The 72,089-nt window shown below is 41.8% G+C and overlaps 1 protein-coding gene and 1 long non-coding RNA gene across 3 annotated transcripts; one reads left to right on the plus strand and one right to left on the minus strand.

Moving 5' to 3' along the window:
• Positions 1 to 7,211: 7,211 nt before the first annotated feature.
• LOC129556444 (uncharacterized) lies at positions 7,212 to 37,668 on the minus strand. Of its 2 annotated transcripts, XR_008686007.2 has the most exons (4): positions 37,176 to 37,668; positions 19,008 to 19,092; positions 10,314 to 10,706; positions 7,212 to 8,313 (listed from the first exon to the last, which is right to left on the minus strand). It is a non-coding gene; the product is annotated as an uncharacterized LOC129556444 (long non-coding RNA). The 2 variants fall into 2 exon arrangements; XR_008686006.2 differs by lacking the exon at positions 7,212 to 8,313 and having other exon boundaries at positions 9,821 to 10,706; positions 37,176 to 37,661.
• A 1,290-nt stretch (positions 37,669 to 38,958) lies between these two features.
• On the plus strand, positions 38,959 to 45,589 carry SPRY2 (sprouty RTK signaling antagonist 2). The gene is made up of 2 exons (XM_055426547.2): positions 38,959 to 39,654; positions 42,506 to 45,589. The coding sequence occupies exon 2, from the start codon at positions 42,557 to 42,559 to the stop codon at positions 43,502 to 43,504; it is 948 nt and encodes a 315-aa protein (XP_055282522.1). The 5' UTR covers positions 38,959 to 39,654; positions 42,506 to 42,556; the 3' UTR covers positions 43,505 to 45,589.
• Positions 45,590 to 72,089: the final 26,500 nt, after the last annotated feature.

Here is a 72,089-nt window from a genome sequence, read left to right on the forward strand (position 1 = left end):
GCCCCAAATATAGTTTTTTTTTGAAACCCACTGAACTGTTGCTGTTCCTTAAACCCCAGCAATGCTTGCTCCATCCTAGTGACTAGCTTTGCTGTTTATTCAATAATCATTTAGTTGGGTCCTAACTCCATACCAAACTCTTGTGTCTACTGTCAGCAAACACTAGCCCTTGATACCTTATTTTCTATTCCCAAACTGAATACCATTCCCTAAAATAAAGGGCTCTCAATGCTTATCAATCCCCAGTCCAACCCACAGAAGCCTCAGTGGGTTCACATGGCACATATAAAAACAGTATTCTGAAGGTACTGAATCCCATCAGAGGAGCCAGAAAAGAATGTCTTCCACTGATAATAACAGAAACCTTTACCTATTTTTGAAGGGAATGAAATAGAACTAAGCTTACCGCCTACATCGTTGCCCTGGGCACTTCACACAGATTATCCCATTTAATCCCCAAGCAGATATTACACAGATCTTACAAACGGGAAAACAGAGCTCAGAGTCCAAACTCTGAAAAAGGAGTAACTGATTAAATCAGGATTCACACTGTTAACAGTCTAACTTCACAGCCCATGCTCCTTCCATGAGCACTATCCTGCCTTTCAAAAGAGAAGCCGAGGTCTAGGGCAACTATTGCTTGGGCTTCTAAAGGAGGAACAAAGAGAAATTATTCCTGCTATGGGCTGAACTGTGTTTCCTCAAATTCACATGTTGAAGTCCTGGACCCAGTACCTCAGAACATGACTGTATTTGGATTCAAAGCCTTTAGAGAGGTAATTAAGTTGAAATGAGTTAATTTCCCATGGGGGGTGGGGCGGCTATAATCCAGTATGATTAAAGTCCTTACCAGAAGAGATTAGGACACACTGAGAGACAAAAGGGACATGTACACATAAGAGTGTATTAAACACACAGGGAAGAAATGTCACACGAAATCACAGCAAGAAGGTGGCCATCCTCAGAGCAAAGAGAGAGAGGCCTCAGGGGAGATTAACCTTGTTAACACCTTGATCTTGGACTTTCAGCCTCCGGAAATGTGAGCAAACACTCTGTAAGCCGCCTCGTGGTTGTTCGTCACTAATAGTGTCTGACTCTGCAACCCCGTGGACTGCAGCATGCCAGGCTTCCCTGCCCTTCACCATCTACCACAAGCTACCTAATCCATGGTATTTCGCAATAGCAGAACTAGAAAACTAATTCATTTCCCATGTTAGGGAGTGTTGGACCTCCTAGCCATTCATGCAAGATGGGTTATTTTGAGGTCATGGTTGAACAATGCAATTCACCTTTTCTAGGCTTGAGATGTGATTTCTATAGAGCTTTCTAAATGACCAAATCAGTCTACTTTCTATTAGGTAGGTCTTCAAATACTTTCTTTAGGTACAGAAAAACACTTCAGTGGATGGGACTGAACATAGGGATAGAAAGTAAACATGACAGAGACATGAACAATAACCTGATATGATTGGCACCCTCCCAGTCTGGGAAAACTCAACTTTCTACCCCAAAGGTGGGGGTGTGGTAGGCTGGAGATTAAGCTCTATAAAAACTCAGGAACAGCAAGATTTAATAAGCTTCTAGATGAGTGAATAGATGAAGGTGATAGAAAGGTGACACACCCCAAATGGGCATGGAAGCTCCACACCCCTTTGCCTCACACCTAGTCCTACACACGTCTCCCATATAGTCATTTTCTGAGTTGTATCCTTTCAAAGTAAACCATCAAATATACGGGAAAACTTCCCTGGGTTCTGTGAACCATTCTAGCAAATCATCACTTGGTCAGAAGTATAGGTGGCAATCTGGGCTTGGCGGTTGACATCTGGGGTGGAGGCAGTCCTGTGGAATTGAGCCCTTGACTTGCATGATCTGATGCTATGTCCGGGTAGATAGTGTCAGAATCGAAAGTTAAATTTATAAGACATTCAGTCACTGTCCACTGAGATTATAGGCCACTAAGTCGGTGTGCACTGAGAATTGGAGAATTCCTTGGTGTGGGAAAAATCCACATCTCTGGTGGTGTCAGAAGTATTGAGAGTAGAGCAGAAAAATTAAGTTTTATCTTCAGTTCAGTTCAGTCGCTCAGTCGTGTCCGACTCTCTGCGACCCCATGAATCACAGCACGCCAGGCTTCCCTGTCCATCACCAACTCCCAGAGTTCACTCAAACTCACGTCCACAGAGTCGGTGATGCCATCCAGCCATCTCATTCTCTGTCGTCTCCTTCTCCTCCCGCCCGCAACCTTTCCCAGCATCAGAGTCTTTTCCAGTGAGTCAACTCGTCGCATGAGGCGGCCAAAGTATTGCAGTTTCAGCTACACTACCCTAAAAATACCCACGTACCAGAGGGTCTGCTACCAGCTGCATCTTCCACAACACTGAGACTCAGAAACTCACATTCTTCTGCTTCATCTGTGTGTTTTATTTAACTAAGCTGTAGGATAAAATATTTAATAAGTACCTCAAGACTCACTGACTTCTTCTACGTTGCATGTGTGTTTGCTAAGTTGCTTCAGTCATGGCCAACTCTTTGTGACTCTGTGGACTATAGCCCTCCAGGCTACTCTGTCCACAGGATTCTCCAGGCAGGAATATTGGAGTGGGTTGTCATTCCTTCTCCAGGGGATCTTCCCCACCCAGGGATTGAACCCACATCTCCTGTGGCTCCTGCATTGCTAGCAGACTCTTTATCGCTAAGCCACTGGGGAAGCCCCCTTCTTCTATATTACCTATCTTGATATGACTGATGCCTTTAAATTAGCACATTGGCTTTTGATGTTCTCTAAAGTGCACAGAAGGAGAAGGCAATAGCAACTCACTCCAGTACTCTTGCCTGGAAAATCCCATGGACAGAGAAGCCTGGTAGGCTGCAGTCCATGGAGTCGCAGAGTTGGACACAACTGAGCGACTTCACTTTCACTTTTCCCTTTCATGCACTGGAGAAGGAAATGGCAATTCACTCCAGTGTTCTTGCCTGGAGAATCCCAGGGACGGGGGAGCCTGGTGGCCTGCGGTCTCTGGGGTCGCACAGAGTCGGACACGACTGAAGCAACTTAGCAGCAGCAAAGCACACAGAAGTTGAACTGGAAAATCATTTTCCCCTCATCCTTCCGTTCCAATTCTCTAGGGTGGTGGAAGAATGATCTAGAGTCATTCAGTTCAGTTCAATTCAGTCGCTCAGTCGTGTCCGACTCTCCGCGACCCCATGAATCACAGCACGCCAGGCCTCCCTGTCCATCACCAACTCCCAGAGTACACTCAAACTCATGTCCACAGAGTCGGTGATGCCATCCAGCCATCTCATTCTCCGTCGTCCCCTTCTCCTCCCGCCCCCAACCTTTCCCAGCATCAGAGTCTTTCCCAGTGAGTCAACTCGCCGCATGAGGTGGCCAAAGTATTGCAGTTTCAGCTTTAGCATCAGTCCCTCCAATGAACATCCAGGATTGATCTCCTTTAGAATGGACTGGTTGGATCTCCTTGCAGTATAAGGGACTCTCAAGAGTCTTCTCCAACACCACAGTTCAAAAGCATAGAGTCATTACTACATGCTTAAAGTCTGTTTCCAAAAGACAGGGCAAATTACTTAGATATTGAAGAAGGTAGAAACCTTAGTCTCCTCCCCAGCCAATTGTTACAGGGGCGAGAGTTGACTTGTAAGCACACTTGCTGGGATTTGTAGGGCTTCACTCTGCCAAGCACAAGTGTGTTGCTCTCTGCCTGCCCCTGACCTGGGGCACTTCTCCTAAGTGTAAGCATGTAGAGCCTGTGGGAGAGGCAGAGGGGGCATGAGGGAGATGAGGAACAGAGGTCAGAGAGGAAAATCAGCCCTCAGTGCCATCAGCAGCTTGCTCTCCCTAGTCAAGGGAAGAGTTCCATCATGCACCATGTTCCTGGTCCCCTGGACAAGCTCAGTGGATATTGCCAGGGCAGCCAAGAAATGCTTCCATTCATAATCAAGCCCGGAAAGAGGACTCAACCCCTGAGAGAAATGCTTTTTCCCAGACTCAAAGGCAAACTGCCGGCCTAGTGTCTACTTGCACTAGGACTCAAACCTTTATTACAAATTATCAGTATCATAGTCTTCAGAAAAGCATGGTGGTGGTTAGTTGCTAAGTCATGTCCGGTTCTTGCAACCTCATGGACTGTAGCCTGCCAGGCTCCTCTGTCCATGAAATTCTCCAGGCAAGAATACTAGAATGGGTAGCCATTCCCTTCTCTGGGGGATCTTTTGGACCCAGGGATCGAACCTGGGTCTCCTGTACTGCAGGCAGATTCTTTACCAAGTGAGCTACCTTAAGATATGACTTATTAAAAAAGCACATTCCTTTATTAAAAAATCAGCTCCACCCATTATTCTTATTTTTGCTCCACCTTACTAGGGAATGAACTAACTTCTCTTTAGGCCCACAATGCATGAAGGTATCTCTAGCTGGTGAAGGAGACTCTCCCCACCCTCCTCTCTCTCCTTTGGCCCCTGGCCAAGACTGCTGGCAGGATCTGCTCAGTTACACCACTTGAGAAGTCACAGGAGAGCTATGTGGTGGCCAGTGCTGGAGGGCAGAGCAGCTACCCCTGACAGCAAACCCCAACCCCCACCAGCAGTCCCAGACATTCCATCTCTCTGGGAAATGCAGACAAGATGTTTGGGTGAGCCAGGTAAGGTGACGCAGAGAGCAAAGTTAGTCTTAAGTACATGGTTCTTCTTCAGGGAAGTCAGAAGAGGAATCCCAGGGAAGAGAGAGCACCTCAGTGGATGTGTGCTATGCTTAGTCACTCAGTCGTGTCCGACTCTTCAAGATCCCATGGACTGAACCGACCAGGCTCTTATCCATGTGGATTTTCCAGGCAAGAATATCGGAGTGGGTTGACATGCACTCTTCCAAGGGGTCTTCCCAATCCAGGGATCAAACACAAGTCTCCTACATTGCGGGTAGATTCTTTAACATCTGAGCCACTAGGAAAGCCCAAGAATCCTGGAGTGGGTAGCCTATCCCTTCTCCAGGGAATCTTCCCCACCCAGGAATCGAACCAGGGTTTCCTGCATTGCAGGTGGATTCTTTACCAGCTGAGCTAGTAGGAAAGTCCACCTCACTAGGTATTTATCCAATAATGGTAGAAAAATCTGCTCCTACTACAATTCTAAAAAAAAAAAAAAAGAGTTCTTTAGAAAAACTCATCCTCAAATGTATATGCTTATTTCCTTTCACACAACAGAAAACAGGAAAAAAAAAAAAATGTGAACGGACAAAATGACACCTCCCAAATCATGGAACATCTGAAAGTAGGGATTAAAAGGGGTAGGCAGATGGTCTTCTACTGTAACTGAGCAGGACCCTATGGGGCCTTCCCAGAACCAACTCCCCACTCCCCACCATGTACTCCACCTGCTCCTTGTCCATAGAGAAACTTTAACCTCCTAGGACTTCCCTGAGTCCCAGATAGTAAGTTTAATCAGAGAAGAGGGGGGAAAATGCAGGAAGAAAAGAAAACAAACAAGACAAAATAATAATACTTTAGCCATTAAACAAAGTCAAAGATCTTTAATTCCTCCTCACGGGCTCTGCAATGCAGGAGACCTGGGTTCAATCCCTAGGATGGGAAGATCCCCTGGAGAAGGAAATGGCAACTCATTCCAGTATCTTCGCCTGGAAAATTCCATTGACAGAGGAGCCTGGCAGGCTATAACATAAGTAAATAGCATTTAGTTAGGCTAAATAAAGGAGAAGGCAATGGCAAGCCACTCCAGTACTATTGCCTAGAAAATCCCATGGATGGAGGAGCCTGGTAGGCTGCAGTCTGAGGGGTCGCTAAGGGTCAGACACGACTGAGCGACTTCACGTTCACTTTTCACTTTCACACATTGGAGAAGGAAATGGCAACCCACTCCAGTGTTCTTGCCTGGAGAATCCCAGGGACGGGGGAGCCTGGTGGGCTTCCGTCTATGGGGTCGCACAGAGTCGGACATGACTGAAGTGACTTAGCAGCAGCAGCAGGTTAAATAACCTAAGTAATAGCATTTCATTGCACAAATTTAAAGACATTTTGCATCCATGGGGTCGCAGAGTCAGACACAACTGAGCGACTAACACACACATACACATAAGGGTAAAGAATCTGCCTGCAGTGCAAGGGACCTGGTCTTGATCCCTGGGTTGGGAAGATCCCCTGGAGAAGGGGATGGTGACCCTCTCCAGTATCCTTGCCTGGGGAAATCCCATGGGCAAAGGAGCCTGGTGGGCTATAGCCCATGGGGGTCACAAAAAGTCAGACACAACTGTGTGACTTTCACTTTCAAGGGCTCTAGATAATATTCTGAGCCATGTCCTTTGAGCTGTTTTGCAGATACTGAAACTCCCATCAGGTGCAAGAAGTTAACTATATGCTGCCCACAAGCCTGTGGACCCTAGATGGGTTGGAGCTAGCAGGTTGATGATAGTGACTCCTGATCACCTCTCCACCAACCAATCAGAATGTTCACAAGCTGATAACAAACTCCCCAAATCCCATCTCTCTCACCATGTCTTTAAAAATCTTTCCCTGAAAGCCTCCAGGAGTTGGGACCTTTTAAGCACTAGCTGCCTGCATTCCTTGCTTGGCAACCTGCAATAAACACTACTGTTTGTTTCACCACAACCCAGTGTCAGTAGATTTGCTTTACTGCAGGCAAGCAGACCTAAATCTGGTTTGGTAACGACTTTCCTTTCCCTTTTTTGGCCATGCTGCGTGGCACGTGGGATGTGAGTTCCCTTGACCAGGGATCAAACCCATGTCCCTGCAATCCAAACCACTAAGGAAGTTCCTATTTTCCTTTCTAAAAATGTCTCATTGGAGGGACTGATGTTAAAGCTGAAGCTGCAATACTTTGGCCCCCTCATGCGACGAGTTGACTCACTGGAAAAGACTCTGATGCTGGGAAAGGTTGGGGGCGGGAGGAGAAGGGGACGACAGAGAATGAGATGGCTGGATGGCATCACAGACTCTGTGGACATGAGTTTGAGTGTACTCCGGGAGTTGGTGATGGACAGGGAGGCCTGGCGTGCTGTGATTCATGGGGTCGCGGAGAGTCGGACACGACTGAGCGACTGAACTTAACTGAACTGAATAAGAACCAAGTATCTGGAAAGACAATAGAGAAAACAGATCGTATTCTCATCATAAAGAAGAGGGAATAAAATCTGGCGGTACCCATTGTTACTTACAGAAAAAAAATTTTCATTTAAAAATAGATTTAGCTTAAATACAAAATGCCTTACTATACCCTTTTTATAAATTAGAATCTAGAGCAAAAATAAGCAAATGGAAAATAATTTTAACAAATGTGCAGCTTAGGCTTTTACAATAATGTGCTGCTTTCTGTATAGCATACTATCCCTGCATTATCACACAAGAAAATTTAACCGAACCTGTGAAAAATGATTATTTTGATCTATTTCTGAAAAATAATGAATGACATTTGTTAACATTTAAAGCCGAATGTTAAATGCCTTGGATAAAATTGAACAGCAATTTAAAATTGATTATATCACCCATTGTTAACCATGATTTACAGTTGGCAATCCTATATACATCCAATAGCAATGGAAACTCCCCAAAGAGCCTAGACATGGATGGAAAACCCCCTGCACATGTGTATTAAGTAACATTTTCAAGTCATGCTACCCAAATGTATGTATTACAGTATGTTGGATGTGAATTTTAAACGATTTCAGTTTTTACAATTTTTATTTCTTTTTCTATGCTTCCTTTTTTAAACTCGTATATGTGTATTTTCCTTCCGTTTTAAAAATAACCTAAGTAACAGCATTTCATTACACAAATTTAAACAGTACCAGAGTCCCTCAGACAGTAAAGGAGATCAAACCAGACAATCCTAAAGGAAATCAACCCCAAACATCGTTGGAAGAATTGATGCTGAAGCTTAGCTCCCATACATTGACCACCTGATACAAAGAGCTGACTCTTTGGAAAAGACCCTGAAGCTGGGAAAGATTGAGGGCAAGAGGAGAAGGGGGCAACAGAGAATGAACTGGTTGGATGGCATCACTGACTGAATGAACATGAGTTTCAGCAAACTCTGGAGATAGTGAAGGACAGGGAGACCTGGTATACCACAGTTCATGGGGTCGCAGAGTCAGACACGACTTAGCAACTGAACAACAAGATTATACAACAGTAGAAAAGCAAAGTCCCCAGCAAGATCACTAATAAGACCAGAGTCTTCCATGCAAATGTTGGCTTTAGACTGCCTGCCTTCAAGCTCCTCCAACTCAGCTACTTGCTACCAGTGTGATGTTGGCATAGTTACTTCTACCTGTAAAAAGAGATAGATAAGAAGGTAAAAATCCTTTCTCAAAATGTTATGAGCAATTCATGTTGATATTTGGCAGAAACAAACAAAATTCTGAAAAGCAATTATCCTTCAATTAAAAAATAAATTCAAAAAAAATTTTAAAAATATGAGCAGTAAATAAAATCATCTACCTGAAACATATACTAGGTCCCCAGCTATACTTAAAGCCCAGTGAATACTAGCTTATTGACATCATCATCATCACCATCATTAGTATTATCATGTTTGATGGGCAACTACTTCAATGGTTTAATTTCATTTTCAAAGTTACTTCACTACTCCTAGTGACCTGAAGATCTCAGTTCACTTTCCCTTGACAGATCCTTAGACCTATTTCTGTAAAGTCACAGGAACCAAGTTCTGTGTATTGTAACTAAAGCCCAGGATAAATAGAAGCAGACTATTAAGACAATATCTGCTCTCTTTTCCTACTACCTCTTAGAATTTTCCTCTCACCAAGCATTCATTTCCTGTCCCTGAGAGTTCTATTCACAAATAGATTTTCCTGGACAATTCTGTCATAGATTAGAAAGGCTGTGTAAATACATCGTTTTCAGTTGGTATCCAATGGGAATTTACTTTCTCTGCTCCTCAAGTTCAATGTCTTCTACCCTCAGGAATCCAACCCCATAAATGCATTCACTCTCTATATTCCACTAGGGTCTCCACAAATTGCTCAATACTACCCCCTTCTTATAATCCCTTATAACTATGTAAGGTACTATAACACCTTGAAAAAACCTATTGCTGGCATTTCACCTTTGCTTCCTCATACCTGGCATGCCCTGACACTCCTCCAGTCTGCAGGTTGCAAACATGAGCTGTGTATCACAATCTATCCTGGTGTATGTTTCTACAATCAGTTCTGCTAGAACGCTTATTTTGAAAACATGAATTTGTTCCGACGTGACTGACAAATTAGGTAAGGCTGTAGCACAACACTAATTTTGTATTTGTGCCAATTTCATCTCCAGGCCAACACAGAAAACTGCACCTAGCTGAACTGAGCTTTGCACAAGTCAATAAAATGCACGCATGCGCACATCTCTTAAGAACAATGAACTCTACCTTTGCTGTTTAATTCACTGTTTCAACTTTCTCCCGGCTCCCCTGATAGCTGAGCTGGTAAAGAATTCGCCTGCAATGCAGGAGACTTGTGTTCCACCCCTGGGTTGAGAAGATCCCCTGGAGAAGGGAACGGCTACCCACTCCAGTATTCTGGCCTGGAGAATTCCATGGACTGTATGGGGTCGTAGAGTCCTACATGACTGAGTGACTTGCACTTTCATTTCCCAACTTTCTCCTTGTGCTCTTCCAACATTCCATCCGAGTTCAGGTAACCTCCCAATCACAAGCCGCAACCTTGCTGACTGGCAATCAGCCCCATGCCCTCCCTTCTCTTTCATTTTTCCCCCTTCTTTCCTCTCAGCCTATTTTGTGTGTTTCCTGTCTGTTCTCTGTTATTTTTCTCTTTCTCTTTCCCTTGGTCTTTTTCTACTCTCCTAACAAGTTCTCTTCCTCTGACACACAGAGTGGCAGCCAGGGGAACAAGGCAGGCATTGGAGGCGGGCAGTTGTAGAGCTCCACCCCCACAGACAAATGAGACATTTTCAGGGTCAAGCACCATATTTATTGTAATACTGGCATATTTCTTAACCATTCGCCATGGACAGAACCATGCTACCATGTTTATTATGTTTCTTCACATGTCACTGATGAAACTGTTGAATGTCTACTCCAGTACTAGCCCTGTAGCTTCTATTGCATGATTTCGCACAGTAAGGCGAGTCTTAGGAACACATCTGTTGGCTGGAACAGAATTGACAGTATCTATCTCCCTATGATCTATTGAGCTTTTATCAGAGTGTCAAAGAAATCCATCATTATTCAAAAAAGCTTAAGAACTATTGGTCTACAGGAGTTTCCTTCAACAGAAATGTGAGCCATATATGTAAATTAACATTTTTCAGTGGTATGATCACCAAAGAATTGATGTTTTGAATTGTGGTGCTGGAGAAGACTCTTGAGAGTCCCTTGCACTGCAAGGAGATCCAACCAGTCCATTCTAAAGGAGATCAATCCTGGGTGTTCATTGGAAGGACTGATGTTGAAACTGAAACTCCAATACTTTGGCCACCTCATGCGATGAGTTGACTCACTAGAAAAGACTCTGATGCTGGGAAGGATTAGGGGTGGGAGGAGACGGGGACGACAGAGAATGAGATGGCTGGATGGCATCACCAACTCGATGGACATGAGTTTGAGTGAACTCTGGGAGTTGGTGATGGACAAGGAGGCCTGGTGTGCTGTGATTCATGGGGTCACGAAGAGTCGGACTCGACTGAGCGACTGAACTGAAAAAGTAAAAAGAAACAGAAATTAATGAAAATAAGTTAATTTCAATAATGTTTATTTAACCAACTGTTGTCATTTCAATGTATAATACAAAAATGTGCAAATGAGCTAGTTCACCATCTTTTTTTTTTTTTCTTTCCCATACTAAGTCATTGAAATCTAGCATGTATTCAGGACATTTCAGCCATATGTGACTAATGGCTACTGTTAACAGAGAAGGTAGGTCTAAAGGAGTCTGTCTCTCTGATCAGAAAAGAATGAAAGGCAAAGAAGATGCTGATCATATAAATAAAGCAAAAAAGTAGCTTAGGTTAAAAAGGACCTGAAATAAATTTACCAGCTCTTATATGCATCCTAGTTTCATTTAGATCAATGCCTTGGCTGTGCCAAATTTTATGTGGTCAGTCCAAGGGTGGAAAAAATGCACATCCATTTAAGTACATATCTATTTGCTGGGGAACTCCTAGGGTATAAAGAGAGTTTTCTCTTTCCAGACTGCTTCTCCTGGACTATAAGGTTTATGAACACATGAGTACTCTTGGACTAAAAGTTCTTCTAACAGTAAAAACCATGGCTTTTAAAACCACTATCATGAACAAAACAAGAAAAAGAAACACATACAATTTTAAGTTGATTCATATAGGAATTCATATAGGACTAGCAATACACAAAGTATATATTCATAAAGAAGTCAATTCATAAATAAATAATTTAGACTTTCAGTGTGGAGAAGGAAATGGCAACCCACTCCAGTATTCTTGCCTAGAGAATCCTATGGACAGAGGAGCCTGGCGGGCTGCCATCTATGGGGTCACACAGAGTCAGACAGGACTAAAGCGACTTAGCAGCAGCAGCAGCAGACTTTCAATGAAAAGTTTTCTACATTAGTTGCTCTGAAAAATTGAGTTGATTATCATCAGCAAAACACACACATAGTTTTTGAAATTTTTCAGGGCAATTCATTCTTCAAGAGAAATACTATACAAAACCCAAATATGTAAAATCAAAGCTCCTTTCCCTCCTACTCCCTCATGTAGAAACTCAGGGGATTTGCTCTATAGAGCATATTGGAAAAAACAAATAAAACCCTAACATCTCTGCCATTTAGAATAACCTGGGTAAAATCAAGTTAAAGTTCTTCAGTTCAGTTCAGTTCAGTCACTCAGTCGTGTCCGACTCTCCGCAACCCCATGAATCACAGCACGCCAGGCCTCCCTGTCCATCACCAACTCCCGGAGTTCACTCAAACTCATGTTCATCGAGTCTGTGATGCCATCCAGGCATCTCATTCTCTGTTGTCCCCTTCTCCTCCCGCCCCCAATCCTTCCCAGCATCAGAGTTTTTTTCCAGTGAGTTAGCTCTTCGCATGAGGTGACCAAAGTATTGGAGCTTCAGCTTTAGCATCAGTCCTTCCAATGAACATCCAGGACCAATCTCCTTTACAATGGACTGGTTGGATCTCCTTGCAGTCTGAAAAAACAGTCCTGCATATAAGAAATTCAAAATATATCACCTGAAGTGACAGAACTAAAAATAAATACATAAAAAATTAGAGAACAGTTATGTGGGACTAATTTTAAATATAAATGTTCATTCAAATTTGATGGAGAAATCAAAAGCTTTTCAGACAAGCAAAAGTAAAAAGAATTCAAAACCACCAAAACAGCTTTACAACAAAAGCTAAAGGAACTTCTCTAGGCGGGAAACACAAGAGAAGGAAAAGACCTACACAACATAAAGCCAAAATAATTAGAAACTGGCAACAGGATCATGCGTGCATACGTGCTAAGTCGCTTCAGTCATGTCCAACTCTGTGCGACCTTATAGACTATAATCCACCAGACTCCTCTGTCCGTGGGATTCTCCTGGCAAGGATACTGGAGTGGGTTTCCATGCCATCCTCCAGGGGACTGCCCCACCCAGGGATCGAACCTGTATCTCTTAAGTCTCCTGCATTGGCACAGGCTCTTTACCACTAGTGCCTCCTAGGAAGTCCCAATGGGGGTTGCAGGGGGAGAGAGAGACAGTGTGTGTGTTAGCCGTTCAGTGGTGTCCGACTCTTTGTGACCCCATGCACTGCAGCCAGCCAGGATCCTCTGTCCATGGAGTTCTCTACGCAAGAATACTGGAATGTGTTGACATTCCCTTCTCCACAGCAGGATCATACATATGGATAAGTATCTTGAATGTAAATAGATTAAATGCATCAACCATAAGACACAAACTGGCTGAGTGGATGAAAACATATGCATGTATGCACTTCCACTTACCACATCACTCTACTTCATCCCCCAAATTGTGTGTAATTATTTTATATTGTTAGGTTAATCATGTTTCCATTATAGCTTGCAACTGTAATTATCTTTTATTTTTTGTCTGGCTATTTATTGTGAAAACTGATAAACATTTTCACTATTGTGATTTAAAAAAATGGTGAAAATCGCAAATTTTATATTGTATGTATTATCCCACAATTCAAAGAAGTTACGTAATATACTCAAACTCATTTAACTGTACACTTTAAAAGGGTGGATTGTATAGTATCTGAATTTATACCTCAATACATACATACACGTTAAGTTGCTTCAGTTGTGTCCAACTCTTCGTGACCCCAAGGACTATAGCTTGCCAAGCTCCTCTGTCCATGGAATTCTCCAGGCTAGAACACTGCAGTGGATTGCCATGCTCTCTTCCAGGGGATCTTCCCTACCCAGGGATCAAACCCAGGTCTGGATCAAAGCCGAGTCTCCTATGTTTCCTGCATTGCAGGTGGATTCTTTCCCACTGAGCCACTGGGGAAGCCCCTTATACCTCAATAAAGCTGTTTAAAAAATTAGAAGCAGGGGTGTTTTTTTCTTTAATCTCTAACCTCTAATGCACAGTGACTTTTTAAGTAGGCTAAGTGTGCATTAGCCCATATATCATGGTTTGAGATGCAAGGGATATAACCTCCCATCCAATAACATCTCCTAAAATTCCAGATTTGGGCCATCATCTGTGTGGCTTGTAGGTCTTAACTGAACATGCACTCATATACAAACCCTCTCCAGACTCAAGATGAAGGAATTTGCTAGTACATTGGGGTCACTATCAAATCAGCCTGACCCTAACTGCTTATAGCCCATGATCCAGAACAGGGATCCTGCCAGGAATCCTCCTGAACTCAGAGTCCAGCAGCAGGAACTGAGTCTTATCTTTGTTCTGATGCACTGCCTGGTACTCCAGGTTCTCCAGCACTAGAGTCCTACAGTATGTATGTGGATGCCCTCAGTATGACCAGACCCCCAACACTCATCACTCTCCGCACTCTTTCCAGAGCCCAGAATTCCCATGCCTAAACTCCAGTAGCTGTGGCTGATCTCAGATACATGAAGCTGCCTGTCCCCAGCACTGTCACTTGCCTAAATCTCTACCTTGTGTTCTCCATGCTGTTGGAATGATCTGACTATGGTATATGGCTCATCCAGTGATGGGTAAAGTTGATTTATGAGACCTGGCTTTCTACCCTATTATTTCCTTTCTCCTTCACCATTCCCTGAGCACCCTTCACAAAGGGAATGACTTTTTTAAAAGGAGAGCAATACACACTGCTATATTTAAAATGGATAACCAACAAAGTGCTACTGTATAGCACAGGCAACTCTTTCAAAGCTATGTGGCAGCATGGATGGGAGGGGAGTTTGGGGGAGAATGGATACATGTATATGTACAGCTGGGTCCCTTTGCTGTTCACCTGAAACTATCACAGCATTCCTAAATGGCTACACTCCCATATAATATAAAAAGATTTTTTTAAAAAAGAAAAGCAGTTCTCTTATAAGGAAATGCAACTCCTGTTCTTCCCCATTAAATAGCACCTCCCATATCTTTTATTGCCTATTGCTTGAAAAAAGTGAAAGTTGCTCAGTAGTGTCCAAATATTTGGGACCCCATGAACTACAGACTGCCAAACTCTTCTGCCTATGGCTTGGAGTTCTCTAAATTCTCCATTTCCTTCCCATGGGCCTGTCCAGAGATGACCCTTCTCCAGTCTACTTTATCCTCCTACAAAAGCCCTCTCCCTGAAACCTTCCATTAAAAATGCTTCCTTTGAAAGTTCATAGATTCACCAGAGTTCCCTATTAAATGCCTGTATCCCTAAGGGAAACAGTTTCATATATTCTATCAGTTAATACTATAGCTGACATCTACCTAAAGGCAAAAGCTAGTAAAAAGAGTTGAAAATGTACAGACAGAATCTTCACATTAAACCCCTTTAAGACACAGAATACCATATTATATATATAATACAGAATACAATAGAAGATTTAGGAATGACTTAATACTAATATTTTATAAATGAATAGTATATATAATTCAACATATTCTGATCCATGAAAGTCAGGATCCCCCCCAAAAAAACCGATGAATTCAATGAATTCTAAGAATCTTATAGTTTAGATATCAATACTAACTAAGCCAAGAAAATTTCAAATATCTTTTATATAAGAATTTATAATTACAGTAATGATATAACAAGGTATTTAATTTTTAAAATGGCTTGTGGACTTCCCTGGTGGTACAGTGGATAAGAATCCACCTGTTTATGCAGGAGAGTCGGGTTCGATCCCTGGTCCAGGAAGATTTCACGTGCCACGGGTAAGGTGATGTGCCACAGCTACTGAGCCCACTCTCCAGAGCCAGTGAGCTGCCACTATTGAAGCCCAGGCATCTAAGTAGAGCCTGTGCTCCACAACAAGAGAACCCACCTCAATGAAAGGCCTACACACAGCAGCTAGAGGATAAACCCCGCTTGCTGCACACAGAGTAAGCCTGAGCACAGCAAGGAAGAACCAGCGCAGCCAAAAATAAATAAAAAATAAATAAAATTTTAAATGTTCGTGTCTGAGCCACCAAGGAAGCTCAGAATAAAAATGGCCCATGATAATGTCACTCCTCCCTTTTGCTTACTAATGTAAAGATGTTCTGTCAACTGACTACTAGAGTTAGTTGTATAAAATTAATCCCCACTCAAAAAGTCCCAATAAATTAGGAATAGTTGTGTTTTATATCTTACTATATGATACGAAAAAGGAGAAATTTAATTATCTAGCCCAACTTCAGTATCACTGTTAAATATCAGGAAAGAACCCATTTTCATAAACTGCTTTAACACTTGCTGCCAATCCAGGATAAAGCTCATGTGTGGAAAGGGTGCTTAAAGATCAAAGCATCAACATAATTTTCATTGTTATCTTTTTACTCTCCCACGTTGGCTGGCTAATTCTTATAGGAAAACCAGCAGAGGGAGCACCAACCATTGCCTTGTGTATGTGTGTGCTCTAAAAACAAAAGAGACTCTTCCTTGCGGATTTTTAGACATTTTAACAAGATTAGCAAAAACTTTGTAAAACACAAATATTATCAATGACTACTAAATTTTGTCTTTAAGTGTTTATATTAAATCAGTATTGAAACTTTTTTCATTAATGTTTTAAGAAAGTAAATCAATAAAATAATTTTTTTAAAGTAACACATATTTGTTGTACAAAGTGAAACAGCAGAAAAAAAGTTTAGCAAGTTAATAAGTTCCTTATTAAAACATAATCATTACCCTGTGTAAAAGAGATAACCAGTGGAGTTTTGCTATATGATGCAGGGAGCTCAAATCTGGTGCTGTGTGACAAGGTGGAGAGCTGAGATGGGGTGGGAGGTGAGAGGGAGGTCCAAGAGGGAAGGGACATGTGTATACCTATGGCTGATTCATATTGATGTATGGCAGAAACCAACACAATATTGTAAAGCAATTATCCTCCGATTAAAAATAAATAAATCTATTTTTTTTTAAGTTAATAAGCTCCAGCCTCCACTTCAGATCCTGTGTATACAGACTGATATATATCTTTTCATATCCTTCTTATTAAAACAAGTAAAATATATATATATTTGTATATTTTAAATATATATTTATGTACAAATTATATCCCCCATGTAGTAGTCTTTTTGTTTTTTTTAAGGAGGGGAGTCATCCTAAAAAAGCCTATCTATAGGTAGCAAAGGAGAAGACAGTGGCACCCCACTCCAGTACTCTTGCCTGGGAAATCCCATGGATGGAAGAGGCTGGTAGGCTACAGTCCATGGGGTCACAAAGAGTCGTACACGACTGAGCATCTTCACTTTCACTTTTCACTTTCATGCATTGGAGAAGGAAATGGCAACCCACTCCAGTGTTCTTGCCTGGAGAATCCCAGGGACAGAGGAGCCTGGTGGGCTGCCGTCTATGGACTCACACAGAGTCGGACACGACTGAAGTGACTTAGCAGCATAGGTAGCAAACTAGAATAATACATTTTAGAATATACAATAGATGCAATAAGAAGTGACAATGTCAGGCCATATAAAAACCATGTATGTACATACGATCAAAAGCATACACCACCAAAATGATATTGCTGCCCTTTGAGTGAAAAAAATCAAAACACATATGAATTGATGTGGAGATGTGGAAAATCCAATAAGCAAGCCAGAATACACAGCACCCTTCTTAAAAGGCCATGAGGAATGCTAAGCGAATTAATGTCTGGCTTGTAATTTATATTACCAAGCTCTTTGCAGAATAAAATGAAAACAATAGCAATAAATTGCAACCACTAAATGTTTTAAAAAAGTGCGTGCTTAGTCACTCTCTCATGTCCGACCCTTTGCAACCCATTGGACTGGACCCAAAGCCCTCTAGACTCCTCTGTCCATGGAATTTCCCAGGTAAGAAATCTGAAGTAAGTTGCCATTTCCTTCTCCAGGAGATCTTCCTGGCCCAGGGATCAAACCCACGTCTCCTGTGTCTCTTACACTGCAGGTGAATTCTTTACCCACTGAACCAAGTAAAATATATTAAAATGCACGCTTTAAAATTCATGATACTTCACACACTCTAATTTGAAGTAGGAGATGAAATCCCTTTTGACTTAAAGCTACACTCTATGCAGTTGTACAATTTACTGAAAAGGGAAAAGGATGAAGCCATGGCTGTGGTCAGAACAGGCCCTCCCTCCCATCCCATTAAGAGAATCCTTGAATTTCACTGTAGGTTCCAACCCTTTCTATCCCATCTCTTTGAGACAACCTCTAAATAAGTGGTCCCAGGCCCCAGAAACCCATCTTGCCAGCTGGTAACTGCCTCTAAAGGTTTACCTTTCTAAGTTCAATATATTGGCAAAAGCATCCCCTTACTGTCCCTCCCCATCCAGTCAACTCAGGATGCCCTCCTATTTTCTCGGTGTCTCTGCTCACCCACATTGAACAGAACCTCTTAGAGATGTTCTTCACCTTTGCTGATTTCTACACACCTTGATCTCACAGCACACTGCTATGAAAGAAACATTGCAGGGGTAGAGGAAAAGGCAGAAACAGACAGGAAGAGAGAGACAGAGATGAAAAGAGCAAAAGATAAGGACGAGGTAAAAACTGACTGGGGTAGGAGGAAAATCCCCTATCTGCAAGAGTATAGAATGAATTACTTCTGTGAGTAGGGAGTAAGTAACCAGCTGCAGCTTTCTTTCCATTCCGCCACCACCCCCCCAAAAAAAGCAGAAGAAAAGTTCATTTTATCTGATTTCATTTTCCTTTTGCTAGGGACTTCAAGCATTTAGAAATTCCTTCAACAACCACACCTTCCTGATAAAAAAGAGAACATCCCACACTGATTCTCATTCGATGGAAGAGGAAAAGTGAGGAATGGGGAGTTCCAAAGCCTGGCTCAATGTCACACAACGCAAGGCAGTAAGTGAGGAGGATAAGACCCCAGGTTCTTGACTCCAGCCCTTGACTTTATCTACAAAGTCAACAGGAGCCTTCTAGATGCGTTATCTCGCCCCCTTCTGTCTCAAAGGCTGAGTGACAAAGAGCGCTTAGTGTGACAGTGAGAATAAATGACAGCACAGGAAGTCCATTCTCAGGGCAAGCTGTGAGACTGGCAGCTGAACAGGAGGCCAGCAGGCAAGTCTGCACAGGGCACTTTCAGTCTACACTGGCTATCTCGCCCGCCCCTGCCGTGGCCAGAGTCCACAGGGCCAAGCGGAGGAGCTGTAAGGCTGAAGGACACCAGGAGGTTCAAAGGCTACCTAACCCAGCGATTCCTGAGCATCTCTGAGAGAAACAAAAGGCTGTGGCTTAATAAGAAATGATGCATCTACAGAACTGAGTGTTTGATATTATTTTTAATATAATATTTATAATGTAATTCACTTGCAAATTAAAAGACCATTTATGAACCATACTATAATTACTGCACAAATTCTCAAATTTTCTGACATGGTACTAACCTCAGGATTCAGCTCTTTGGAACATGTTAATACAGTTCTCCAGGAATTCCATCTAGTCACGTATCACATGCTCAAAGCTTAAATGCTGAAAGTAAAGAAATATTACATCAAAACAGGTTCGGTATGACTATCAGCTGTATATGGAAGAATCATTTAGATGGAAACCACACCCACTGCTAAACTCACACTTGTATCAGTCAAGATATCTGTATATTTACAAAGTGTATAAGTTCACTCATACAGCACGAAAAGATGGGTTTATTTGTGCTATTACAGTATTTTCATTAATAAAGGAAATACAAAGGAAAAGAAATTTAAAAAGAAATGAATAGAAATACAAAAGAAGCCTACCATGACCTAATTCTACTGCAAATTGAATTTCTTTATTATCTTCCTGTAAACATTTCAAGTGTTTTATTACAAATGAATAATCTCTTCAACAAAATTAAGAAATATAAATTTATTAAACATCATAATCGTCAAAATCCCTAAGTATAATTTATAATTTCTCACTTAATGCTATATTATAATCAATGTTTTTTCATTTATTGTAGAGTGGTCAAAATATCCGGTAAAAGAGATGTTCTACATAATCTTAATATTTCATCTGATTGTTTGCTGCTGCTGCTGCTAAGTCGCTTCAGTCGTGTCCGACTCTGTAAGACCTCATAGAGGGCAGTCCACCAGGCTCCCCCATCCCTGGGGTTCTCCAGGCAAGAATACTGGAGTGGGTTGCCATTTCCTCCTCCAAATCTGATTGTTTAGTTATATTTAAACATTGAAATAGACGTAGTGCAGTAAAATCTGACAGTTTCTCAAATACACTTCTTTTTTAATTCTCAAAGTCCACAAGTCATGAAAAGCTGACCTCTAAAGTACACACTGATAGATCATTAAAATATTTTCACTTAAAATGGATTTCTATTGGAAATATCAAGGATCTGTAAAAGAAAGGCAATCGTCACAGAAGGGCATTGCTTCATGTTACTTATATTTTAATTACTGCTAAGGTCAATCAGAGGTTAGCAGATTTTTCTAGAACCTGAAGGGCAAACATAATCAAGGAGAGAAAGACACACACAAAGGAAACACAAAAATAGGCACAAAAAGAGACGCAAAAAGACCAGACAGCTCAAAATGTACTTTCTTAAAACACCAGACTACTTCAGTTGTGACATATGCACTAGCTCAGGGTTCCTAAATCAGCAGACTGGAGAAAAACTGCCTTGTCATCAGAACTCCAAAATAAATAGATCTCTGGAGAAAAAGAGACGTGGAGCCGTAGGTCTAAAGCCAAACTTTTCCTGCAGAACTAAACAAATTTTCGCTGTATAAGAAGTGGAGGATCTTGACCACTATGTTAGAAATTACACCAAAGATCTTCTAAGGACAAAATACTAAACTCGTTTTCCTTTCACGAAGGAGGAAAGCAGAGATAAGGGACCCACGACAGCACACAGAATGCAAAAAGGAAAAGCCAAAATAAAAAAGGCCGATGAAAGCATAACATTAAAAAGAGAAGTGTTTAGCTGTTAAATCATCCAAATTGCTTTGCCAAATTTTGACATGCTTGATTTCCTGTAGTAAAAAAAAATCTCCTTTTTTTTTTTCGTCCTTGGAAAAAAAAAAAAGTGAGGAAAAATAACCAGCTGTTCCTTGTATAGTTCAGGAAACAAGTTTGATTTATTACTTGAAGGTTATTTTTGAATGAGTCGCTTGTGGCAGCCAGAGTGCAAGAAAAGTCACTGAGGCCTGTCCACTTGAAGGGCTCAAACTGCTTCCTGAACAGTCCTTCACTCCACACCTCCGACGGCTGTTATTGACAACGTGTGACTGGGGCCTTCCAGGATTTTAAAACAGCAGGGGGCCCAGCCAAACAATCAGGCTGTCAATTACCTTTTCCCTTGTTGTGAAAAAGAGGGCCCCTGGACAATGCAACTTCTCAGCGGGGCGTCGTGCAGCTCCCAGTCTGTAACCCACCACTGCCCCGTTCAGCATTCAAAACCCAGTAAATGGTCAGGGCCTTCAGTTTTGTCTGCTGCATCTCAGTTTCAACCAGCATTACTGCAAGGTAGAGATGTCTTCAGGGAAGGATTTTTCAGTTCTCGCTAGGGCAAAATTGACTCTCTCCATTGCTTTCTCCGGTCTTCGTGGACTTTCTTTTTTTCCTCTAAGATCCAAAAGGATTCAAAGAGCACCCTTCCCCTCCCAGCTCCCCCCAACCCTTGTCCTCTGGGAACACCCAATCCTCTCCACCTAGACTGTGGCTTTGCAAACTTCCTGTGGGCATTGATGACTCGCTGTGAGGACTGTCCATCATCCCGCCCCTTTGTCCGGCAGTCACTTCCATTTGAATTTGACTGACTGAGGAAGCCTGAGTTATTTGTAAAGAACAACAAGGCTTTTCATTCATAATTTTAGTAGGGGGACAGGGTGCTAATGACTGAGCTTGAATAACTTGGGAATGTGGTATTCAAGGCAGGAAGAAGCCCAACCAACTGCCAAATGAGGGAAAGAGGATGTAGGTGAAAAGTGCCTGGGTAAAAAAGACAGACAATGGGAGGAGGGATCACACATGTATACAAATACAAATCTGGGTTTTCAAAGGTGAGACAGTCAGAAAGATGGAAGCAGGAAGGAGGGCAGGGAAAGTCTAACAGGATTTCACTAGCTTTGGGGTCAATTTACATGGCAGAGCTTATGGAATCTGAAACCCATAAAGTGTCTACAGAGGAAGTGATCTTTTCTTCCACTGGTGGTTCTCCTACAAAAACAAAAACAAAAAAGTTAAAAAAGAAAAAAAAAAAACTGATTTTCACTCTCTTTTGGTACATTTCATATGTTCAGACAAAGAGAATTTGTTTTGCAGGGGTACTCGGCTTGGCAATCCAGTCTGGGTTCCAAAGAGCTTACTTATTTTCAGGGTCTCTCATCAATTTTATGTATGTGCAGCATACGTACAATATACATAATAATTTTGTCTACCTGCAGCTTCCAAGGAGGAGAGATTGTACAAATATCAAATTCTGGTTTAGCTGAACTGTATACCTGAGTATTATAAGTCTTCTTTTTCTTGCTAAAATAATACAATTATAGTTGGGCTTTTTTAAGTTAAGACATTTGAAGTCTCATATTGGCTTTCTAATGCATGATTTTATACTTAGGATTATAGAAAATAATCCAAAATAACAATGTTGCACATTTTAATGCAGAATGATACAAGTTGCTTTTTTCCAAAACAATAAGAATGTTTCAATCATTATGAGAAAAGATTTACTATGTCTTCTTTGTTAAAGCAAGTCAAACAAAGGTTAAAATGAACAATAACAAATGCTGATTTATTTAGAGATCAACAAAAACAGTCAGGCAGTAGGACTCTAGCTATACCTCCACTGAGTCAATTAGGACTAGTGGTCCTAGAGAGCTCTTGGGGCTACTGAGGTCCAAGGTCAAAGTTCAGATTCTGGGCAGGGTGCTTACTTAGCTCTAAGTAATCAAAATGTTAGTCGCCCACAAGTACCACTCAGGGACTGTGGTTCTCAAGGCTTCTCCATCCATGGGATTCTGCAGGCAAGAACACTGGAGTGGGAAGCCATTTCCTTCTCCAGGGGAACATCCTGACCCAGGATCGAAGCCAGATCTGCATTCCAGGCAGATTCATTACCATCTGAGCCACAAGGGAAGTCCTTCTAAGTTCCTAAGCTATAACCTAACCCAACAAACGTTCTTGAAAATTGAGGAACTAACTGCAATCACTGTGCAGTTAAAATCCATTACCCATATCACTCTGGCAACCATTCTGTTCTGATTAATGAGGAAACTAAGGCTTGAAGACCCTCTAATGCTTTCCATCTGTTTCCACCTGAGTACCCAACAAAGGCAAAGGACAATGAACAGAGCATCTCGGAGCATTCCAAAACTAACCTAAAGTAGACCTCAAGGGAATCTCCTCATCATCACCACCATCATCACCATCATCATTTTGGGCTTGGGTTTTGAGAAGGTACATCCATCTAAATATAAGTTAGATGGACCATGTTCATCTTGTGACTTCCTAAACCCCCTGCTATATCCCCCACAAATCCTTGTTGTTGTTGTTTTTTCCCAGCTTTATTGAGGTATAATTGACAATTAAAAATTTATATATTTAATGTATACAACACAATAATTTGATACACATATATATCATGAAGGACTTCCCTGGTGACTCAGCAGTAAAGAATCTGCCTACAATGCAGGAGCCACAGGAAAGGTGGGTTCAATCCCCGGGTCCAAAAGATCTCCTGGAGGAGGAAATGGCAACCCACTCCAGTATTCTTATCTGGAGAATCCCATGAAGAGAAGACCCTGATGGGCTACAGTCCATGAAATCGCAGAGAGTCGGGAACAACTGAAGCAACTCAGCATTCATGCATATATCATGAAATGATTCCAACACCAAGTTAATTGACACATCTTTCACCTTATATAGTTACTTTGTGTTTGTGCATGTAAGAATGCTTTATATCTACTCACTCAGCAAATTTCAAGTACACAATGAAGTATTATTAACTTTAGCCACCATGCTAGACATTAAATCCGCAGAATCTGTATTCACTCTATAACTGAAGGTGCGTACCCTTTGACCATCCTCTCCCCCATTTCCACCAGCCTCTGGCAACCACCATTCTAATCTTTGTTTCTATGAGTTCAAATCATTAAGTTTTTGAGGGCAGGATTAAATAATTTGCCCCTAGACTTGGAACAACTGTTTGAGTGACAGCTCAATCATATTCTGGTGATTCTAGATTTAAAACCAGGTAAGGACCACGATACTCATAAATCCACCACCTCCAGGGACTCAAAACTTAAGCCCTGGGTCCGTGCATGACAGATACCATGACTGCTGTTCAGCCACTGCTGCTGCTGCTGCTGCTGCTAAGTCGCTTCAGTCGTGTCCGACTCTGCGACCCCATAGACGGCAGCCCACTAGGCTCCTCTGTCCCTGGGATTCTCCAGGCAAGAACACTGGAGTGGGTTGCCACTTCCTAAGTGTGTCCAAATCTTTGGAACCCTATACCAGGCTTCCCTGTCTTTCACTATCTCCCGGAGTTTGTTCAAATTCATGTCCATTGAGTCAATCATGCTAACTAACCATCTCATCCTCTGCCACCCTCTTCTCCTTTTGCCTTCAATCTTTCCCAACATCACGGTATTTTCCAATGAGATATAGAAATGGCAACCCACGCCATTGTTCTTGCCTGGAGAATCCCAGGGACGGCAGAGCCTGGTGGGCTGCCATCTATGGGGTCACACAGAGTTGGACACGACTGAAGCAACTTAGCAGCAGCAGCTCTTCATATCACATGGCCAAAGTATTGCAGCTTCAGCATCAGTCCTTCCAATGAATATTCAGGGTTGATTTCCTTCAGAATTGACTCTGAATTCCTTCAGAATTGCAAGGTTTGATCTCCTTGCACTCTCAAGAGTCTTCTGCAGCATCACAATTGGAAAGCATGAATTCTATGGTGCTCAGCCTTCTCTGTGGTCCAACTCTCATATGCCATAACTGGCTAGGTCCAAATTCAGGCCAAACCACAAAGTAAATGTATGATGTTTTTCACCCCAGACCTCTCTGTCACTTGCCTTCATCCTCTCACATGGTGATATTGTCAATAACTGGATCTCTGGGGTACCAAAAAACAAAAGTGAAGAACTAAAAATCCTTGATTTCAGCCTTTGATGATTTCTGTGCTGTAAATAAATTCACCATGGCTGATTTTCAGACCTACAAATAGGAAAAGGAGTACATCACGGCTGTATATTGTCACCCTGCTTATTTAACTTATATGGAGAGTACATCATGAGGAACTCTGGGCTGGAAGAAGCACAAGCTGGAATCAAGATTGCCGGGAGAAATAGCAATAACCTCAGATATGCCGATGACAACACCCTTATGACAGAAAGTGAAGAGGAACTAAAGAGCCTCTTGATGAAAGTGAAAGAGGAGAGTGAAAAAGTTGGCTTGAAGCTCAACAATCCGAAAACTAAGACCATGGCATCTGGTCCCATCACTTCATGGGAAATAGATGGGGAAAAAGTGGAAACAGTGTCAGACTTTATTTTTGGAGGTTCCAAAATCACTGCAGATGCTAATTGCAGCCTTGAAATCAAAAGACGCTTACTCCTTGGAAGGAAAGTTATGACCAACCTAGATAGCATATTAAAAAGCAGAGACATTACTTTGCCAACCACAGTCTGTCAAGGCTATGGTTTTTCCAGTGGTCATGTATGGATGTGAGAGTTGGACTGTGAAGAAAGCTGATCGCCGAAGAATTGATGCTTTTGAACTGTGGTGCTGGAGAAGACTCTTGAGAGTCCCTTGGACTGCAAGGAGATCCAACAAGTCCATTCTAAAGGAGATCAGTCCTGGGTGTTCATTGGAAGGACTTATGCTAAAGCTGAAACTCCAATACTTTGGCCACCTCATGCGAAGAGTTGACTCACTGGAAAAGACTCTGATGCTGGGAGGGATTGTGGGCAGGAGGAGAAGGGGACAACAGAGAATGAGAAGGCTGGATGGCAACACCGACCTGATGGACATGAGTTTGAGTGAACTCTGGGAGTTGGTGATGGACAGGGAGGCCTGGCGTGCTGTGATTCATGGGGTCCCAAAGAGTCAGACACGACTGAGTGACTGAACTGAACTGAATGCCACTAAACATAGGCTTGAGCAGAGACATCCATAATCAGCTCTTACATGCAGATGTGAGTCTTTCTAGCATTTTCATCTACCCATGCTTTGCTTGGTATCTACTGCATTTTCTAGTTCTCAATGAGCTAGGAAACTCTATTATGGTTTCATTACAATAATACAATAACTTTCATTTATTTAAGAGTGATTACAAGTCAGACTTCTTCTAAAACTCCACCTGCATTACATATTTAACTCTCATGATGAAGCTTGGACATAGGAAATAATTTTACCCCCACTTTATGGGTGAGGAAACTAAAGCAGTTGGTGACTAAGCAATAAGGCCCCTCTGAGACCAACCTAAAATGGACTCTACATGAAGGATCTTCTCATATAACTTTTATAAATCTCCACAAGTAATGCTAATGTGTAGTCAGGGTCAAAAATCACTGATCTAGAAAATAAAACAAGGAATCCTTGCTATTGGAAAAAAGTACAATTTTCCAACTGAATGTGGCTAACTGGCTTCCCTTGTAGCTCAGCTGGTAAAGAATCTGCCTACAGTGCAGGGGACCTGGGTTTGATCCCAGGGTCATGAAGATCCCTTGGAGAAGGAAGTGGCAATCCACTCCAGTATTCTTGCCTGGAGAATCCCATGGACAGAGGAGCCTCGCAGGCTACAGTCCATGGGGTTGCAAGAATCAAACACAACTTAGCAACTAAACCACTACCAACTGTATGTTAGGTCTCAGATAAAGCTCAATTCACACTTCTACTTGGCTGTGTAGACATGCAACATACATTAAAAAAGAAACAAACAAAAAAAACTTTGTTAGGATGTGGATCATCTTTAGGATGTGATAGAGTTTTTCCAAAAAATATATATTCTGAATAACCTATCTTAATACACAAGGTAGCAGTACATTTTGAGATGGCTAGCTCTTACTTTGAATACTCTCATATTGTTATTTACTTACTTTGCTTAATTTGGGGTCACCAGATAAAATACAATAGTGAACAAACTTATTAAAAAAAAAACACAACTATTTGTTGTTTACCTGAAATGCAAACATGACTGAGTATTCTGTGTTTTTATTTGTTAATCTGGCCTTCCTTAGTATGCTCAATCGTGTCCTACTCATTTTGACCCCAAGGACAGGAGCCTGGCAGAGACTTCCCAGGCAAGAATATTGAAGCAGGTTGCCATTTCCTCCTCCAATGGATCTTCCTGACCCAGGGATCGAACCCACATCTCTTGGGTCTTGTATTGGCAAGTGGATTCTTAATCTGGCAACCCCAACTTAATTCGAGGCCAGAAATTTCATGCTTTGAATCAAATTTTTACACAGAACCATCTTCTATCCTTACCTCTCCCCATCCAAATATTATTATTCTTCCTTCAAATTTAGCCTAGTGAGCATGCCAATAAGATACATGGCTTAACTATTTGTACCACATTATCCCCAATGATTTTGATCTTTAGTGTTAATTTATAATATACTACTGTGAGAGTCAAGAAGCTCTTAAGCAACTGAACACAGCCAGAAACCATGAATGAAAATTGACATGAGCTCATGAACAAATTGAGAATGTCTGTATATGGCAACAACAAAACAAAACAACAACAATACCAAAGTTTGAAAGACAAATGGAAAATGGGGGAAATAATTGCCTTTTTAAAATGAGGAAACCAAAAATAAACAAAGGAACAACACTCTAATTAAAACAGGAACAAAGGATGTGAAATTGAAATCACAGAGAAAAAATGCTACTGTCCAAGAAATAGTAAAATGTAGGTTTAAATTCAGAACAAAGAAATACAAAATGAAACACTGATTTACCTATTAGATAAGCACAGGTAAAAAAACTGTGGCAAAACTTACTACTGGTAAGACTTATGGAGAAACAGTCTCTCTTAACTAGAATTAGAAATTTAAACTGGGGTTTCCCTTACAACTTGGTCCAGTGGTTGAGAATCTGCCTTGCAATGTAGGGGACACTAGTTTGATCCTTGGTTCAGAAAGATCCCACATGCCACATAACAACTGACCCTGAGAGCTGCAACTACAAAAATCCATGCGCTCTAGAGCCCTGTGCTCTGCAACCAGAGAAACCACTGCAGTGAGAAGCCAGTGCACCTCAACTAGAGACGAACCCCCCTCTCTCTGCAATGAGAGAAAACTCGTGCATTCAACAATGAAGACCCCACCCAGACAAAAACCATTAAAAATATATAAATAAATAATTTTTTTAAAAAAGAAATGACAACTGGAGAAATCTTTTGGGGAGCTATTAGCAATAGCATCAAAAAAATTAATATGCATAAAATTGACTAAAATTCTACTTCTATGAATGTATCCTAGCAGGGTAAAATAAATGCATGAATATATAGGAACACGAATGCTTACCACAGCACTATTCAAGCAAAACAACTGAACTCCAAGCCCTCAAAAAGACAAAATCAAATGACTAGCAATAAAGTATCTTAAAATAAATATTCATCAAATATTATCTGTTAGTAGGACTTCAACTTCTTCATAGTTTTCTGAATTGCTTGATTTTTATTTTCTTCTTACAGTAAACATGTAATTCAGAAAAAAATAAAATTAACCCATTTGTCATTTGGGAGACAGTGACACAGAAAAAGGTAGAGCAAGGTCAGTTATCTTTGGATAATTCTGGAACATAACGTATTCAATGTAAATTGATAGAAAGTGATCATCAAAAGATAGCAGAGATTTTTGGTAAAATCTCTACCATCTTACTGCAAGCATGCTAAACCCCTCCCAATCCTGATAATGTGATTTATAAGACCTGCTGAGCTGCAGTGCTAATGACTGCCACATGGATGGTGCCCTTTGCCTCTGAGGCACCTGGGGCCTAGGACATTAGGTATTATTTTAGATTTCAGCAGTTTCAGTCCACCAATAACTTGAGAAGTAGTCAAAAAGTACAAAAAAGAAGTAAGCCATAGATGAAGGGAGGGGACACATACATCCTTATGGCTGATTCACACTGTTGTATGGCAGAAACCAACACAGCATTGTAAAGCAATCACCCGCCAATTAAAAATAATTTTAAAAAAAAAAGTAAGGCATAAAAGCAACTTATTTTGGATTTCTGTGGTGGTGGTTCAGTGTTAAAGATTTTTGCCTTCCAATGCAGAGTCAAAATTCAATCCCTGATTGGACAGCTAAAATACCACATGCCACACAGTGCAGCCAAAGTATAAAAATTTTAAATCTATTTTTAAAAAAGAAAAAAACAGTAAAATAGATAGCTAACAGGAATTTGCTATATGGCTCAGGAAACTCAAACAGGGGCTCTGCATCAACCTAGAGGAGTGGGATGGGAAGGGAGATGGAGGGAAGATCAAAAGGGAGGGGATATATGTACACCTATGGCTCATTCATATTGAGGTTGGAACAAAATTCTGTAAAGCAATTATCCTTCAATAAAGCAATAAATTTAAAAAAAAAAGAAAAAAGAAACTTATTTTAACAGTTGTACAGTTCATGAGAAAAGGGTGACAAATAACAGGAAGATAATCATTTGTCTGTTGCCACAAACCCTGGCCCTGCCTGAGGTTGAAATGTTCATAGCATGACTTGTATGTATTAACAGAATATTTTAGGGAAATTTAAATATTTTACCTTTTGTCTAAAACTGTCTTATCTGAACTCCATTCTAGAGTACTGGAGACATTAAGGGTCTTTTTCACCCACACCCTAGGCATACATTTGGAGAGTCTTAGTTTTTTAATAAACCACTCAATATACACTGCCAAAATAAGAGAATAACAGGCCTGTACACTGAGGCTCAGAGGGAGCTAACACCTGGGTCACTGCCCTGCTCAGAGGTGTCTCCTTTGGAAGCCTTCTTCTTAGCCTTGCTGAACCAACAAACCCTCAAGCATCAATAGTACCCAGCTGAAAATGACTTGGTGCATGCGTGCTAAGTAGCTTCGGTTGTGGCTGACTCTTTACAACCCTATGGACTGTAGCCCGCCAGGCTCCTCTGTCCATGGAGATTCTCCAGGCAAGAATACTGCAGTGGGTTGCCACACCCTCCTCCAGGGGACCTTCTCTGACCCAGGGATAGAACTGCATCTCTTATGTCTCCTGCATTGGCAGGCAGGTTCCCTATCACTAACACCACCTGGGAAGCCCAGATGACTTAGTAGATGCCCTTACATGACTTTCCAGTGTTTTCAGGGCTATTTGCCTTATCTCCGGTTTAGACTGTCAGCTCCTTGCAGCTAGACACTTGAAAGTTCTCATGTCAAACCCACTGAGCAAAGTGATCAAGACAGCAAGTCCCAGGCCATGAAGACAGGAACCCTGCCCCCAGAAGGCCACTCCATGTTATCGAATAAGAAAGGGTAGTTGATAAGTGCTTCCCCAAAATGCTAGAGAATAGGACTTATGATGCAGTTCAAGACTCTAAATATTATTCTGAGTTGTTGTACTTTCACCTTCACAGGATCATCATGACCCAAAGAACTGAAAACCATGAAACCTCATTGCCTTCTGAAGTACAACAAACACCTCTGTCACACATCATTTACTGTAACCAAATGTGCGTCTTCTTCCTAACAGAGGATGGAACTTCCAACATCATTGCAGACACAGGGCTCCATCCCCAAGATTTACACTTAAAAATTCACTGTTGGTAAGAGCCTAAATATCACTCTCAAAGAAGAAGGAACTCACATTTCTCAAGCATCTATATTTTCTGAACAAGTAATTAAATCAAGAGAACTTCCAGCCAGAAACAACCTCATCAGCTAAGTAGGTCCCACCTTCTCTCAAGCGCTCAAGTTTTTGAGAAGGGACTTCCCTGTGGCTCAGCTGGTAAAGAATCTGCCTGCAAGGCAGGAGACCTAGGTTCAATCTATGGCTTGGAAAGATCCCCTGGAGAAGGGACAGGCTACCCAATCCAGTATTGTGGCCTAGAGAATTCCAAGGGGTCACAAAGAGTCGGACATGACTGAGCGACTTTCGCTCGTAACTCATGAAAACAAAAATCAAACGTTTCTGTAGAAATACCATTAACAGCTGAGTATAGCTAATAACAGTCACTGCTGCTGCTGCTGCTAAGTCGCTTCAGTCGTGTCCGGCTCTGTGCGACCCCATAGATGGCAGCCCACCAGGCTCCCCCGTCCCTGGTATTCTCCAGGCAAGAACACTGGAGTGGGTTGCCATTTCCTTCTCCAATATGCTTTAAATCTCTATTTTTATTCCCACATAAACACAAATAAATAAAATACATAAATCAATTTGAGGGCTTTCCAGGAGGCACATGTGGTAAGGAACCCACGTGCCAGTGCAGGAGACACAAGAGGCACATGTTTGATCCCTGGGTCAGGAAGATCCCCTGGAGAAGCGCATAGCAACAAACTCCAATATTCTTGCCTCAGAAAATTCTATGGACAGAGGAGCCTGGCAGGCTACAGTCCATGGGGTTGCAAAGTGTCAGACATAACCGAGTGACTGAGCACTTACGTAATTTTTAAATTTTTTTGAAAATATGGAGGCAAAACAATTATTTTTACCAAATAAATTACCAAGCCAAATTGAACTGAAATTATCACTGCTACTTATTGAGAATTTCCCGTACACTAGCCTTTGTAGGTACTTTATATCATCCAATCCCAACAGCAAGTCTTTTACAGATGGGAACTAAGGTTAATTACCTGACTCACTCATTCACTCATTTTATTTAAAAATATTTGAGATACTTATATGTGCCAGGCCCTTCAGTGCTGGGGATTAAATGGCAGGCAGCACCCATTCGGATTCCAGACTTCCTGGAGCTTAAAATACAGCAAAGGAGACAGTTAATAAATGATCACTCAATTGTTACATCAATGTTTGCAGCAGAGATGGTCAGAAGAACAAGGGAGATCTGACCGAGTCAAAAGGTCAGAAAAAGGTTTTCTAAGAAGAAGACAAGAGAGATTTGAAAGATAAGTAGGAGTTAACACAGCAAAAGGCCAGAAAGTGAAAGGGGAAATTGCATATACAAAAGTAATAGTCATAGCAGCAGACAGCAGGGAGTGTGGTGGGTGTGACAAAGGTTGGGAAGGAAAAGTGGACAGACTGTAGGACCAGGAAGTTGGGTTAAGGACTTGGATCTTTATCCCAGGAAAAATGAAAAGCCAAGTTTGAGCATCAAGGCATCCTGATGAGATTTGCCCCAAATGGTTGGAATTTTCACAAAGAACCTGAAAGGCAAAAATAGTCCACTACTATTTGGGGGCTTTCTGGAAGCTATTTTAAAAATTCATTCTTGAAAGTTAGCGAAGTGCTAACTTCTAAATTTGAAGCTACAGATTATTTAATTTTAATTATTAATATATTTAGACTTTTGCCAAATGCATTTTTGAAGGAAAAAACTCATGAGTTTCCTTTTAGCTATACTCTAGCTCCCCCATGATCAGTCTTTTTGTTAATTTCTTTATTATACAGTTAGAGAATAGATGTTCTCTACAGATTTTCTTTCAAGCACATAAAGTTTCAATAAAGATTTATTTTTAAACTTTATAATATTTACTATTTCAGGGGGTAAAAATCATGGCCTTAACAGACCTATTTCAGTCACTTGCTAATAATTACACAAAACACAATAGTAATTTCTAGGTTAACAGAATGACTCAAGTTTAGTCATTAAAAAAAAAAATCTCAAAACTCTGTATTTAAGAAAATTAAGGTTAATAAAAAATTTACTTAATTACATTCATTAATTTCATTCATTCATTGGAAAGCACTTACTGAGTGTGAACATTTAGGAATTTCAAAGTGAGTGTTTTTTGGTTTTTTGAAAGAATAAGATGGTAAAGAATCTATTTTCACTTCTAGCCCACTAAGCCCACTTTCAGTTCCAAGGCAGTCCCAATCTATACTCCCTCAGATCCTTGGGGCAGATAAGCCTTTTGAATAGTCACAGCCAACAAACAGTTTGTATAGAAAAGCTGTTTTATACAACCCCACAATATCCTCAAATGATTCACAATTCACTGTAACTTCATAACACTTCCTGTCCAAAGGATCAGGACAGGAAGAAAAAATTGAGTTAGTATGCACCCATCTTCCATTTACCAAGCTGAACATTTTTCAGTTCGGTTCAGTTGCTCAGTCGTGTCCAACTCTTTGCGACTCCATGAATCACAGCACGCCAGGCCTCCCTGTCCATCATCAACTCCCGGAGTTCACGTCAGTGATGTGATCCAGACATCTCATCCTCTGTCGTCCCCTTCTCCTTCTGCCCCCGATCCCTCCCAGCATCAGAGTCTTTTCCAGTGAGTCAACTCGTCCCATGAGGTGGACAAAGTATTGGAGTTTCAGCTTTAGCATCAGTCCTTCCAATGAACACCCAGGATTGATCTTCTTTAGGATGGACTGGTTGGATCTCCTTGCAGTCCAAGGGACTCTCAAGAGTCTTCTCCAACACCACAGTTCAAAAGCATCAATTCTTCGGCGATCAGCTTTCTTCACAGTCCAACTCTCACATCCATACATGACCACAGGAAAAATCATAACCTTGACAAGACGGACCTTGGTTGGCCAAGTAATGTCTCTGCTTTTTAATATGCTATCTAGGTCGGTCATAACTTTCCTTCCAAGGAGTGAGCGTCTTTTAATTTCATGGCTGCAATCAGCATCCGCAGTGATTTTGGAGCCCAAAAAAATAAAGTCTAACATTGTTTCCCCATCTATTTCCCATGAAGTGATGGGACCAGATGCCATGATCTTTGTTTTCTGAATGTTGAGCTTCAAGCCAACTTTTTCACTCTCCTCTTTCAATCAAGAGGCTTTTCAGTTCTTCACCACCCATAAGGGTAGTGTCATCTGCATATCTGAGGTGACTGATATTTCTCCCAGCAATCTTGATTCCAGCTTGTGCTTCTTCCAGCCCAGCGTTCCTCATGATGTACTCTGCATATAAGTTAAATAAGCAGGGTGACAATATACAACCTTGACGTACTCCTTTTCCTATTTGGAACCAGTCCATTGTTCCATGTCCAGTCCTAACTGTTGCCTCCTGACCTGTTTCTCAAGAGGCAGGTCAGGTGGTCTGGTATTCCCATCTTTTTCAGAATTTTCCACAGTTTGTTGTGATCCACACAGTCAAAGGCTTTGGCATAGTCAATGAAGCAGAAATAGATGTTTTTCTGGAATTCTCTTTCTTTTTCCATGATGCAGTGGATGTTGGCAATTGGATCTCTGGTTCCTCTGCCTTTTCTAAAACCAGCTTGAACATCTGGAAGTTCACAGTTCACATATTGCTGAAGCCTGGCTTGGAGAATTTTGAATATGACTTTACTAGCATGTGAGATGAGTGCAATTGTGCGGTAGTTTGAACATTCTTTGAACATTTTTAGACCTGACCTATTAACTGAGATTAATTCAGGGCTGGTTGGCAACCTGGATGTTATGGAATCTGAATTACAATAAGGACTATCATGGAATGTGTTCAACATCTTCCTTAGAGAACAAGCTGGACTTCCTATGCCCTTTTGATCACAGGCCCATGTAATGGGAAGTATAAAACCCAAAACTCCTGTTTTCAGAGACTAAAATCTTAGTAATATCCAAATACTCATTTCAATTTGTGGTTTTTACTTTAGCATCTAGGTTAAAAAGATTACAAAATAAAGGGCATGCGTGTGTGCTAAGTCACTTCAGTCATGTCCAACTCTCTGTGACACCATGGACTATAGCCCACCACGCTCCTCTGTCCATGGGGATTCTCCAGGGGATTCTCCAGTGGGTTGCCATGCCCTCCTCCAGAGGATCTTCCCGACCCAGGGATTGAAACTGTGTCTCCTGCAGCTCTTGCACTGCAGGCAGATTCTTTAAAGGGACCAAATGTTAAAAACAGAATAAAACATATAAACCTGGGACTATCTGGGGAAAGGAAAGCAACAATACAATGGTCTCACCAATTAGACTTTCTCTACAGAAATCAGCCTTACAAAGGAAGAAGCCTGACTGTAAGGTCAAGGGATAAATATAATGGTAATATAATGAGAAAAATCATGTTGGCCAGTAGAGAAATTTTGCCTTGTTACAGAAATTCAGTCCATAACTGACTTTTCATAAATTGTAGTAATAAAGTTCCTAGAGCTGGCAGGAAGACCGACTAACCTGTAGAAATTGCCAAGTAGATTCAGGTTGACCATAAGATTTCTGAAAAGAAAAAAAACCAGACTAACCAGAGCCTCCAGTTCAAAATCAACCCATCACTTCTCTTACCCAAGGATGACTCCAGATCTTTCCCCCAGTCTAGCTAAGGATAAAAGGACATCACCAAAGAAGATCAGATACAGAGATAAGCTCTTCCCAGTCTTCCTAGGGATATAGATAAGAACTGAGTGTTCTATTTTGAATTTCTATTGTAGCAACTCCCAATTCTCTCCAAGAGATAACAGATACAGAATTTGGAGATTCAAAGCAATTCAAAAAGTAAAATGACTACAGTCCTGGCTGTCAAATCAAAAGGTCATTATTGCAAAAAGCCTTTAACTTAGGAAGGTCCCTCCCAAAAGAGTCCACGCATAAATTTATTAAGGCAATTGAGATACTCAATTTTTACTCTTGGAAGCAGTATACACTGTTGTGTATACTGGGCCATCTTTAAACATGAATACATAGATAAGTCACCTTGGTTATAAAACTAAAAAATAAATAAAACAATCAATGTTCTTTGTCTCAAAAAACACTGCAAGATATGGTTGGTTATCAAAACTGGATCTAAACCAGTAAAGCCAAGTGGTTCAATCAATCTCACAAAAAAACTGGAACTGCAGTTGTTTAAAACTACATTCTCCTGTTACTACAATATAAACCAGAAGCTTAGATGAGTAAATGCAACCTTGAAAATATCTGACTTAACTTGTCCAACAGACTTACTGGTAAATAAGCAGTCTACACCATCTATGGAAGACTGGGGGAGGCAAAATTCACACCTGTTTATACACTGCCTCATTTGAAAAAACAAATTGAAGGTACTTAGAGTTAATAAAGAGCTTTCCAGGTGGTTCAGGGGTAAAGATGCAGGAGATGCAGGAGACTGGGGTTTGATCCCCTGGAGAAGGAAATGGCAACCCACTCCAGTATTCTTGTTTGGAGAACCCCATGAACAGAGGAGCTTGTCAGGCTACAGTCCATAGGGTTGAAAAGAGTTGGACACTACACATGCCATTGAGTCAGCAAGTGATAGTTAACAAAAGGAAAGAAAGTGAAAGTGAAGTCAAGTCGCTCAATCTTGTCTGACTCTGCGACCCCATGGACGGTAGCCCACCAGGCTCCTCTGTCCATGGGATTCTCCAGGCAAGAATACTGGAGTGGGGTGCCATTTCCTTCTTCAGAGGATCTTCCCCACCCAGGGATCAAACCCAGGTCTCCTGCATTGCAGGCAGACGCTTTAACCTCTGAGCCACCAGGGAAGAGAAGCCCAACAAAAGGAAGTAAGTCCAAAGAAATGAATACAGAAAATTAAAAGAAGGCAGAAATAAGATCCCACTGTTCAATGACTGTGATTAAGAGCACCTGTTACTTTGTGCCTCCAGAGAACTTAGAAGTAAGTGTTGGTGTAGCAGGTGTTTCCAAGGATTGGGCATTTTTCAACATCAGTCAAGCAGGAACACCTCTTCACATATTAGGGTTACCTCTCTCGAACTCTCCACAACACATTTGAAAATGGACTCCATTGTGAAGTTTTACATAACATTCTTTCAAAACTCTAAAGTATCTCCCCAAATTAACCCGTTATAATTTTGCCACATAACATGAAATCAGCTTTAGGACACATTATAATAGCTACACCAAACACTTCCCTAGGCGTGTATGCACGCACATGCACACACACAGAAACATAATTCCTCTTCGGGATCACAACTAAGTAATCTTCAAGATAGGGCTTTATACATCACGTGCGGAAAGTAGCAACGATTAATAAAAAATAAAAAATTGTAAGGAGTAAATTAGAAAGAACCCAAGAGATTCTCACTTTTACGTTGCGCTTAAGGTATAGGTTAAATGTTTGCCCAGCTTGCAAACCGGATGTTGGGTGAGCTAGGTTACACGGAATTCCTTCCAGTTCATTAAAGATAAATTCCTAGATTCTTCCCTACTAACTCTGTAAACACAGAAGGTGTTCTAAACAGCCAGAAGCGTCTAACATAAATTCCACTTTATGCTCTGAGCCCGAACAGCGTGTTTTCGCAGAGCTCCTGCAGTGCTGGAAACAGGACCTGGGCACAAGTGTCCCCTAAGAAGCAGCCGTCGGGTTTCTTTCACCTGTTGGGCCCGAGCCTTGCTGGCCAGACAGAAGCAGCGAGTTCCCGCCCGCCGCGCACACCCTGGCTTTGGCCGCCGACTCCGTCCCCCTCGGGAAAAGCTGGGGTTCTTCAGCACCTGGGCCCCTCATTCGCATTCAAACGGAATGCGTCCGCTGAGAGGGTAGGGAAAGGCACCTGCTGTTGCACTTACATGAAAGGCGTCTTTTTATTCTTTGTGAACCGGCCGGACCGAGGTACACTTCGGAAGGCAACCCCGGCGGCCCTCGTGGAGTCGCGCTGAAAGCAGCCACCCCAGCCCCGCGCCGGGAGAGGGCGCGCCCCCTGGTGGCCCGACGGGCCGGGAGCGCAGCGGCGCCTGCGTTCGCTCGGAGGCTCGGAGGCCCTGAGGACACGAGCGTCCGGGGAGCGGCCGGGGCTGGACGCGGCCCCGTCGTCCCAGGGACGCCGCGGAGCAGGCGGACGTAGCCCGGTGCACCCGCACCCGAGGGGCTGGGGGGACGGGAGGCCAGCGTCCGGAAATAACGCAGGCCACTTCCCCTGCCACCTCTGGTTCCAAACCCGGGGCGACGAGCCCTAGAGAAACATGGAGAAGGCAGGGGAGAGGGCAGCGTGGCCGGGAACACGGGCGGCGAGCGCCAGGGCGATTCTGAACCGAAGTGGGCTGGAGCCAGACCCGGGAAATCTAGCACCACGTTTTCCTAGCAGTTTCAAGAACTCTAACCCCAGGACCGCGAGATTCGCAGGTGCTATTCGGGAGTTCTGACCGTACTTCCCTGTAAAGTAAAACCATTCTGTAAATCATTCAGAATCCAATATTGAGTGGGGGGGGGGGGCGGGTGTTAATTTCCCATTGGTGCTCCCGGCACGTTTCTTAGTAAAAGATCGGCAGTTAGAGCAGTGCACATGTATGCTTTTTCTATCTTTACATTTCGTTTTGTAAGTGGGAAAATAGATCACCTTCAAAATGGACAATACAATCTTCTTGGGGAATGTTCTACCTGACAAGGAGAATCGGAAATGAAAGATGATTCTTCTAGTGGAGGAGGAAATCTGCAGTGGAACGGCTAGCCCCCTCCCATTTCAGAAGCCCGTGATGTGGCCCTTAGTAATCGTGTACGTGTGTAGGACTGAGTTAACTAAATTTTTTAAAGGCCTAGACTGTAGCATTTCCATCAGCAATTGCGTGCAACAAAACAGTAAAACAGATCTTCAGAAATCTTCCATCTGTAGCTCCCTCTGTTAGAACATCTAATATTAAACCGAAAAGCTACAATTGACACCATCAAAAGCAAATCCCGGCCAGAGCAGAAGGTACTTGAAACCCGAATCTGCATTCCGCCCCTCTCGTACGCCGCTCGGAGGTGGGGGTGGCGGTTTGTCCCGGTGCCTGGTGTATAATCGGGTTAATCCAGTAGACAAAGGATAAACCAATAGCCCTCCCACCTCACTTCCCGCTCCCCTTCCCCTCCCCCTGCTTCTCTCCCCGTCGCCCCCTCGAGGGGGAACAGAAAAGGGGAGAGCCTGTCTTGCAATGGATTCCGAAGAAAGTCTCAAAACCCGCAACTGGTTTTTAATGCTAACACAGCCTGGCCGGGATTAGTCTGAAACGTTCATTCCCTTCTAGTGGCGGGGAGAAAGTTCCCTAAATCCGCCGAGCTCAAGGTTCGTCCTCCTGGCCTCTGGGGAAAACTTTAAGGTCAGTGTTTCCTTGAAACTAGATCAACTGACCCCGCCGTGCCCAGCCCGGCCCCGCGGGCACCGCGCGTGACGGCGGCCCGGGCGGCAGGACCGGCCCGGGTACGCGCGGGGCGGCGCGGTTGCCCTTTTGAATGCCTCCTGCGGCTCGGAGCGCTGGCGGGCGCTGGAGTGTGAGTGAATGTAGCCCTGCGGAGCCAATGAGCTGGGACCGGATGCGATATATCCTCTGGGACAACAACTGCTCTGTTCCGCCTCGGATCCACATGACGCCATTTACTGCTGCCGCGGCCGCCGCAGAGCTCCCTGCCTCCTCCGGAAAGGCGAGGGCGCAGGCCAACGGCGAGCCCCCCCGGCCGGGCCCCAGACCCTCCTCCTCCTCCTCCTCCTCCTCTTTCGCACCCACCGCCCCCGCCTCGGCCTCGCCGCCGTGCCTACACAACGCTCAGTCTGCACCGCCGAGAGCTGCGCGCCGCAGCGCGAGCGGAGGAGAGGGGCCGGCGGAGCGCGCAGCGCCCAGGCCCCCGCGCCCGCCCGGCCCGGCTCGGCCCGGCCCGCCGCCTCCGGTCGGACGCGGCCGCGGCCGCACGACTTGGCCATCTGGCTTTTAAGTCCTCGTGAAGGCCGTTTTCTTTTCTCATTCGCTCATCTGCCGGGAGAGGAGACTCGCCGTTGGCGCTTCGGCCTCCAGTTCATTGAGAAAAAAGGGGAGGGGGGGAAGGAAATACTCCGCGTGCGCTTCTAGAAGGGGGGTCGCCTCCAGCCCCGAACTCCAGAGTGTTCTTCGGCTAGGACTTGGCTCCGGATTTTTTTTTCCTCTCTTTTTCTCGTCCAGCCAATCGCTCAGAAGTTAGACTGAAGCAGAGTTTGGAAGGAAGGGGAGGCAAAAAGTTTGCATCAGGGCTGGATTTATTTGCACATCGCGGAAAGAAGAGAATCCAACGGAGAGGGGTTGGTGCAAAGCCGCGATCACGGTGAGGCGCGTTTGGCCGGCTCGTCCCCTCCTGGCGCCGCGGCCGGCGCGTTGTGGGCAACATGGAGTAGGTGCAGCCGGACCGGCACTGGGGTCCGTCTCTCCTCGGGCCTCCCTTTCTCTCACCCCACAGGTTTTCCGTGGGGAGCCCGGGAGCTGCCCGCGGATCAGCCTCGGCCTGCCTCGGCGGGTAGGGGGGTTGCAGCGCGTGCGGGGTGCCGTGTCCCCGGTCCCACGACCCAGCGCACCCGCGCTGGGGGGCTCGCGGCGGCGAACTGGGCGCTTAGAGCGGGAGAGGGAGGGAAGCACTTTGTGTTTTCCGGGGGCGCCGCTGAAGGCGCCCGCATTTCGAACTTGTTCTCTCGGGGGAAGGCAGGTCCCGGGAGAGGCAGTCCCGAGGCAGGGGCGCCGGGGTGCCGAGGGGGCGCGGGGCGCTGCCTCGCAGGTGGAAAAATAGAGGACAGGGTGGCGAGTGGAGGGCGCCCCCGGCCCGGGCGGCGTGGACTGCGGCGAGCACGCAGAGGGTGGGAGCGTCGCCCTGCCTGGCGCCGCGTCTCCGCGGTTCGGAAGTGCAGCTTTCTCTTTTTTCCGTTCGCCGCGGTCGGCCTGGGTCACGCTTTTTTTTTTTTTTTTTGGACGATTGGGCTGACCCAGCACAGGAAGAAAGTCATCAAGCGGTCGCGATCGTTTTCCATTACCTGAAAATAGGTGGCAAAAGAGACTAGGTTTGGGGGTTTTTTCTCTTTACTTTGATGGACGGATCCACTTTTTGTGTGTGGTTGCTGCTGTGTGTTTAATTCGGAACCTTGTGCGGTTTTACAAAGCGGTTTCTGTGTCGGTTTGCCCCACCCTTGTGCTGAAGTCCTTTTTCCCTCATCCTTAGTCTGATCACACACAGTTCTTAATGGGGGGTTTCAAAGCACTTTCAAAGCAGGGGGGTTGACGGGGTGGGGTGGTGCTGCGAAGGGGAAGAGGGATCAGCGGAAATCACTTTAGGAAACTGCCTTACCCCCAAAAGATGCTACTTTGCACTGCAAGCATAGCGGCGAGTGTCCAGCTTAGGGACCTGGGTATTGCATGCTCGGCGTAGGGCGCTGGAAAATGTTCTTAATTTTTAAAGCAGTTTTTCTGTGACTTGAAGGAATACATACCTGCATACAAATGTATATTTTTAATATACAGGCGCGTGCACATTGCAGGCATTGCCCCCTGAGGTCAGCGCGGGGTGGCGTCGCCAAGTGTGCCAGGGTTAGATGACCCGGCTCTGTGTCTCGGGCAGGACTTTCTTCCTCGCGGAGTTGGGGCTGGAAACCAGTGCTCTGCGTCCGAGGGCCTTGGCCAGAACGTCCTGCGATGGGTTGTGTGACCTCCGCCTGAGGGTGGAGCGGCTGCCTCTTGGAGCTGGGAGCCAGTTCTCTGGGGTGGGGGAGATTTCTATCTGGGAAGGCAGGGAGGGATTCCTCCAGCGTTCCAGGGCATGTTCCTTTGCTAGGCGCCCAGGCCCCCTCCCCCGCCCCCCGCCCCGCCTGTCTGTCCGTCCCGGGATTGTGCGCAGGGGGCCAGCTTGGCCGCTGGGCTGCGTCTGTCGTCCTGTAGAAAAGTCCCTCGGGGCTCCGACTCAGTCCCACCTGCTGGGGACGGCGTTGGGGCGCAGATAGAGCCGATAAACTAAGAACAGCGCTGTCTTGTCTGCCTTTCTGTTGGAGCTGAGATCCGGTTTCCAGCTCTGCCTTTTTCCGATTTGGAAGGCGTGTGTCACCTGCCTGTGTCTGTTTTCTAAAAAGTCAGGCTGGATGAAGGTCCACTTTTGCGTGTTTTTGGTCATTGTAGACTGGGTTGACAAAGAGGATGATCGTTTTGAAATTTAACAGAGGGATGGCAATTTAAGCGGTTACTTGTCAGGATTGATAGATTTGCGATGTGACATTTGAATTTTTAAATCACTTCCTGTTATCACCAATCAGTGTATGTTTTCAATTATTAGGTTTTGGGAAATGGGCAAAAGCAGTTAAGATTTTGACATGATTGATTTCCAAAACAGGGAAAACGGGTCTTTTAGCTGCAGAATTTAAGATGTTCTCCGAGGCTTTCAGGTTGTAAAATATGTGATTCTCAAGTTGTTGGGGAGTTGAAAATAAGATCCTGTCTTTTTGTTGCTCGAGGTGTAAGTTTGCTCCATTGTATTCCTGGCACCTAACAGGATTTAAATTGATGTGTTTTCAATTCTATAACTTCATAGTACTATATAGTTAATGATAATGCATGCTTGTTGTATAAAGTGTATATTCCTGGGAAACAGAAGTATTTACCCTTTTTTTGCATGTCATTTCATCCTATGGGATTTTGTAAAGTCACAGAATAGTTCAAGCTGTTTAATGTAAAAGCAGATGTAAAGTAGGAACCAAGAATTTCTAGGCTGTATCTATGGAAGTTCCAGGCAAAAATGACCATGATAAGTTGAAACCTACTTCACGATTTGAAAAGGTATTCAGCTTTTGAAAATGTCAGTATGACTGTTATGTTCCAAGAGTATTTTCCTGCAGTTTTTACAGGGAACCTGAACCTTGCAGATTTTTTGCTTATAAGAGTAAGGAATCCTTACTTGTGTGATTGAAGCAAAGATCAGTTTGGTGTCACTACACTTCACAGGATTAAAGAACAGTGGCTACCTAGCTGTAATTTTTAATTTTGGGTGCAGGCATGGATCAGACGGCTGTCCCAGTACGTTCCACAGCCACTCCATTTTCAAAGTCTTTCTCCAGGGGACGTGGGGAGTGAAGAGTTAAGCCAGGTGGGTGGAGAGTGGGTAGTATCTGGAGTGTAAACTGTCTCCTTCCTCTTGGTTTCCGCAGGAATTCAGATGTGTTCTAAGCCTGCTGGAGTGACTACACTTCCCAGACCTGATGGAGGCCAGAGCTCAGAGTGGCAGCGGGTCGCAGCCGTTGCTGCAGGCACCCCGTGACAGTGGCCGGCAGCGTGGGGAGCCCGACCCCAGGGACGCCCTCCCCCAGCAGGTACACGTGCTATCTCTGGATCAGATCAGGGCCATCCGGAACACGAATGAGTACACGGAGGGGCCCACTGTGCTCCCCAGAGCTGGCCTCAAGCCTGCTCCTCGCCCCACGGCCCAGCACAAACACGAAAGACTCCACGGGCTGCCCGAGCCCCGCCAGCCCGCCCGGCCCCAGCACCCGCCGGCGCACCCTTCGGCCAGGGCCCCTCTGGCCCGATCCATCAGCACAGTCAGCTCGGGCTCTCGCAGCAGCACGAGGACAAGTACTAGCAGCAATTCCTCCGAACAGAGGCTCCTAGGATCCTCCTTCTCCTCGGGGCCTCTGGCAGACAGGATCATCCGAGTGCAGCCCAAATCGGAGCTCAAGCCAGGTGAGCTAAAGCCGCTGAGCAAGGAAGATGTAGGGCTGCACGCCTACAAGTGTGAGGACTGCGGCAAGTGCAAGTGCAAGGAGTGCACCTATCCGAGGCCTCTGCCGTCAGACTGGATCTGCGACAAGCAGTGCCTTTGCTCGGCCCAGAACGTGATCGACTACGGGACCTGCGTGTGCTGTGTGAAGGGTCTCTTCTATCACTGTTCCAACGACGATGAGGACAACTGTGCGGACAACCCGTGCTCTTGTAGCCAGTCTCACTGTTGTACACGTTGGTCAGCCATGGGCGTCATGTCCCTCTTTCTGCCTTGCTTATGGTGTTACCTGCCAGCCAAGGGTTGCCTTAAATTGTGCCAGGGGTGTTATGACCGGGTGAACAGGCCCGGATGCCGTTGTAAAAATTCAAACACAGTTTGCTGCAAAGTTCCCACTGTCCCACCCAGGAACTTTGAAAAACCAACATAGCATCATGAATCAGGAAGATTGCAGTCATAAGGATTATTTCCCTCTGCCCCTCCTGTTTTTGTTTTTTTTTTTTAATATGCAACCAACTAAACAGCTAGAATCTTGGCACTGTTGATAGAGGGTTGGGATATCCTGTGCTGTTTGCAGTGAAATGCTTTTTTCATCCATGTGCCATTTTAATTGATATGCTTGTTAGAACTCAGCTAGTGGAGCTCAGAATATGGGATACAGACCTTGGTGACCTACCTGTTGCATAAGCTAAAGCAATAGACACTCTAGGCGAAGTTTTTGTTTGTGAATAGTACTTGCAAAATTTGTAAATTAGCAGATGACTTCCCCTCTCCCCTCCCCCACCCCCACTGTTTTCTCCAGAGATAATGTGCTATATTTTTGTATATACAATAATATTTGCAACTGTGAAAAACAAGTTGTGCCGTACTATACGGCACATTCACAAAATATTATACTAATATGTTGTACATTCGGAAGAATGTGAATCAATCAGTATGTTTTTAGATTGTATTTTGCCTTACAGAAAGCCTTTATTGTAAGACTCTGATTTCCCTTTGGACTTCATGTATATTGTACAGTTACAGTAAAATTCAACCTTTATTTTCTAATTTTTTTCAACATATTGTTTAGTGTAAAGAATATTTATTTGAAGTTTTATTATTTTATAAAGAAGAATATTTATTTTAAGAGGCATCTTACAGATTTTGCCCCTTTTACGAGGATGTGATAGTTGCTGCCAATGAGGGGTTACAGATGCATATGTTCAATATAAAATAGAAAATATATTAACGTTTGAAATTAAACTGAGCTGTACTGTCTTATTTTACATTTTCTTTGATTTTTTTTTTTGAAGTGAAAAAGAAACCATTTTAGAAATAGCACTTCAGTGACAGACAGTTTCATTTATCTGTGAGATACTCTTATGTTTGCTGCTTTAAAGTAAAGTGGAGATTTGGTGATTTTCAGGGATAATTCTAGCAATCAGGAGAGAAATAATTGAGCACTTGACTCACTTAACAGTATTAATCATAGGAGGGCTCATTTTGGTTCCTGTATTGCTGATTTGCAGGCTGGCCTTTGTTTTGCAGGTTTAAAAAAAATCTTAAGTAATTCATTCAAGAGACTTACCTAAAGGATGAACCATATGTAAAGTTATTAAGAATGAATATCAAGGCTGATTTAAGACCAGAGAAAGGAGTTTGGTTCAACATTTATTGACGGGTCTCTATGTGTCAGGCATGCAGTATACACAGATCAATGCTTATAATTGAGGCAAAATGTTTTCTTGACTTAACTGGCCATGTTTTTCCTAGTCTCTGGTTTTAGACTGTTAGACTTATTGCCATGATACAAGAAAAAGACATGGAAAATATAACTTGTTTTGATTCAGGTACTGGGTATCAGGGAATTTCATCCTATATTGGCCTAATAATTCAGGCCCAAGCAGCACCAGCTTAGCTGTTTGAGAGGCCAACTTGAGAGGCACTGTCTTAGTTGTTTAATCAGATTATCCAGGAAATTGTTAAATTTTACACTGCAGTATGGAAAAAAAAAAAGGCCAGTGTTTGTAGTTATCTTTTGGAAGCAAGCATGCAACAAGCTCTTACAAGCCCATCTTGACAAATACTGGGTTTCTTATTTGTAGTAAGTCACTTGATTAGTCACTTAATGGCTGATTATTTTTTTTCCAAAAGCACAACCTTTTGCTGCCAAGAATCACCGGAAGTCTAGGAAATGATTTACCTGTCGTTATTGTTTAATCTCTCGTTTCCTGTTCTAAGGTCTTGGTTAAGAAGTCTTAGTACAGGCTGTCTTCTGTTTTGTTTTTTGAAATTGGCTTTCAAGGAACTATATAGCCTCCTAAACCAAGACATTGCTATAATGTCTTGCTATAAAAGGGTACCTTTAGTGCCCTCTATGCTTTTCAAAAAACACAAAGCTAAATTAATTTGGAAATTATTTACTCTTCGGTTTCAACTTTGGAATGCTGAATGTTGCAGTTCTAATACTCTTAAGGTCTAATCCTGATGGTCTCAGAATTAGAATATTAGGGGGAAAATAGGGCAGAGTTTCTTATTCACTGTATAGTTTTTCAGGATTTGTAAAGCACAAAAATTTGATTAACCAGTTTCTGACTGTTCATCAGATACTGCCATATGCACTGATAAAACTATTTTGGTATAGAAATTCTGAGAGTTAATTTTTTTATCTTTTTAACACATGAGCAGCTTTCAAAGTCTAATCTAGATAAATTTATCAGATGCCATTGGGTGTTTATTGAAGATGTAGATTAAGGACCTCTTTCCATAATTATTGAATCAGTTTCTTACCCTGTTGCTTAGGGATTTGCATTTTTAATCATTCCACTAGTGATTATGTATAGTTTGAGAACTACTGAACTAGAAATTGCTAATTTATCTTTTTTTGTTTTTTCAATGCAGTCCGTTGTAAACCATAATTCACTAGTTTGAATGTGGAACATGGTAATAAACCAGCTGAAGCTAGAAGAGGACTTGGTATAAGTATATATAAAGTCCTGATAAGAATTATTATTTAAAGATAAATAAGGAAAACTGGATTCCTCAAGAAGCTTCCAACCAATCCATTAAATGTTGAGTTTGTCTATAAACCAATAGAGAATTCATTTTCAGAATATAAAAAATGAAATATTAAATGAATATCTAAACAGGTTGAAAACAGCTGATGTTCACTTTTCAGTGTGTTAAAAGAGTTTTCCAGTGTTCCAGGTCATCTCACTAAGGTGAAGGAATCATCACCTCAACTTCATGAAAATTCTTACAAATACCAGTTGATAAGGCAGTGGTCATTATTTGGATACTGTTATAGGTTAAAAGTACAATGATACAGTATGCATTAGTTGACTGCTTAGCATTTAGGGATATCTTTGCTAGATATTCTGGTTTCTTGCCTTTTATTTTCTTAGAAACTATTGAGATTCATTTGAGGATGACAAATTGATTGCTGTTACTGAAAACAGTCATTTATGTGTGTTGAGATTTTAAGGCCCTGCCAGAGCTCTCCTTGTCAGAACATGCTCTGGGCATTGTCTGTGAAAGAAGAAAGCCAAAACCAAGTGCAGGTACTCCCAACCAAACTTTTTGCATAAATTCTTTCTCCAATACACCTTTGTCTCAGGGACTACTCGCCTCCAGGTTATATAAGATAGTGATGATGTCAGATAAATGAGTTCACTCTTTGCCCAGTGTGGCAAGATGCTGGATAGACAGTTGATGGGTTTGACGCTTTTGAACATGCATGTCAGAACTTTCAAAGGTTTATGGGTTTTGAGTTTCACTTGTAGTAACATCTCAAATTGGCCATTTACCCTCTTTTCAATGTGCAGAAAGACCAGGAGGTATGTGCCAAAGTCTCAGCTTTGAAAATGGGCTAAATAGTGTAGATCAAAAACATTATTAGTCATCTTGTGCACAATAGTTCACACTGTTTTAGTAAAGGAAAATAAAAATAGGCATTAACTAGTTACATCAATGGTGTATCAGTATCCATTCTTTTGTTTTTAGTATTTATTAAGATACAAGTGATATTAATTTCTACTTTAGGTCAATTGCTTCACTTCTCTGAGATACCAAGGGTGTGTCTCGATTGAAGACTAGAGCAGAATTTTAAAATAAGGCCTGTCTGATTTCACTGAACTGAGCGTCAGAATGAAGCTTTACATCTGGATTACTTAACCACTGGTTTGGCCACTCATGGGAGGATAAAGCTGCCAGAGTATGGTTTGGGTTTCATTTGGAAATCATTCATGCCTCTATCTGCCTTATACCATGAGAGACAACTACGTGAATAATGAAAGACAATGTGCATTTTACACGATAGTATACCTCTGGTCAAAATTAAAGATACTTGTTTAACTTACAGTCAAAGGGAGAAATATATCTAGAATATAATACATGTTATATAATACACATGATATTCCATACAGAGAGACTATAAAAAAAATGTAGATGCATAGCAAATAAGAAAAAAAGATTAATACTATTCAAATGTTTCCATGTTTTTTATTATATTTTGGCCATAACAGGAGGCATGTGGGATCTTAGTTCCCCAACCAGGTATCAAACCCGAGTTCCCTGCATTGGAAGGCAGATTCCCTGGACTGTAAGGGAAGTACTTCACATTTTTATTTAAAAGTACCCTTTTATCAACCTAAAGAATTTTTTAAAACCAGTCTTAGTTGGTAACTAATATTTTTTGAACTATTAAAGGAGATTAGAATGAAGCCTGTTGCCGTGGCCTCTGGCTTGGCTACATGAACATATTATAAAGCTTCAGCATACTTCAAAGGAGTTTATTTCTCAAAACAGTTCTAATGCACAGAGAAGAAATAAAATTCTGGCTTAATACAGGGACCACACACCCCTACCCCTGGAATGGAATTTGAGCCTGAAAATACCAATAATTACGCATTTCAGTTTAACACTTTTTATTTTTGATTGCCTACTTCCTTCCCCATCACAGGGCTAGTTGTTGAAGTATAAAAGGAAAGGGTTAATGACCAATGCAAGACAGGACTTTTCACAGCAAAGGCGCAAGCAAGGTGCCAGGAGACACAGAAGACAGGTAGAGCACTGATGTGTCCTCTGTAGTGGGTTTGGTCCTCAGGGCTCTGCAATGGTTGTGTATACATGTGCTCACTCAATCATGACCAACTCTTTGCCACCCCATAGACTATAACCTGCCAGACTCCTCTGTCTGTGGGATTTCCCAGGCAAGAATACTGCAGTAGGTTGCCATTTCCTTCTCCAAGGGATAGTCCTCACCCAGGGATCAAACCTGGATCTCCAGTGTCTCTTGCAGTGGCAGGCGGAATCTTTACCATTGAGCCACCTGGGAAGCCCATTTAAACAGCCACGGAGTTTTTTGCTCAGGGAGATGCAATAGGACTTCCTTTATTCATTAAATAAAACTCTGTTCACCATGCTTGTATCTTAAATTCTAATTGAAATGTAGAGATGTTTGATTAATACTTGGACACCTATAATTTGCTATGTTTATTCTTAATTTCATGATTCATTAAAACTTTTCTCTAAAAAATACATTTTTAAGATATGTAACTAAGACATAAGTTGGAAAGATCTATTTATTCTTGCTTTTCCAGTTTTTGTTAGAATTTACCTCTTGTCATTAACCTATAATTTGAGCATGCTTCTGTACCTGGAAAAATGAATACTCATGAAGAACAAATTTGGGATAATCAAGCTGAGAAGAAAAAAAGTGTTCATGATAGTGTGAAAGGAAGTAGTTGAGCTTTGGAGTACTTCCACCCTTGCCAAAACACAGTGTCAGAGACCTGGCTCTGCAGATTCACAGAGCTTCCTAGGTGACTCAATGGTATGGGTTTGATCCATGGGTTGGAAAGATCCCCTGAAGGAAGAAATGACAACCCACTCCAGTATTCTTGCCTGGAAAATTCTGTGGACAGAGGAACCTGGCAGGCCACAGTCCAATGGGTCACAAGGGGTCAGGCACGACTTTGCACATATATATACCCATGGCTCTCAAAGCTCAGGTGAACAGCTTTGGCACCTAAGTCAGTGAAGTGAAAGTCACTCAGTTGGGTCTGACTCTGCAACCCCATGGACTATAACCCACAGGTCTCCTCTGTCCATGGAGATTCCCCAGGCAAAAATACTGGAGTGGGTTGCCATGCCCCCCTCCAGGGGACCTTCCCAACTCAGGGATTGAACCCTGGTCTCCCGCATTGCAGGCAGATTCTTTACCATCTGAGCCACCAGGGAAGCCCACCTAAGTCAGTTGAACTTCCATTTTTAAAAAATAGTTCTGTGCTCCAATAACATCTGTTTTATTGACTCGCATAGGGTTTACAGTCAAGCAGGGTTCTGGTAACTACCATATTTGTATCACCAAATATGGCTCTGGTAAATAACATATTTGTATCACCTCCCATTTCTGCAAGTTCTTAATAGGTTCAGTGCATCCTTCCTAGACCTGGCTTTCCTGCTCCAAAGTAGGCACAAAGTAGCCCTCATACCCTCTGCTAGTCATACTGGAAACTGTTGCCGAGTTTCCTGCTCCAACTCATAAGTTCCAAACTACATTTAAGGGTCACTGCGAATGTTATCAAGTCTAGTGACCAAGCAGCCCAGCATGCATCAAGCAGCAGCACAGAGCTTTGGGATCAATATTTAGCACCTGCTATGTTGGCACATTAGTGGCGAGGATGTCCTGAGAGAGATTCGTCTCTAACCCATCCCTCTGCCAACAGGGAATTGACTCCAGGAGCACCAACAAAAACAGTCAACATTCATATTCAGGTCCCCGTGTCACCTGGATTCTGACCACACATTTAAGATATAGCCCAATTCGACTTTGTTCCAACCATTCATTAATATGACACCTTGAAGCTTAAACTTTGGAAATGGATTCTTTTACAAACTATTGATCTGATTCTAATCATCTGTGAGAATTTACAAGAACCCAATAATGTGTCTTCAGAGCCTTTGCCCTGACATGTGAATGATGAAAACTACAGGCTCAGAGTGCAACTTCTGGTCACTGACTTAATATTTAAGGTGTATCTTCAGTGTAAAAGATGTCACAGTAAGTGGGGGGGAAAGCAGTCATTTAGATCTGTGATTGTGGACCAGCAAAATAAGAACAATGCCCACAGCTCTTTGGAAGCTAACAACCAGGACTTAGGTTCTAAACCATAGATAAATATTGGTTCAGTTCAGTTCAGTCGCTCAGTCGTGCCCGACTCTCCGCGACCCCATGAATCACAGGACGCCAGGCCTCCCTGTCCATCACCAACTCCCGGAGTTCACTCAAACTCATGTCCATCGAGTCGGTGATGCCATCCAGCCATCTCATTCTCTGTCGTCCCCTTCTCCTCCCGCCCCCAACCTTTCCCAGCATCAGAGTCTTTTCTAGTGAGTCAACCCGTCACATGAGGTGGCCAAAGTATTGCAGTTTCAGCTTTAGCGTCAGTCCTTCCAATGAACACCCAGGATTGATTTCCTCCAGAATGGACTGGTTAGATCTCCTTGCAGTCCAAGGGACTCTCAAGCGTCTTCTCCAACACCACAGTTCAAAAGCATCAATTCTTCGGCGATCAGCTTTCTTCACAGTCCAACTCTCACATCCATACATGACCACGGGAAAAACCATAACCTTGACTAGATGGAACTTTGTTGACAAAGTAACGTCTCTGCTTTTTAATATACTATCAAGGTTGGTAATAAGTTTCCTTCCAAGGAGTAAGCGTCTTTTAATTTCATGGCTGCAATCAGCATCTGCAGTGATTTTGGAGCCCAAAAAACTAAAGTCTGACACTGTTTCCACTGTTTTTCCATCTATTTCCCATGAAGTGATGGGACCAGATGCCATGATCTTTGTTTTCTGAATGTTGAGCTTCAAGCCAACCTTTTCACTCTCCTCTTTCACTTTCATCAAGAGGCTTTTGAGATTGGTAGCAGTATCTAATTCCTGCCCTGGGCAATTGGATTCCCCCAAGGGGACATTTGGCAAAGTCTGGAGACATTTTTGGGTTTCACCGCTGGGGGTTCAAAGGGTGAGATATTGGTTCAGTTCAGTTCAGTTCAGTGGCTCAGTCATGTCTGACTCTTTGCGACCCCATAAATCACAGCACGCCAGGCCTCCCTGTCCATCACCAACTCCTGGAGTTCACTCAAACTCATGTCCATCGAGTCAGTGATGCCATCCAGCCATCTCATTCTCTGTCATCCCCTTCTTCTCCTGCCCCCAATCCCTCCCAGCATCAGAGTCTTTTCCAGTGAGTCAACTCATTGCATGAGGTGGCCAAAGTATTGGAGTTTCAGCTTCAGCATCAGTCCTTCCAATGAACACCCTGGACTGATCTCCTTTTAGAATGGACAGGTTGGATCTTCCTGCAATCCAAGGGACTCTCAAGAGTCTTATCCAACCCCACAGTTCAAAAGCATCAATTCTTCAGCTTTCTTCACAGTCCAACTCTCACATCCATACATGACCACTGGAAAAACCATACCCTTGACTAGACGGACCTTGGTTGGCAAAGTAATGTCTCTGTTTTTTAATATGCTATCTAGGTTGGTCATAACTTTCCCTCCAAGAAGTAAGCATCTTTTAATTTCATGACTGCAATCACCATTTGCAGTGATTTTGGAGCCCAGAAAAATAAAGTCTGACACTGTTTCTACTGTTCCCCCATCTATTTGCCATGAAGTGATGGGACCAGAGGCCATGATCTTAATTTTCTGAATGTTGAGCTTTAAGCCAACTTTTTCACAATCCTCTTTCACTTTTCTGCCATAAGGGTGGTGTCATCTGCATATCTGAGGTGATTGGTATTTCTCCCAGCAATCTTGATTCCAGCTTGTGCTTCTTCCAGCCCAGCGTTCCTCATGATGTACTCTGCATATAAGTTAAATAAGCAGGGTGACAATATACAGCCTTGACGTACTCCTTTCCCTATTTGGAACCAGTCTCTTGGTAGGTAGAGGCAAATTGCTAAGCAGCTTCCACTGGCCAGGGTAATCCTGACAACGAAGAATTATTCAGTCCGGGATGCCAACAACTGAGTTTGAGAAACCCTGCTAAGAGGAAGCTAGGGGAGTAGTGGGGAGAATGAAACATGTCCTTCTGAGATGGTGTGTGAGGCGGGGGGAGGGATCACTGAGACCATAATTTGAGATTTTCAACCTGAGTACTAAGCCTCTGAAATTCTTCTGGTGGAAAAACGCCCTGCGTTTGTTAGTATCTATATATGTCCATACACCAATTTACGCAGCCCTTGAAGTTCATGTGGTCTGCAGAGAAGTCTCTGTGCAAATTCCAACTCCCACCCCCAACCCCACCCCTGACCAAAGTTAGTTAAGGTCTTTAGGTCTGATGTCTTCATCTGAGAGATAATAATTCTTGACCCAAAGGTTGTGAAGATTGAAGAGATGTGTGAAATATTAACTCTTGAGATAGGTACGAAATAAGTACTAAAAACGTTTACTATTGTTGTGCATTTAGGAGATTTTTCTTCCTCCTCATTCTGCTGCTTCTTCACCTCAGTCACAGTGTTAAATGCTTATAAGACAATATCACCTGCCCTCCTACAATGTGTTTGCAGGACAGCTAAATGTTTACCGTACTGTATAATACATGTGATTACAGACTTAAAACACATATAAAGATGAAATGATTACCTCTATCTTGGGTGTAGAACGTGGGATCAGGAAAGTTCCCCAGAGGGGATGATCTCTACAAAGCAACTTGAATGATTCTCTTAAACTGAGGTGGTGGGTAGGAGTCCACAGCCAGCCAGGTGTGAAAGAGAAAGAGATCCATTCTTGAATGTGAAAGAAAAAAAAAAACAAACAGAATTGATGTGATGCCAAAGGATTGATCAATTTCAAATAGTGTTTCTTTATAAGAGATTTGTGAGAGTTTAGTTTCTAAACATTAACTTACAATAAATATGTGTGTGTGTGTGTATGTACATATGTATGTATGGGCTTCCCTGGTGGTTCAGATGGTAAAAAATCCACCTGCAGTGCAGGAGACCTGGGTTTGAACCCTGGGTCAGGAAGATCCACTGGAGAAAGCAACCCACTCCAGTATTCTTGCCTGGAGAATTCCATGGACAGAGGAGACTTGCAGGCTAGTCTAAGGGGTTGCAAATACATTTTAATTGTGTTTAAAATGCCATCCTGAAACAGCATGAAAATGAAAAGATTATCATATGGCCCCAAAACAAAGCTATTAAATGTTGTGTTATTGGGGTTAAATTTAATAGTAAGGAAAAATCTGTTATTTGACAATTTTTTCCAATCTGATTTTTCTTACAAAAAATAAATAAGGGCCTTTAGGACCTAAGAAACAAAACCCCAAAAGTAGATGAATAGATGAGATAAATTTCAAAGTCCATGCTAAACTGGTATGACTAATTTATATACCTCAACAGGCTGACAGTAAGACTTTGTCACAAATTTATCAGCAGTACTTTCATTTTCTTCATTGTTTAAAAATATTATCATCTCTTAAAATCTTTTTTTTTTTTTTTCTGAAAAACTTTTCAGGAAAATGGTAATTATTTGGGACATTTTAAGAAATTGGAAACATTCAACCAGGGTACCAAGGATAGCTAAAATTTTGCCTAGCTCTTGAAAAATAGGTAATAAGGTATTCTGGAAAGCCAAAAATCAGGATTGAGCAAAAGACAGAGTGAGTAGACTAGTCTGCCTGCAGTGCATGTTTATGTAAGGGAGAAGTGAAAATGAAGACTGGAAAGATAGATTTGGCCTCAGCTCTGAGGAATCTGAATGTTAAACTAAAGAACCTGGATTTTATCCGAATGTGTCTCCTCAAATCCATTTTTGGCTATTCCATCACATTTTCCAATTAACAGTAAGCATAATCCTTCAAAAGTGTATTATAAACATTTTGATCCCTTTTTAAACAGATTTGATGACTTCCTTTTGCTCTTGGAACAGAATTCCAGTTCTGTCAGGATCCTGAATGATCTGGTTCCTCCCGACTCTAATACCTATCCTTCTGCCCCTTTCTACCTTAACCCCAAGGGTCTGCCTTCTCTCCTATTCTCACCAGTTTCTTTCCTTCCCTCCACACATCCTTTACAAATACGACTACCTCTGTATGGAATCTTCTTCCTTAGCCCTCTTCCCACATCCATCAACCTGAGAAATTCTTACTCTTCCTTTAATATTCAGTAAAAATGTCACCTCCCAGGAAATCAAGCTCCTTCTAACTCCTAGTCTGGATAAAATTTGTGAGTCACTCTCATATTATTCAGTCTTCCTCCATAGCACATTATCAATGCAGCTATGTAATCATCTGTGTGATTACTTCATTTTTATTTTCATTAGACCTTATTTATTTGGTTTACGGCTGGATTTCCAGGGCTAAATCCAGCACCTGGTACATAGGAGGTGCTCAACATGTATTTGAGGAATAAATGAAAGGATGAATTTAATAGTGTAAAGATATATTGATGGTGTCTAAGAAAGAATAGCTATGAAGAAGTAGCCATTTTGGAAAATTCAGCTGATCATTTTACATGGAATGAATTAGAAGAGTAAGAATTTAAAGAAAAATTTACCTCTTTTGCCTTTCATGGTCATTTGTTGGGGAGGCAGCTGTATTTTGTTATTGCTCTTACTTATACACCTATTCTTCTGAACTAACTATATGGTTTTTAAGGACAGAAAAGAAATCTTTCTCTCTGTAGCATTTATCACAGTGTCTGACACAAAGTAGATACACTCTAAATGTCATTCAAATGAATGGGCTTTTACTAACCACAATCCAACCATTACTGAGATGAGTCTATTATGGTTTTATGTATCTCTTATCCTAGATACTCATGACCCGTTAAGATTTTTTTTTTTCTCTTAGCTGAGCAGTCTCTGCATCAACACCATCAATCCAAGCAGAAACATGGACTAGCTTTCCTAGGGGCAATGAATTCGATCACAAAATTGGAGAGTTTATCAAAATTTTTGAGCTTTCTCAGTAGCCAAATGAAACCAACAACAATTTCCCTCACCCACCTCATGTGACGAGTTGACTCACTGGAAAAGACTCTGATGCTGGGAAAGGTTGGGGGCTGGAGGAGAAGGGGACGACAGAGAATGAGATGGCTGGATGGCATCACCGACTCTGTGGACATGAGTTTGAGTGAACTCCAGGAGTTGGTGATAGACAGGGAGGCCTGGCATGCTGTGATTCATGGGGTCGCAGAGAGTCAGACACGACTGAGCGACCGAACTGAACTGAACTGAACTGAACCCTTCACTGCCCCAGAGCATTCAACTAGCCTGAAATGAAAGGACCCTCAAATGCCCCCCAAACAGACACTAACGTAGCAGCAATGCACTTTAAAAAATAAAAGGGAAAAGAGAAAAAAATCTTGAATTTCTGATCATCCTGGGTAGGAATTCCTTAAATTAACTGGGGATCCTGTTAAAATATGCAAATTCTGAACCATAGTTCAAGGAAAGGATCTGAGATTATGAATTTCTGAGAAGTTCCCTACAGGTCTGCTGGTCACTCTGGAGCAATATATTAGTCAGGGTTCTCCAGAGAAATAGAAACAGTAGGATATGTGTGCACACCTGCACGATGCAAAAGGAGAGATTAGTTTTAAGAAATTTACTCATATGATTATGGAGTCTGACACATCCCAAATTTGCAGGATGGACTACAGGTTGGAGACCTAGGTAAGAGCCAGTGTTGTAGTTCGAGTCCAAAGGCTTCTGCTGGTAGAATTCCTTCCTGGGAGGAGGTCAGTCTTGGTTCTATGAAAGCCTTCAACTGACTGGATGAAGCTCACCCACTTTAAAGAGGGCCATCTCCTTTACTCAAAATTCACCAATTTAAATGTTAATCTCACCCCAAAGACACCCTTACAGAAATGCCAAGAATAATGTTTGACCAACTTTCGGGGTACCTTGGCCCAAGCCAAGTTGACACATAAAAGTATCACAAGCCACAAGGCTCTCAGCAAACACTTGGTTCTTAATCAGAATAGTCACGTCTGACTTGCTTTGTCTTTAGGCCTTCATCAGTCCATCAGAAATTCACTACCTGGTGACAAAATAATGGGAATTTTAAAGATGGGACACTAAGCCTTCAGTATTAAATGATATAAAATATATTTCTCTCCTGAAAACAGATATATTTAAAATATCACTGGGGATATAACTAACTTTATAAAAGAACAATGTAATGTCTAAACTAGCTATTAGAGCTTCAGTGGGTCTCTAGGAAAGCACCAAAAATTTTATTTTGATGCAAATATAAAGGCTTCCCAGGTGGCACAATTGGTTAAGAATCTGCCTGCAATGCAGGAGATGCAAGAGATGTGGTTTCGATCCCTGGGTCCGGAAGATCCCCTGGAGTAGGAAATGGCAACCCTCTCTAATATTCTCACTTGGAAAATTCCATAGACAGAGGAGCCTGGTGGGCTACAGTCCATAGGCTGCAAAGAGCAGGACACAACTAAGCAACTCAGCATGCACACATACAAATATACACAGTCCAAATGACTTACTTTAGAAATTGACAGAAGGCACCTCATGTTGGTGCCACCACTTGCTGACTGAATGATCTTAGGGTGGTTACTTAGCATCTCTGAGCATTGGTTTACTCACATATGAAAGAGAGATTTAAACTGCTCTTTTTGTGAACTGTTTTATAATTAAAATTATAACCCTGGTGGTCCAGTGGTTAAGACTCTGCTTCCAATGCAGGGGGCATGGTTTTGATGCCTGGTTGGGGAACTAAAATCCCACATGCCATGGGATGTTAAAAAAAATTTTTTTAGTTAAAAAAAATTATGACATATCTTTATAATCTTCAAGTTGGTTTATATACTTCTTGACAGGGCAAAGGATATTTTATTCCCAGTATCTAGCACATGCTTCAGATTTGCAATATTTGTGGCATAATTACAAGCAATAAGCAAAGGACTTCATAAATGGCAGCTTTAGTTGTTAGGCAGCCACTTCACTTTATACAGAATAGAAATAAGGTCATTTTAGACTAAATATAATTATTTACCAAAGTACCCTATCTCGATTTTCACCCCCAAGTTCTGAATCCAGATTTTAATATGCAAATTGGGGCCATGTCTGTGTCAATCATAGTAATTTATTACAGTACCCTACTGTTGACTTATTGCTTTCACATATCGAAACTCATTTTGACCTTTGATCCTCACAGGTGGCCCTGAGATGTTTGTAAGGACAGAAATTAATATTTCTATTTTACATAACAGGAAATTGGAATTTCTGTAGATGAGAGGGTTGCTACAAATCATATAGGAAGCAAGTGAATATATCTTCAAGTCCAGACTTTTGATTCCAAATCCCGTGTTTTGACCATATCATAGTTGAATCTTTCTATTAATTATCACAGAGAAACACCTCTTAAATGCATTCCACATTGATGACATTTTCCATTATGGCATCTTCATACATGAGCAATGAATTATTATTTAAAATGAGGCTATTCCAAGCTATCTTCTTACAGGAGATCCAACACATTTTTTTTTTTTTACGTATCAGTTCAGTTCAGTTCAGTTCAGTCGCTCAGTTGTGTCCGACTCTTTGCGACCCCATGAATCACAGCACGCCACAGTTACCTAAAACTGCCAGTATCAAAACCAGGTTAAAATTCAATCTCACTGTGTATGACAGTCTAAGTACCCGGAAAAAAAAAAAAAAAAAAATCTCTCATAAGATTCTAGCACAGTTATTCCTATGCTTCAGTTTCACTTCAAAACAGGCACCAAAAAATTATTACAACTGTCAGAACAGGAGGAAATAACAATTTTTACAAATTTATAGATTGAGCCCTAGGCCCAATTTCACAAATACTAAGTCAAATTAATTACTTGATTGGTGTATGGAAATTTAAATTTTTGAAAATATTTGTGTATGGTATGTCTATTAAATATTTTATAAAAGTTTCATCTTAAGGCTTTCCCTGTGATTATAAGAGTAATATGTTCAGTTCAGTTCAGTTCAGTCGCTCAGTCGTGTCTGACTCTCCGCGACCCCATGAATCACAGCACGCCAGGCCTCCCTGTCCATCACCAACTCCCAGAGTTCACTCAAACTCATGTCTACAGAGTCAGTGATGCCATCCAGCCAACTCATTCTCCGTCGTCCCCTTCTCCTCCCCCCCACAACCTTTCCCAGCATCAGACTCTTTTCCAGTGAGTCAACTCGTCACATGAGGTGGCCAAAGTATTGGAGTTTCAGCTTTAGCATCAGTCCTTCCAGTGAACACCCAGGATTGATCTCCTTTAGAATGGACTGGTTGGATCTCCTTGCAGTACAAGGGACTCTCAAGAGTCTTCTCCAACACCACAGTTCAAAAGCATCAATTCTTCGGCGATCAGCTTTCTTCACAGTCCAACTCTCACATCCATACATGACCACGGGAAAAACCATTGCCTTGACTAGACGGACCTTTGTTGGCAAAGTAATGTCTCTGCTTTTTAATATACTATACATATTCATTTATTTGGCTGCACTAGATCTCAGTTGAGGCATGTGAGATTTTTAGTTGCAGCATGTGAGATCTAGTTCCCTGACCAGGGATCAGACCTGGTCCCCTGCATTGGGAGCACAGAGTCTTAAGGCACTGTACTATCAGGGAAGTCCCTCTAACCTTATTTTTATTGTTGTAATTGTTGCTACTACTCCTTCAAATCACAGATTAACAGTATATATCTGATCCAATACTTCTCTGCAATTCTAATCCTATAAAATATTGAAAACATACAGACCTTCATATTTTTTATATAAAAAGTACTTAAAACATGTCTAAACAGAAAGTCATGAAAATATATTTTCTATCCTCTACTGTGTTGGGTTTTAATGAACCAGGATTGAGAAATTAGTTGAACAATATATGAGTTCTCTTGAAGAAAAATTTATGTAACAGTTTACTCAAAATTTATCATTCACATCATTGGTCAGTTAACCTTTGGAAACATACCATTTTATTTTAATTGATTTTCCTAATCCTAATAACTATACAATTCAATTATTTTGCAACTATTCTAATCATACTAACCTGAAAAAGGAAAAAGAGTTATTAATTTAAAAACTGGAACATTAAATTACACATTCTTTTTGAATTTGATAGAACTGATAAATAAAAGTCACTGAGGGACTGTACTGAAGTTATAATTGTGAACCTCCCTAATTCTAGGTTGGTTATTACTACTGTAGCTTTCTTTTCTCCCCTATAGATGATGAAAAAATGCTGACTTACTAAGTGTGGCAGATCCATTTTTATTGTTTTAATTTGTTGTCTGTCTTGTACATCATTAAACTCTAGGATTCACATCTGCGATTGCATTTACCAAAGGGAGAAAAAATAACTTACTTAAACTTTTCCTAAGTTCCACAGATTTGCAGGTACATTCAGATATACACATATGGGGCTTCCCTGGTGGCTCAGATAGTAAAGAATCTGCTTGCAATGCAGGAGACCCAAGTTTGATCCCTGGGTCAGGAAGATCCCCTAGAGAAGGGAATGGCAATCCACTCCAGTTTTCTTGCCTGGAGAATTCCATTGACAGAGGAGCCTGGTGGACTACAGTCCATGCGGTCTCAAAGAGTCTGACATGATGAGCGACTAACATTTTCACTTTTAGATACATGTGATTATCTGCTACTCCATCATCTGTGTTCCCTCTCTTCCCCACCAAAAGGAATCTCCTTTGCTAAGACTCTGAGTTTTGTTTTTTTTTTTTTTTCAAGAGTTCTTATACATCCACTGTAGGGAGAGATGAGGCAAGGATTTGACTTAGAAGGCCAAACCCTCTCTTAGTTACCTGCCCAAATCCTTGGAACCAAGCCTAAATTTTAGCAATTTAAACAGTAAATAAATTCTGCTAATGGCTATTAGATTGCTAGCTGGGGAGATTCATATAGGGAATAATTCTAATTAAATAGAGAACATTGCAGAGAATTGAAATGTTTCATGAGCAGATTTTTGTCTCCCATGCCTCATTAGGAATATAAAATCAGCTTCCATTGTGAGAAAGACAATCTTTCAAACGACTGCTCTTTGGCCATAAAGAGGTCGTATAAACTTCATTTTCAAATTTCGCATTGCTTTTTCAGTAGCGAAGTGTATTTTTCTGTCCAAACCCAACAGAAACGATGCTACATCACCATATTTTGTGAACAACAATTTATCTCTCATTTAGATACATAAAAAGGCTGACTTCGGCCATTGTAGCAGAAGGTAAGATTTGATACATCCTGGCTTCCCAGTGGTTCTCAGATAGGTTATTAAAGAGTGGGTGTTTTCTCCACTTGCCTTCTCCACCCCACCTGCCTTCTGGATCTGGATCCCGCACTTCTTGCAGCCCACTAGATATAATTCACAAGCAGAAGTGGAGAAGTTAACGGTAGGTCACTAAGTCATTGATGTGGTCTACCTGAGAGTCTTATCAAATTAAAGTATAATTGCATAATTGATTCACCTGAAAGGGTGATTGACTTTTGTGGTAAGCAAAACGAAAATAAAATCTTGTATTTGTTTCGCTGATTTCTCCACTAACATGAGAGCGTTAGCACTAGTTCTACAAACTTTGCTTTGAATCTCTGACTCGTGTTTGTTTGGCAGTTATTAACAACATTATGAGAGCATTTCATATAGAAGAGACCACAGTTTATTCTTTTTTTAATGTATCAGTTCAGTTCAGTCGCTCAGTCGTGTTCGACTCTTTGCGACCCCATGAATCACAGCACGCCAGGCCTCCCTGTCCATCACCAACTCCCAGAGTTCACTCAAACTCATCTCCATCGAGTCGGTGATGCCATCCAGCCGTCTCATTCTCTGTCGTCCCCGTCTCCTCCCACCCCCAATCCCTCCCAGCATCAGAGTCTTTTCCAGTGAGTCAACTCGTCGCATGAGGTGGCCAAAGTATTGGAGTTTCAGCTTTAGCATCAGTCCTTCCGATGAACACCCAGGACTGATCTCCATAATCAAGAAAAGGATCACTTTCAAATCTTGAAAATAAACTTCTAGGGCATCTCTCCAAGAGTGGAAAATATAGAAAAACCCTCATAACATACACTGCCACATATCTTAGCCAGAAGGAAGGGCCAGGTGCCTAGTTGCATCCCCTAGCTCCTTTACTCACTCCTTTACCCTCTCCTGTCTCTCCAAGTGGAACCAGAACAAATTATGCTGTGGTGTTGTCATAGATTAAGTCAACATCATCAAGGTAGGTTTTGACCCTTTGCATGGAATATACGTGCTGGTAGGGAGCACACCTATAACTAAGACTCTCATGAGTCATTTTATTCATTAGTTTATTTGCTTATTTTATGAAGGGAGTCATTTCCTGCAAAAATAAATTGTCCAATTTATTTATTTGTTCTACTGATTCATTGTAGAGAATGAACATGAGACTTGAAGTTGGCAATATCTTCATTTGGTCCCTGCTTTGCCAGAAAGTTTCCCTTGTGGCTCAGTTGGTAAAGAATCTGCCCTCAATGTGGGAGACTTGGGTTCGATCCCTGGGTTGCGAAGATCCCCTGGAGAAGGGAAAGGCTCCCCACTCCAGTATTCTGGCCTGAAGAATTCCATGGACTGTATAGGGGTCGCAAAGTATCAGACATGACTGAGCAACCTTCACTTCACTTCACTTCTGCCAGAAGAAACCATGTGATCTTGGGTGAGCATCTTAACCTCTCTGAGTTTCTTCAGCCTTATTGAGAAGTACTACTCATCTCTCAAATTTTATAAGAATTCATGATAAGATAAGGTTTGTGCTTTCAAGCACAGCAGCTGGCTCACGGAGGGTGGTTCACAAGTATCAATATTAGTTCCTTCTTATCTCCAATTCTCTTTACATCTCTCTATCTCATATCAGTCTTTCATGTGATGGCCTAATCTCTCCTGATACCATGGTTTTAGTGTCTTATCTTTGCGTGTGTGCATGCTAAGTCGCTTCAGTCCTGTCCAACTCTTTGTGACCCTGTGGACAGGGGCTTGCCAGGCTTCTCTGTCCTTGGGATTCTCCAGGCAAGAATACTGAAGTGGGTTTCCATTTCCTTCTCCAGGGCATCTTCCCTACCCAGGGATCGAACCCCAGTCTCTTACATCTCCTGCATTGGCAGGCAGGTTCTTTACCACTAGTGCCACCGTTAGCTTTATATTCATAATTAAGACACACTGGCTGAATAGGTATCTTTTCATTCTGTTTCTACTATAAGAGCCCCTCTCATCTGGCTCTTGAAGAAGGAGTGCAAAGAGAGTCAATATCCCTTTTAAGGAAATGTACTTTTTCTCTCAGGGTGAGCAGCATTTCCGGGAACTGCTCAATACCAGGGAGTCACTGGTGGTTTGAGATGCTAGGATATCAGCATTACCTGAGGCATAATCCGGTGGTAAATACTCGCCAAGTTCAAGCAACTCTAATGTTCCCCAATAGTCTCTGCAAAATTAAATAATGGAAGTCCTTCCCTTTCTGTGATGTAATTACACTGTTCATTCTAATGTGTTCATTAGAGAACACATTCAGGCTTTCTGGTAGCATGTCCTCCTACACCAGGGGACAGGACCTTGCTTGGACTCTCAAGATGATGCCAGAGATCTAGTACAATCAGACGTGCAATGCATGCAAAGCAACGGCATCATAGGGTTCTAACCACCGGTGGGCATGTATTCATTCCACAGCCAATCTAAAATGAAGCTACAGTTCATGCACCAGCTTTCATTGTTTCTTTACACCCTCCCACAAACTTTGTTCCTGCTGTGATTAGGGCAGCCTGTAGAAAAAACATGGGCAAAGGGAGTAACTAGATAACTTTCTAGAGTGTTCTCCATCCAAAGTCATTACATTGCTTATATCATCCCAGATTTGCTTCTCTCTGTCTCACTCACCTTTAAGAGTTTGATTTCTCTTCTTCTAATTCATCTCACATAAAATGATTAACCAAATTTCCCAAAATGGCTACTTGTTCATACCTTTTCTTTCTTAGACACCAGCAGTATATTTTTGTTTTATAAATTCATTCAATCATTTATTCCTCAAATACTTATTGAACATCATCTATGTAAGAGGTGTTAGGCTTAGCCCTGGATACCTGTGTGTATGTGTGTGTGTGTGTGTGTGTTAGTCATTCAGTCATGTCCAACTCTGCAACCCCATGGACTATAACCCGTCAGTCTCCCCTGACCGTGGAATTCTCCAGACAAGAATACTGGAGTGGTTAGCCATTCCCTTCTTCAGGGGATCTTCCCAACCCAGGGATTGAACCCAGGTCTCTTGCCTTTCAGGCAGATTCTTTACTGTCTGAGCCACTGGAGGAAACTAGTGGCTTCCAGTTTCCTGCAGCTGCCTCCCTGAGAGCTCCAGACCAAGTTGAGTAAATGCTACTGCCCTGCTCACTCTACATTGCAACATGGCACTGGATCTGATGAGAAAAGTTACTAAATGGTAACTGAAATCTTTTACAGAAATAAAAGCTCTACTTTTTGCAAACAGAAAAGCCGAATCCAGCAATAGCTAAGTTCCTGCAACTTTTTCCTATCTAGTCACCAAGACTCAACTCTCCTCTGATGTCTTTAACCTCTACCTCTAACTCTACCATCTCCAATCAGGGATTCCCTTGTGGCTCAGAGGGTAGTCTGCCTGCAGTGTGGGAAACCTGAGTTCAATCCCTGGGGTTGGGTAGATCCCCTGGAAAAGAAAATGACAACCCATTCCATTCCCTATTCTTGCCTGGAAAATCCCATGGATGGAGGAGCCTGGCAGGCTACAGTCCAAGGGTTGCAAAGAGCCAGACACAACTGAGAGACTTCACCATTTGCAATCAGTCTATCCTAAAGGAAATCAACCCTGTAAGGACTGTTGCTGAAGCTGAAGCCCCAATATTTTGGCCACCTGTTGCAAAGAGCTGACTCATTGGAAAAGAACCTGACATTAGGAAAAAATTGAAGGCAAAAGAAGGGGGTGGCAGAGGATGAGATGGTTAGATAACACCACTGACTCAATGGACATGGATTTGAGCAAATTCTAGGAGATAGTGGAAGACAGAGGAGCCTGGTATGCTGCAGTCCATGGGGTCACAAAGAGTTGGACCTGACTTAGTAACTAAACAATAACAACAACCATCTCCAAAGTACACTCTCAACCTTCCGTGTTATCCAGGAACACAGTAAATTAAATTTTCAACACAGAAGGAAAGGATAGGCTATGGAGTCCTGGATTTATATATGCCACAAAAAAAAAAAAAAAAAAGAGAGAGATAAAGGTAGACTGATTGTCAATTTAAAAGACATTTACTCAAGGGAATAGCATCTACTTAGAGAATAAATTTATTTTGAATAAAATGCTACTTTACTACTTAAAATGTTCATTTCCAAGAGGTAACAAAATTGTTCTTTTCATCAGTAAAGTTTTTTTGTTTTTGGCCTTCATTGAAACTAATATTTCTGACCAGTAAAAGACCAATAGTGTTTTAAGTTGAACAGTCTAGAGGAGTAGTCTCCAAAGTGGGCTGGGGGTTCCCCAGAGGTGAACGCAATGAACTACTGGAATGTAGAAAGAGTATATCTATTTTTTACTTTAAAAGTAACAAAAGTAGGACTTCCCTGGCAGTCCTGTGGCTAAGACTCCACACTCCCAACCCAGGGGGCCCAGATTCAACCCCTGGTCAGGGAACTAGATCCCACATGCGGCAACTGAGAGTCTGTAGGCCATACCTAAATATCCCACATGACACGATGAAGAGCGAAGATCCTGTGTGCAGAAGCTAAGACGAGGTGCAGCCTAATTAACCCATTAATATTAAAGTGAATAAAAATAAGAAAAGTTTATCTTTCTTAATTTTTAATTTAGGGATACATACTAATGACTTCAAAGTTCTCATGCGTTCATCCCAGATGTGGGGAGCAGGAATCTGAGGGAGAGTGAAGGGGTCGACATGGCCTTCACTAGCACCTTGCTTTCAGCATATACTAACATTTGACAGCTATGTGTTATGGGTTAACTGCATTTGCCCATTATATTTTCTAGTTTACCTTAACCTAACACTCAAAGTCAAATGTTTAACATTTTAATTCAAATAGTACAAGCACAAATAAGCAATAAAAAAATGACATTGCTTGATATTTCTACTTCAAGTCTTAGTTTACATTTAGCTACAAGACAAGAAAGAAGAGTGATAGTTTGAAAGGAAATTGAAAAACAAAAAGCAAGAGTATGTAAAACATGGGCATATTCATTAGTATTAACAATATAACACACCTCAAGTGTTTATTTTATATAATAACACATTGTGACATGTCTTTCCCAACAACCAAACCAATTATCAATATTAATGAACCTAATCTAGAATCAGATTTTCAAGTCAGTGTATCAGAAAACATTAATTTTAAAATTAAGTATATTCAATAATAGTGATTTTATTATTTGTAGTAAGAGCAAATTAATTTTTGTATTCAGTAATAAAGGATTACTTTAAAGCATTTGTTATTCCATTTTTATCATATCCTTTTTAATTTTTATTTTGCAATATTTTATAATAGACTTGATACATAAACATAGTAGTGCTTATATATTTATAAGTTATGACATAGTAGTACACTATAAATTGTTACTGATGGGTTCATGAACAAATATGTTTGGTTACCACTGAGGGAAAAATTTAGAAAGTGACTTGAAGGAAGCCTTCTTTGTTATCTATGGGACTTTGGGAAATTGTCAGGTTTCCCACCTATAAAATGGGGATAATAATACCACCTAATACATATGATTTTTGTGAGGATTAAATGTGTTCATATGTGTGTGTGTGTGTGTGTGTATTTTTTTAAAGTGAATGATGTTGATGTGTTACATATTCATTCATTCATTCCTAAGGTCACTACGCCATTTCCAAAACTTTGCTACAATATACTTTTCTTGGTAAAGTGTCTGCATAACTGTGAGCAATGCCTCAAGTTCATCTTTTCTTGGAAATCTGCAAAATACATTACTATGTTAATAGCTTTGAGTCTTCCTAAAGTAACCTGTTTAATTTTATTTAATTCTTCATTTCTCAGATATGGTTGAGACCAGAAGTCTTTTTTTTTTTAAGAAACACATATATCTCAAAACATGGTCTAGGAAAACTGCCTTTCTGATTCAGTTCAGTTCAGTTCATTTCAGTCTCTCAGTCATGTCCGACTCTCTGCGACCCCATGAAACACAGCACGCCAGGCCTCCCTGTCCATCACCAACTCCCGGAGCTCACTCAGACTCATGTCCATCGAGTTGGTGATGCCATCCAGCCATCTCATTCTCTGTCGTCCCCGTCTCCTCCCACACTCAATCCCTCCTAGCATCAGACTCTTTTCCAGTGAGTCAACTCGTCACATGAGGTGGCCAAAGTATTGGAGCTTCAGCTTTAGCATCAGTCCTTCCAATGAACACCGAAGATTGATCTCCTTTAGAATGGACTGGTTGGATCTCCTTGCAGTCCAAGGGACTCTCAAGAGTCTTCCCCAGCACCACAGTTCAAAAGCATCAATTCTTCGGTGATCAGCTTTCTTCACAGTCCAACTCTCACATCCATACATGACCACTGGAAAAACCATAGCCTTGACTAGACGGACCTTTGTTGGCAAAGTAATGTCTCTGCTTTTTAATATGCTGATTATTTATATCTTAATATTGTTCTGCTATGAAATGTCATGAATGTTAAAAGTCAAGTTGGGGACTTCCTTGGTGGTGCAGTAGATAAGAATTTACCTGCCAATGCAGGAGGCAAGGGTTTGATCCCTGGTCCCAGAAAATCCCACATGTCTCTGAGCAACTAAGGCCGAACACCACAACGGCTAAAGCCCACAAGCCCTAGCCCATGAGCCGAAATAAGACAAGCCACCACAATGAGAAGACTGCATGCTGCAACTAGAGAAAGCCCTCAGAGAACCGAAGACCAGCACAGCCAAAAATAAATAAAATTATTTTTTAAAAAAGATCAAGTTGGTTGGTATAAACCCTTACTACAAAGGTCTATGTCCAGAGAAAACTCACCCTTTATTGTTTGGTCATTAAGTCATGTCTGGCTCTTCGAGACTTCATGGACAAACTGCAGCATGCCAGGCTCCCCTGTCGTTCATTGTCTCCTGAAGTTTGCTCAAATTCACATCCACTGAGTAGGTGATGTTCACCCTTGAGAAAGTGAAAGCGAAAGTGTTGGACTGTAGCCCACCAGGCTCCTCTGCCCATGAAATTCTTCAGGCAAGAATACTGGAATGGGTACCCATTCCCTTCTCTAGGGGATCTTCCTGACTCAGGGATAAGGCCGGGTCTCCAGTATTACAGGCAGATTCATTACTGTTGGAGCCACCAGGGAAGCCACTCCAATCATAGAATCTCCTTATTTCAGTTCTCCCTAGAAATAGAAAAAATACTAGGAAAACTCTCATTCAGATCGTATTAGCACAGTGAAACAGTGGATATCTCCATTAAAAAAAAAAAAAAAGAATAAAGAAAATACTATAGCTACTAGCACAGTGGCTTCCTTAGGGAGGTGAAGACGGATTCTATTCTCGCTCAACTCCTTGGGCTAAGATAAATGAATTTAAACCTCCCTTGACCTTCTGATCCAGAGCATAAATCAGGTACAAATATTGCTGAACACAAATTTAGCAGCAAGCCTTCCAGGGAGAGTTTGTTAAGTCCAGTCCACTGCTGTTAACTCTCTCATAAGAGTAAGTTTCCACTTCCATCTCTGGTGTTTAAGGTTAAAGTCAGCACAGCAGAATCCCTGTTCCCCTTCCCTCAGGAGAAAGGCACATTTCCTTCCCATCTCCTGTGAAAACTTTTCTAAACAGCTGTCGACATGAGCTAGCAAAACTTCTAACTCTTCCTACAAATAGCGAAGCACAACGGAGAGGCTTTTGAACATTCTTATTTAAAATGTCATTGGAATCGTTCCTGGTTCTCTTCATTCATTTGTGTGTGTGTGTGTGTGCTTTTTCAGTAATACTATTTCTGTATTCCCCTGGAAATTCACAATCAAAAGCGTTTCAATATTAGCATTTCTGAAAAATATATGTGCAATATATGAAATGAGAAGAACATAATAGAAGAAACTTTTTAAACTGCTTTAAGAAAACTTAATAGCCTTGAATAAACAGAACAATTTCCAGGGATAACAACAATTCTTAGGGCACTTTTTCTCCTTTTACCAAAATAAAACATAGCATTAAAATATTCTTTATAAATCACTAAGATATGAAAATGAAGAAAGCTACGTAACTCCCTGAATCAGAAAATTTTCTTTAAATTTAATGTATCTACTTATAAGGAAAAATACATCATATCTGCAGTATAAAATAAAGAGTCACAAGTAATTTATTCTTCAGAGTGGCAGACTTTTGAACAATCTCCAAATTTTCAACACCGTAAATAATATATAATTTAAGATTCCGTTCTTTATGTTACAGTGATGATGAAAGATATTTTTCTACTGAAATGCTGTCATAACTCATTGGTAAATTCGTTCAAGTTAAAAGCCAGATATTTCATAATTAGATGATTAATGAGTTTCTTTCTTTAGTTCATGGGTCAGATAGGGGTCTGAGTTAAAGATTTCCTAGGGTTTATTATAAAGAAATACATTCATTCACATCCTTTTGTGCTTAAAAATGCCTAAGACACTTTTCTCTGGTTCCCTAACACAGCGGTCATTTGGAGATCTGGCCTGGAACAGGTCAGAGCCTTGTATTCTCCATGGAGAGTCATCATAAAGCTTTATTCCTGACACTCATAACTGATCACAAAACCCTCCTGCACAAAATTCTTCCATACCAATTCATATCCTCTACAAACTGACCCCATCAGCTCTCCAGCTCTACCTACCACTGCCCAACCCAACTCTACCCTTCCCGTGTACGCTCTAAGTTTCTGAAATGCCACTCATCAGCTATTATTCAAACTGTTTTCTCAGCCTGGAATTTCCATCTTCCACTGCTCTCTCCACCTGCATCTTTAAATTCCACCGTGAATCCCCCCTCCTCCAAGAAGACATTCCTAACGCCCTTAGTCAGAATGAAATTCAGCCATCCTTAAACTCTCACAGCATCTGTGTTGATCCCTGGTATACCTTGGATTTTTTTCAGTATTCTAGCCTGTGTCCTTATCTCATCTTACTACACATTCTCACCTTGGTGGTTAAAGTCATCTACCCCCATGGTATTAGCTATTATTGAAGTGAGACTGATTCCAAGATGTGTAACTTCTGTTCCAATCACTCCTCTGAGTGTCCCACTGAAACCTGCTCATTGACCTGCATGCACTATACTGGAAGACAGTTTTATCACCTGCTTAGTCACTCAAGCTGTAATTCCAAATCACCTTTGACTCATGTCTCTTTCTTATCCTTCACATCCAATGGGTGTCCAAGTCTGGTCAATTAATCTGGCAAATGGCTCCAGCTCCTTCATCCTCTGGGTTAGAGTCCCATGTTAGACTTTGTTCATTGTTTGCCTGGACTGTTGCACCAGCCTCTTGGCTTCTTCTCTCTTTCTAGCTAGCCTATTCCTGTTTTGGCTTTCACTTATTGCTAGAATTATCTCTTTAAAACAACAATGCGAGCAACATTAAGAATGTCCGTTTCCAAAGTCAAGTAGATTTTGAGACCTGGATTTTCAACTAAGTGTATGACTTTGGGAAAGATACACTGTCTCTTTAAGCTTCAGTTTCTTCAAGGGCCAATGGAGTAAAAACAGTATCGACCTCAGGGGACTTTTTGACAGCTAAACAGTACAATGCATATAAAGCTTTCAGGACAAAATTCATCCTACAGAAATTCTCTATCAAAAAGCTTCAAATGTGGGCTCCTATTACTATCATCATCATTTTCACCATTAAACTGGCTAGACTCCTGAGTATTGAAAAGGTAATTACTAATCATCATTCAATAAAAATGGTCTTTATTAAGTAAATTAACTCTAATTAAAATTAGGTTGATTGCAAATTGATGCCTGCAATTTGGAACCTTTGCTCTCAGGGCTTATAGTTGAAACCACTATTTATTCCTTTGTCCCTAGTATTTTAATTTGTTGTTAGCTCTCCCCCATCAGATGTCATACAAGCCTCTTTCTGCCTTTTGGAGGATAGCTGCTTCTATGGCCCCCTAAAGTAAATTTAACATGTGTCAAATATTTTAGGGCTCAACAACTCAAATGTAAATTCCAAATTTGACGAAATAAATTCAACTCATTTGCTATAATGAGGTTAAGGGCACTCAGAGGATCTAATAAATATTGAAGTTGTTTTAAAAAATGATGCTATTTATACCCTATTCAAAAATTAAACACTTCATGATCTGGCTTAAATATACATTTCTGGGTTTATTTCTCTCCGCTATTCAGTTGAATAAAACACGATGTTTTACATGTTAGCGATACTCATGCTTTTATTTTATTTATTTTTTTCTGACTGTGCCACGGGGCTTGCAGGATCTAGTTGCCCAATCAAGGATTGAACCCAGGCCCTCAGCAGTGACAGCGCAGTCCTAAGCACTGGACCCCCAGGAAATTCTCAGGTTGCATTTTCTTAATGTCTTTCTTTATGGGCCCAGAATCCTCTTGTCTTGCTGGGCCTAGTAACATATTGTCTTTGCCTAGGTCCATATGTTGGTCCTACAATTTAACCATTCCCATGACTGACCTTCTTACCATCTGCAACTTTCTTTTGGAGTACACAAACAGCATTTTAATCATCATGTAGATGAATAGATCACATCTTTGTGTAGTTAAGGGGTTTCCCCTATAGCTTAGTCGGTAAAGGATCTGTCTGCAATGCAGGAGACCCGGGTTCGATCCCTGGGTTGGGAAGATCCCCTAGAGAAGGAGATGACAACCCACACCAGTATCATTGCCTGGGAAATCTCATGGACAGAGACCCTGGTGGGCTGCAGTCCATGGGGTCGCAAACAATCAGGTGCGACTAACACTTACTGATTTACTTGTATAGTTAACTTGAGTCCCATGATTAAGTTGTTAGCTTCTTTAGGATCATTAGTCCTTCTACAAATAATATCTAGTGCAGCACCTGGCATATAGCTACTGATTGGATCTTTGCTTCATAAAATGGTATTATAATGATGTTTAGTACACTTTTGATAAACTTTTATTGGAGCTACTTCCAAACAAATTTTCCTAACTAGATTGTCTCCTGTGGCAAACATCATGCTTCATTCTTCTTTATATTTCTCAGAAAGCCTATTATAGCCTTTTGACCACAGGAGGGGCATAAACTGGCAAAATATTAATATTAGAATAAATATTTAATTTTATTTGATTTTGGCATTTTAACCATTACATGTACAAAGGCTTTTCTAGAAAAGAAATGAAGGCAAACACAAAGAAGCAGTTAAATCCAGGGGTTTCTATATCATTTTAACAAAGGATAATAATTTGGAGAGACATGATGAGATGAAGAAAAAGGGATTTGAGATTCTAGGGGTGGTAAGTTATGAGAATGTAAATATACAGGGTAAACTAATGTAAAAAGAGGATTATTTTAGTAAGATTTATTTGTGCAGGCCCATCCCAGTGCCTTCTTTCGTCTCCAGTGATAATGATTATTTTTGAATGAGGAATTCCCCAGGTCGGTAGGTGCCCAGTATGCTACTAGAGATCAGTGGAGAAATAACTCTAGAAAGAATGAAGGGATGGAGCAAAAGCAAAAACAATACCCAGTTGTGGATGTGACTGGTGAAAGAAGCAAGGTCCGGTGCTGTAAAGAGCAATATTGCATAGGAACCTGGAATGTTAGGTCCATGAATCAAGGCAAATTGGAAGTGGTCAAACAGGAGATGGCAAGAGTGAACATAGACATTCTAGGAATCAGTGAAGTAAAATGGACTGGAATGGGTGGATTTAACTCGGATGACCATTATATCTACTACTGTGGGCAGGAATCCCTTAGAAGAAATGGAGTAGCCATCATGGTCAACAAAAGAGTCCGAAATGCAGTACTTGGATGCAATCTTAAAAACGACAGAATGATTTCTGTTCGTTTCCAAGG

The sequence above is a fragment of the Moschus berezovskii genome, chromosome 13 (assembly GCF_049115385.1).
Source record: "Moschus berezovskii isolate FMDL1 chromosome 13, NW_MosBer_1.0, whole genome shotgun sequence".
Taxonomy (NCBI): domain Eukaryota; kingdom Metazoa; phylum Chordata; class Mammalia; order Artiodactyla; family Moschidae; genus Moschus; species Moschus berezovskii.

Bases quoted from the DNA above. Each gene is read 5' to 3' on its own strand.
- SPRY2 (XM_055426547.2), top strand. From the start codon at position 42,557: ATGGAGGCCAGAGCTCAGAGTGGCAGCGGGTCGCAGCCGTTGCTGCAG.